The sequence below is a fragment of the Brachycentrus maculatus genome, unplaced genomic scaffold, assembly GCF_059751285.1.
Source record: "Brachycentrus maculatus isolate JH-2025_06_01 unplaced genomic scaffold, ASM5975128v1 h1tg000070l, whole genome shotgun sequence".
Taxonomy (NCBI): domain Eukaryota; kingdom Metazoa; phylum Arthropoda; class Insecta; order Trichoptera; family Brachycentridae; genus Brachycentrus; species Brachycentrus maculatus.
The window spans coordinates 624,922-685,869 of record NW_028280824.1 but is presented as its reverse complement, the minus strand read 5'-3'; the positions used below and the strand labels follow the sequence as shown (position 1 = coordinate 685,869).

At 33.9% G+C, this 60,948-nt stretch overlaps 2 protein-coding genes across 20 annotated transcripts; both read right to left on the bottom strand.

Moving 5' to 3' along the window:
• Positions 1-292: 292 nt before the first annotated feature.
• Positions 293-36,056, bottom strand: LOC148311195 (uncharacterized). 18 transcript variants are annotated; one of them, XM_088257053.1, is made up of 8 exons: positions 35,977-36,056; positions 34,249-34,332; positions 17,133-17,252; positions 15,278-15,399; positions 13,819-13,968; positions 13,182-13,295; positions 5,323-5,364; positions 293-2,372 (listed from the first exon to the last, which is right to left on the bottom strand). In XM_088257053.1, coding segments are annotated over exons 3-8 (498 nt in total). In that variant the 5' UTR covers positions 17,134-17,252; positions 34,249-34,332; positions 35,977-36,056; the 3' UTR covers positions 293-2,303. The 18 variants fall into 18 exon arrangements, 15 of the variants coding, with proteins under 15 accessions (XP_088113179.1, XP_088113180.1, XP_088113165.1 ...); XM_088257054.1 differs by having other exon boundaries at positions 17,133-17,237; XM_088257039.1 differs by lacking the exon at positions 34,249-34,332.
• Positions 36,057-43,790: 7,734 nt separating this feature from the next.
• On the bottom strand, positions 43,791-58,975 carry RabX1 (RAS oncogene family member RabX1). Of its 2 annotated transcripts, none has more exons than XM_088257028.1 (6): positions 58,714-58,975; positions 52,219-52,346; positions 50,446-50,588; positions 48,985-49,129; positions 46,076-46,199; positions 43,791-44,043 (listed from the first exon to the last, which is right to left on the bottom strand). In XM_088257028.1, exons 1-6 carry the CDS (start codon positions 58,754-58,756, stop codon positions 43,931-43,933), a joined length of 696 nt encoding a protein of 231 aa, XP_088113154.1. In that variant the 5' UTR covers positions 58,757-58,975; the 3' UTR covers positions 43,791-43,930. The 2 variants fall into 2 exon arrangements, with proteins under 2 accessions (XP_088113154.1, XP_088113155.1); XM_088257029.1 differs by having other exon boundaries at positions 43,791-44,040; positions 58,714-58,958.
• Between the last annotated feature and the right edge of the window lie 1,973 nt (positions 58,976-60,948).

Sequence of the window (60,948 nt, the reverse complement as noted above, 5' to 3'; positions counted from 1 at the left end):
CAAAAACCTCACCTTATCATAAGAAAACTATATTATTTTTTTTTATTGAATTTATAATAAATAAAAATATATTTGCTGGAGAAATGGACCAAGAGTTAATTGATCTTATTGGGTAATAAAGCCAAATTAGTTTACCTATTGAATGACGATGCACAAACTTTTGTATGCAAAATGGCGTCACTGATTCAGAGTCGTAACATTTAAGGCTGTTTCCTTACAAAACTCGCATATAAATATATTTTTACACTTTATTGTGATGCAAGATGATTTGAGAGAAGTATACGAAGATACGTTTCTTTTCTTTTTTAATTCAAGGCAATTTAAAGCCACTTTTTGAATTACCTAAACTTACGCTAAAATCTTACACATTTTGCTGATGACTAAAATTTCAAAAAAAAAAAAAAGTTATTGCAATAATTTTTTATATTAAACTAATAAGAATATATTTATTTGAACTGGTGTAAAAAACAACCATGGCTTTATTGAATATTTAAAAAAATTATATTTCTCAAAATCGGTTGTTTAATTTACTGTAAGAACTGTCGGAATTGAAGCTAATAAGGAGATTACATTTGCAGCAGATGTAGGACTTTCTTCCACCTTCGTACAGATTCAATAATCCCACTAGTATATAATAATATAACGTTACTTACAGCTAGTTGTATTAAATAAAATACATATTTTACGTCACCTTTCTGCGTTTTTTTTGTCATTTTCAATCTAATCAGGAAGTCGGGCTCATTCTTAATATTATCGACAATGTATTTATTAAGAATATTAAATTACTGGTATTTAAATAAAAAACTTTGTTTAAGACCACAAAAAACAAGAATGTAAAATAAGACTGACTGTAAACCAATTGTGTTCGACAATGTATTTATTTAGAATATTAAATTATTGGTATTTAAATAAATACTTTGATTAAGACCACAAAAAAATAAAGACTGTATTTCAGTAAACCAATTATGTGTTAAGAAAATATATATATTTTATACAATTTTTCGATACCTTTATAAAAAAATGTACATGCAGTAAATGATTTTTTTGTTTATTAGAGACAAATTGAATTACAGATTCTGAAAATACTAATTCATACTAACAAAACAACTCATTTTTCACTATAGTCAAATGAGATTCAATGAAAATTTACAACCATAAAACATAAACTTTAATCAATTTCGTTACATATGAAGAAAACCTCAGTTTTATAATGTCAAAAATGAATTTGATACATTGTCTTTGACTATGCGTAAAATATGAGAAATTAATATTACCCCATTAAAAATTCAAATCTGATATAAGTGACCTGCTTATAAATAAATATAGACTTTTTTGTGTATAAAGTAGTATAAATATATGATTAATTTTGTGTCCTTCAAAAATATTTTATTGTAAAAAAAAACCTATCGAGGGTGATGTCCAAATTTATATTGTATTCAATTAGTTTAACCTTTTCCGTACTGATCATCCAAAAATTACACAGTATCCGAAGCGGGGTATCAAAAGACCCCAGAATATATTTGTATTGAAATCATATATCGTAGCTTGTAACTCGCTGCTATGTGAGTCATAGTTTCCACATCGGCTGTCGGCAGCCATACGATAAGCGAGAGGCCAGAAATCGCATCAAACGAAAGTCGACTAGTCTAGTTGTCTTGTAGTATTACCACAAGGAGCTCTCTCCTTGTGGTAATACCACATTTATTAGAGTGAAAGATAATATGTCGCTAGCAGAAAAAAAATTATATCTTGATATATAAGAACGTAGAACTCGCGATACCAACTGATTGCGTTTCTCAAAAAAACAAATTTTTTAAACACTTGATGATTTGGAATTAAAAAAATAAAAAAGGGAAAATTTTCTTTAATGTTTAGAATTTTTTTAGATTATAAAAAAATATGGAGTAAGTAACTCTTATAATACTAAATTTATGGAATTAAAATTCATATATGGGGGATTTAAATCCCCCTGTTGGAGCCAGCTAGGTTAATCAGACGCTTAAAAGGTTTTCAAAAAAATTCTGCATAAAAAATATCCCTTTTTTTCTATGTATGGAATGTGATATTTACTTTACTTTAAGTATTTTACTACTGGGAAGAGCGCTAGTAATTTTATAAAGGACACAAAATACAACATGAGCCGCGACCTCCCGTTCATCATTTTATTACTACGTATCCTAGGTAAATTGATGTCGCGCGCGGGGCGGGTATAGTCACGCGTCACGCTCGCACGGCATCACACACACACGCACTCACGCACACCGCGCCCGCGCGCGCACAACGCGAGTAGGCAGAGGACGAGACTACCAGAAGGTGTAGCCTCCGTCGGCGCTGCCGGCCAGGAAGGAACCCTTCTTCTGAGACAGAGCGACCTGCGGAAGAAGTAGCGCAACATTAATCAAAACCGACCCAAAAAAATTAAGTTTCTACTATTTGTAGATTTGGCGTTTCATTTGTAGAACTCCATTTTAATTTATGTATTAAATTTTAAATCAAACACTGACTTTTTGAGTCTACTAAGTTGTATTTTATTGTTAAGAAACACATAAAAATCTATTTTTTTATTAATTAATTCGGCAGTCACTTTGTGGTAAAATCTATCCATTTTTAATTAATGTTTTACTCAGTAAATAGCACTATTTCTTAAAATCTACTGTGACACGTGTTTCGATGCGTTCCGCATCATTTTCAAACACCGTATTTTTTCGCCTAGTTATTCAATTGTTTCACCTACATATAACAATTGTTTCACCTAGACAGTTTGAAAATGCCATAACTAGGCGAAACAATTGTCACAAAATTTATTTTTATGTGTTTTTTAACAATAAAATACAACTTAGGTACATAGACTCAAAAATCAGCGTTTCATTTAACATTTAATACATAAGTTTCTACTGGCAATCAGCACTTTGCGTGAATACTTCCTACAATCTGGAAAAAATATATAGAGAAAAAGTACTTTTTAAAAATTCGTCACAATGCATTGACAGGTTTTCCCTTTGTGTTAGAAACAAATTCAAAATGTGTAAACATAAACCTACGTTAAATGGACTAGTAAACAAATAAAAGGAATTTTATAAAATACTTAATTTTTTATGGATAATTTGCATTTTTCAAATCAACTTTTATTTTTTAAATTCTTCCTTTCCCAGAAAATAAAAATAGGTGTACGTACCTAAATACCCTATTAACTATTGTTGTCTCCCATAAATTATTGCTACACATGTTAAAACTATCACTTATGTACAATTTTGTATAGCTACATAAGGACCGTCAGTCCATTTAATCTTCACATTCGTTTGAAAATGGCATAACTAGGCGAAACAATCGTCACAATATAAATTTTTGTGTTTTATAATAAAATAAAAAAAGACTCAAAAAATCTATGTTTGATTTCAAAATTATTTCATAAAATAAAAAAAAATTAGACTACAATTACACAGATTGACAGAATCATTTTGAAATGTGTTTAGTTTGCTCTAAAGTGTACCACATTTCCAGATAAAACGATTGGGCAAATTTACTACTAAGGCTAAAATGTGCTTTGAGGGCATTGTCAGGATTTGGGTATGATTTGATTTTGAAGGGACATATCGCTCACTCCTTTCAAGAACGTCATAAATCAAAAATCGTTAATTTTCAGTTGTGCATGTTTTCGGAATGCCCAGAAAATGTACTATATCCCTGCAAAAGAGGCATATTTTTAACTTAATATTTACCCGCTACAGGGCAGAAAGTGCTGTTTTTGCATTTTGAAGAAAAGGTATTGCTTAATTGTTTTTTTTTTTAATAAAGTAAACATTATTCAAATGGAGAAAAAACCTTCAGGTTTACCTAAAAAGATCTGTTGCACAGTAAAAAATTCAATAAGTTGCTTGATATTTATTTTTAATACATTGTATCATATTTTTAAACTTAAAAAACGATCTCCTGAAAAATCAAGTTTTTTAATATATGACGTTCTTGAAAGGAGTGAGTGATATCAATGGATCTTTTAAGAAGCAAACGACAAGGAAGAAAAGGGGAATGTAAAAAAATACGGACCAACATAAAAAAAATTGTGAATTTATTTCTCGAACTAGGAAAAACAAGGTCATTGTGAGAATATTATAAAGGTAAATTTTTATTTTGTAAGAATAGCCTCCTCCGCAGATCGGCTGTCCAAATTTAAAACACAGTAAGGGACATTTTTTTGTAATATGTTTTTTTTGCATTTTTGGATTAAGTAGAATCTACTTCCAAAATCCAAAAATGCAAAAAAACGTACTACAAAAAAAATGTCCTTTACTGTGTTTTGAGTTTGCATAGCCGAGATGGTGAGTACTGTCACGCGTGGCATGCATACAGCGGACGGACCTAGTAGGTGTACACGCGTGACAGCCGCTCACCACGTATACAGAGTCGAATAAGCGCTACAATTCGTGTGAAACATGTCTATAGGTACCAGTAACTAGCTACCATGGTAAAAGTGGTGTAGAACCAAACATTTTTTAATGATATTGATTGTTGTATACAAAATAAGTCAAACTAAATAAAAGCTTGTAAAAACGACGAGCACTGGAGGAAAAAAAGTAGCTAGTTTCTCTACTAAGGTTTGCGCTAATTACACATCAAACCATTCTAATCTATTCTATGTTGGATGAATATCTTATCAACAACAAAAAACTAATATCGTGTTTTCCATTTCTAGCCCATTTTAATGGCTAATATCAATATTAAAAAGTTTATTCGAAACATTGGATTCAATTCAAACCCTTATCCGCGCCCCAATGGTGCATAGGGCACTGCATCATATAAACGCAGTGTTATCTTGATCATTAACACATGAAGGAAAGGTGATCAGCCCTCCGCTTCAGGTAATATTGAATAAATATTAGAGTGAAACATTTGATTAATCAAGAAAAAATATAAAATCTATGTTTACAGGGTGACACAAAATTAATCACACTATGGGAAGATGTTATAATTTTATATATATATATATATATATATATATATATATATATATATATATATATATATATATATATATATATATATATATATATATATATATATATATATATATATATATATATATATATATATACACCTTTGCTGCGTTCATTATTTGGCCCATGTTTTCAAACATTCGACAGTACCCAGTGTGATTCTCATGAGCTTCCATATTTGCGCTGTGAGAGATGTATAATGATAAATCTTGGCAACAATTCCCCGCGGATAGATCCGGCGTTTGCGTATTTCGGACAGGAGTAACACGAAGCAACCTAACTATGTCTAGGATAGTCGGTGCGTAAGCCCGAGTAGAAATGGTGGACTAACCTGATGGTTGGCCATGGCAGACAACTGAGGGAAATAATCAATCTTTGGTCAACAGTATATGAAAAACGAAAACACACAAACAGCGAGGATTAGCGACACTCTTACCGGGCCACACCTACCGACCGAGTCGGGGCCTCTTCCTCCACTGACCGTCTCCAAATCACCAACTCGGTTGGAACCGATAGCTCTGATCGCAGTCTTTTCAACCAGTTCCCAGTTTGAGCGTAACCCGGGCAAGGAGTTTATATAGCATTATTTTCAATATTATTAATATTTCGGTAGTGTAATGGCAAAGGGGTATATCTGTCAAATTTTTCATTTTCCAAGTTTTTTCCACAAAATGTCTAAAATAGTGTATTCCATAATCTGGCAAGAGGATATAGCTGTTGTTGCAATACTTATTTAGTTGTATTAAGATATGTATATACAAAAATACATAAAACAAATGAGTTATTTAATTCCACAATATTCTCAATATTATTAATATTTAAAGCATTTACTTTGTGGTTAGTCATTTTTACTTACTTATTTTTTTACAAAAATGTTAATAAAATTAGTATATAACCACTCACCGAGATTTTTACGTCTACCGGTTTCGAGACGTACCCGTCTCTTCGTCAGGACAATCACTAACACAGCATGCAAACAATACTACCCTTCACCACCATAGCACCATTAGGACGTTAAACGTCCTAATTCCTAACATTCCTAATATTATATTAGGAATTAGGACGTTAAATATTATATTAGGAAGTTATATTAGGAATTAGGACGTTAAATATTATATTAGGAAGTTATATTAGGAATTAGGACGTTAAACGTCCTAATATACGTTTAACCTCGGCTCGTAACGCATGTCTGTATTGAAAACTATAGTGCATGTTGGTCTTCGGGTTGACCAAAAATCGCATGTGTTAGACATTTTGTGTAGTTTTGAGTGTGTAAATGGTGCTTTGGTGGTGAAGGGTGGCATTGTTTGCATGCTGTGTTAGTGATTGTCCTGACGAAGAGACGGGTACGTCTCCAAACCGGTAGACGTAAAAATCTCGGTGAGTGGTTATATACTAATTTCACAAGTTTATTTTTGCTCTCCTATAAAATTTGGTCTGAGACAGATAAACCCCTTTGCCTTTACACTACATATTTAAAGCATTTACTTTGTGGTTAGTCATTTTTACTTTTATATTTTTTAACGCTTGCTTTCAGTAATCCTGCTTTGAAAAACAAATTGAATTTTTATCATTTATATTTGTAGCACTAACATTGTGATTTTTCCCATTTTATAATTAAAACGTAATCATTCATGAATATATCTGAGAAGTAGGGGCTCCCATAGGTAAAACTGAGAGTTAGGAAAAAATTGTGTTATTGTATTGAAAATAATTTTGATCCAAACATTGATATTATAAATTGATTTTTTTTGCACTTTTGAAGTTTGCTGTTTTTTTTTTTTAAATATAATCAACTTTCTAAAATTACAAAAAATGTGTGTAATACATATAGTTGAACTTCGTTATCTGACAAATAGTCAATAATTTCACCGGATTTTTTGTCCATTATATATCTAGAGTTCGTAAAATGAGGATCCGTTATATCGAGGTTTTACTGTATTCGTTTTAATTGACGAACCCGAGCAGTGTTTGGGTAGTCCTTTTTCCACTTGATGGTGACAATTTCCCGCACTAATTAATTTTCTCGCCAAAATTCAAGTGGTCAAAATAGAATACAATACAAAATGAAGGGTCTAATAATGAATTTCTTTATAATATTCTCAACATTATTAATATTTAAAGTATTTACTTTGTGGTTAGTCATTTTTACTTATTTTTTTTTGTACAAAAATGTTAATAATGTTACTATACCGCTCACTCCTTTCAAGAACGTCATAAATCAAAAAACTTGATTTTTCAGGAGAATGTTTTTAAAGTTTTAAAATATAATTCAATGTATTAAAAATAAATATCAAGCCACTTATTGAACTTTTTACTGAGTAACAGATCTTTTTAGGTAAAACCTGAAGGTTTTCTCTCCATTTGAAAAATATTAAGTATATTTAAAAAAATAATTAAACAATACCTTTTCTTCAAAATGTAAAAACAACACTTTCTGCCCTGTAGCGGGTAAATATTAAGTTAAAAATATGCCGCTTTTGCTGGGATATAGTACATTTTCTGGGCATTCCGAAAACATGCGCAACTGAAAATTGTCGATTTTTGATTTATGACGTTCTTGAAAGGAGTGAGCGATATAACCACTCACCGTGGTTATATACTAATATTATTAACATTTAAAAAAAAATAAGTATGAATTTCTTTCATTATATATTTCGATGTGGCGATAATTAATTTGGAAAATATTTTATTTTTTCAATCTTTTCTAATTCACTTTTGTTATATTATTTTGAGAAATAAAAAGAAATAATACGACTATGTCATAAATTAAACCCTGAAGAGGGCAACAGGTTGTTGCCGAAACTAGTTGGTTGCTGATAAAAATGTGAGTGGATCAAAAAACAAAGTCTTTTTATTTCACAAAATAATGACACTATCCACAAAGTTAATGATTTCTATGTTCAAAATACACCTTTTATTGCGCTCCACCCTCAATATGTCACTTCTACAACAGCAAAAATCCATTTACATATTGTTTGAATGGAATACGTAGCTATCCACATTTTGACGGCGGTAATTTGGGAACAGTCAGTTTCGAAAGGCGACCCTGCAATGGGCGCAACCACTCTCCACACAGTGCTGCAGTGTTATCTTGACTGTCAATTGCGTAAGAACAAACGGTGATTGCCAAAGAATCTTAACCAACATATGACGAAGAAAATTTTACAAAATGTGATTTTTTTCTTCAAAATATCCATTTTCTCGATAATTTTTTTAAAATAAAAGACTTATTTGTAAATTTTCACTTTATTATTACAGTTTAAAACAAAAAAGGTATCGTATTCATCTTCTAACCCAATGGTGCATAGGGCACTGCATCGTATTGATGCGGTGTTACTTGATTGTTACTTACACGAGGCGATGCATATATCATAAATCTCACGAGGCTCTTATGTGTGAGTTCACTAGAGCCATCTTTGATTGGTCTGAGAAATATTTTTCTATATACAATTTTTTATTAAAATTTTACTTGGTACATACGAATATTTCTTAAAATACGCTGTGATTCAAATACGTGTTTGAAAATGATGCGGAACGCATCGAAACACGTGTCACAATAGATTTTAAGAAATAGTGGTATTTACCATGTGAAACTTTGATCAAAAATGGATAGATTTTACCACAAAGTGACTGCCGAACCAATGAATGATATTACATTTTTTTCCTAAAATTTAAAAATAACTCCCAAGGATTTTTAAAAAAAAAATAAAAAAAAATAAAATGGAGTTTTTAAATGTTGGTTAAAACAATTTGGCCTTTGAGTATTCAAATACTCGTGGTGAAAAAAGCTGTATTTTTAATTTAAACAAACAAAAAAACCACAGAAAATTTGACGATTGTCCATTTTCTGGGTTATTATACCGTGTGTAAGATTTTGACTTGTCGCCGAGGCTCGGACCACATTGCCGCGTCCATGTAGGAAGATCAGAGGTACGGTTCAAGAATATATTATTCCAAAACAAACGGCGGAAAGATAACTGCATTGTGTGCGAAAAGTCATTGCACAAACAAATTAATCAAAATATTGAAGCGCAAGTGCCATCTTCCACTTGTACTGTTGTCATTTTGCACATGTACTTTTGACATTTTCCATGTGTACTTTTGACATTTTCCACATGTACTTTTGATATTTTCCATGTGTACTTTTTAAATTTTCCACATGTACTTTTGATATTTTCCATGTGTACTTTTGACATTTTATACATGTACTTTTGACATTTTCCACATGTACTTTTGATATTTTCCATGTGTACTTTTGATATTTCCCATGTGTACTTTTGATATTTTCCATGTGTACTTTTGACATTTTCCATGTGTACTTTTGACATTTTATACATGTACTTTTGACATTTTCCATGTGTACTTTTGACATTTTATCCATGTACTTTTGACATTTTCCACATGTACTTTTGATATTTTCCATGTGTACTTTTGATATTTCCCTTGTGTACTTTTGACATTTTCCACATGTACTTTTGATATTTTCCATGTGTACTTTTGACATTTTCCATGTGTACTTTTGACATTTTATACATGTACTTTTGACATTTTCCACTAGTACTTTTGGCATAATAGCAGTCACAGACTAATAAAATGAAAATAAATGTCACTTGGACTGGCACGCGATTCAATATTTTGATACAGCTTGCACATATAAAGGATTTATTAGTTCACAAATGACATAACATTAACACATTTACAGAATAGTCATATATATATTTTTTTATATATAAAATCTATCACACCCTGTATACATCGTACATAAAAATAAAGAACATGAAAGAGACAAAAGACAAATATTCAGGACACAAGAGGATACATGATATTATACAGGGTGTGATAAATTGAATGCGATGAATTTAACAATTTTGAATTGTAAAAATAGCTTTGAATAGAAGGATTATATATGTATATATTTCTTTAAATTTGTTTTAAGGCCTGAATTAACCAAACTATGCATATATTACCCTCGACAGTAAGCTGAGGGCTTGTTACCCTCAACAGTAAGCTAAAGGCTTGTTACCCTCAACTGTAAGCTGAGGGCTTGTTACCCTCGACCATAAGCTGAGGGCTTGTTACTTTCGACAGTAAGCTGGGGCTTGTTACTTTCGACCATAAGCCGAGGGCTTGTTACCTTCGACAGTAAGCCGCGGGCTTGTTACCTTCGACAGTAAGCCGAGGGCTTGTTACCCTCAACAGTAAGCCGAGGGCTCGTTTCCCTCAAAAGCGTAATAATGAGTTGACAGTTGGTGGGAAGGCCGCCCGATAGACAGCAGCCCACTTGGTGTTGCCATACAAAACCAGACGCAGGAGCGTCTTGACATCAAAATATATTCAGTAAAATCACATGGCCATTATATTAACAATCGAGTTTCCCACTAGGTGTCAAACCTGGGTAAGTACCTACAATATTAGATAATTTCTCATTCAAAGTTTCCGTATTAGTTACCAACAACCCTCACATTACAATATGATAACATAAATTCCAAATTTATTTATTCGTATGATATACATATAGTACTCACTCCTTTCAAGAACGTCATAAATCAAAAATCGTCAATTTTCAGTTGTGCATGTTTTCGGAATCCCCAGAAAATCTACTATATCCCAGCAAAAGCGGCATATTTTAAACATAATATTTACCCGCTATAGGGCAGAAAGTGTTGTTTTTGGATTTTGAAGAAAAGGTATTATTTAATTATTGTTTTTAATATACTAAATATTTTTCAAATGGAGAAAAAACCTTCAGGTTTTACCTAAAAAGATCTGTTGCACAGTAAAAAGTTCAATAAGTGTCTTGATATTTATTTTTAATACATTGTATTATATTTTTAAACTATAAAAACGTTCTCCTGAAAAATCAAGTTTTTTGATTTATGACGTTCTTGAAAGGAGTGAGCGATATATGTATAAGAGCATTGATAAAATTAATAAAATAAAATAAACATGGCAATATCCAAATGTCCTATTTTTTACCAGTCAGCCCGATATTTAAAGATCTCATCTCGAATCTCTCTATGGACAAGAGTTTGTAAAAAACATAGAAAAATAGAAGACCATTCTACATTGTGACACTTTCTATGGATTTTACCACAGACAATTGAAATTATTTTTCAGTAAGTAAAATATCAGATTTCAAGTGATAAAAAATGTGACGTTTGGATGTTGCCGCGTTTGTTCATCAATGCCCTCGTTCGAGGCCTATATTTCCAAAATGAACTAATTCCATCATTCGACAAAAATGTACAATTCTATTTTATTCAACACTATTTTATTATTTTATCCCCCATCCGTATCCATTGGTGCATAGGGCACTGCATCGTATAAAAGCAGTATTATTTAGATCGTTGAATACACAAAGGAAAGTGATCAGCCTCCCGCTTCCGGTACCAGTCCGGGGCCTCATGGAGGCGGACTAAATATCACAGACATTGTAATAATATTGAGAAATAGATCATCTTTTAATTTATTTTTTTAAAAAAAGAGAAATATTTGTGTTTTTATTATTTACATTTCAATTTCATACTATTTATGTGAGCCTATAGTAATAATTAGTTATCAAAATTGTGGTAGAGTGGGTTCGAACCGAGAAACTCTGGCTCAAGAGTCCGCGACACTAACCACGGACACTGACCACAACCCGACACATTATATATTTATGTTTTTAATTTGCTAGAAACAACTCGTTCATATTAAAAATGAAAGGTTTCTAGTTTGTCAAGGAGATAATAACACAAAATGGAATGAGCGCAGTTTGGAAATATCGTTATACATTCGTCAAAGTATCCATAAAATCCATCGACTGAATTTTACACATGAAAAAAAAACATCGCGTATTTTGACCGGCATATATTTTTAAAATTCACAAGACAAATTTAAAAAATATATGAAAATACGAAAGGTTTTTCTCCAGTTAAAGGCGTCATGACAAAATGCCGGCGGACAGAATATCGGACGGTAAAAAGTCCCTAAAAATTACATCCCGGAACGAAATGTCTACAGGCTGAATGTTGACAGTATAACGTCTCTCCCCTCCCTCACTATAAAGCAGTCTCAGATCGGCAGATTCCGTAGTGGTCCCAACTCAGCCCCCAATCAAGTTCCTTCAGAACAAATCTCCAAAAAGATCCAAGCGTTTACACTAATCTACATCTCAGTTCGAGAATCTAACATTTATTTATTGATTTGGTGTTTAATTTGTAGAACTCCATTTTAATTTATGTATTAATTTTTAAATCAAACACAGATTTTTTTGAGGCTACTGTATTTTATTAACAAAAACACATAAAAAATTTATAGTAGACCCAAAAAATCTATTTGATTTAAAAATTAATACAAAAAAGAATATTACATTGTTAAACTATTGCTTCTTTCTATCATTTGTGTGGACTCATACTTATTATTTTTCATGACCCAATGGTGCATAGGGCACTGCATCTTATCGCCTTGGTGTTTCGTAGATCGTTGATACACAAAGGGAAGGCGATAATTGGTCCTTGAGGTCCACATCAATTGATCATTCTCACGATGTGTTTATTATTGGATAATAAATTAATATGAAAAATCACAAGACTATCGGTAACATCCTTATTGAAATCTGTACAGAACTAAGGGAGATATGAAGGTTTAAGCTTTAGATTTTGAATAAAACGAAAAACGGACACCGCTATACGTCACCAAATTTTACGTCATCGGGTGTGTTATGGGGCGTATACCTTTATGCATCTGCTTTATAGAGCTGTAATAGTAGTAGTGTGGATTCGTTTCTGCGACGTCATTCATTACCGACTTACGAAAACAACGTTTATACGAAGGCGAATTTTGCAAAAAAAAATGATGAATGAAAATATTGATTATATCGGCTGTTATAAACACAAAACAAGTCTAACACAATCCTTTATAGGTTGAGTATGTTAAATTAGATATTCCTCCCGAGTGATAATACCCTATTATAAGTGTGTTTTCTATGCTTGGTAGATGGTTATGGTCAACTTTCAGACTGCAGACAGGTCGCCCGCTCGGTGAGGTAGGCAGTCGGGCAGTCGGGCAGTCGGACACTCGGCCCGCCGGCAGGCGTCGGTAGGACAGTTTGTAGTTATTAGGAAGTGTGTGTACATTTGACGGTGGCTACTGATAGCGATACAGGTGTTGGAGGGGATGGTAGTCCCGGTTAGGTTGTAAGGCTACCTGGTGGCCGGCCATGGCCGCGAGCTGCGCCGGCGAGGGGGGCACGCCGGGGGGCGCGGGCGGCAGCAGCGGCTGGCCCACGCCGTCGAAGCGGGCCCCCGCCTCGAAACCATTCTGGAAATAGACCAATTCATCAAAATACGCCTCTACTATCTCCCAACCTCTCGGGAAATGTGTTTCTCCAGTCTGACGAAAAGGTTTATATGAAAGATTAGTATACTGAGGGTCGGGCCGCAGACTGTCCAAGATTAAGGTCAGGGTTGATAAAAAAACTATGTGACAATTTTTTTTACCCCTTTCAGGACAACTGGTTACTGCTGCAAACCACAAATTTAAAATAAATTGTAATAGTAAGTATGTCTTCTTCTTCTTCATTCTCTGCGCCCTAAGGTGCATAGGGCACTGCATCATATAAACGCAGTTTTATCTAGGTCGTTAACACATGAAGGAAAGGTAATCAGCCTTCACAATGATCAAGATAACACTGCGTTTATATGATGCAGTGCCCTATGCACCATAGGGTGCGGATAATGGTTTGAATGAATGAATGATGAAGTGTACTGGAGAAGAGTCATTGCTTCCACAAGGGTCACAACCCTCGGTAATGAGGAATAAGACGGAGAAGGTGTGTAGTTACCGGAATCATGATGGTGGGCCTCAGCGGTTGTATGGAGGGCTGCATGGCGGCCGACGCCGCGGTCGGGTAGTACGGGTAGTACTGCACCGGGTACCCGATGTAGCCCGGGTAGCCCGCCGCCGCGTACATCGCAGCCGCCGACCCGTACATCTGCAACAGGCTCACGTTACTCAATGCCCACCTCGCTCGACTGTCGTCGCACCCAATGGCCACCTCACTCAACAGTCATCGCACCCAATGGCCACCTCACTCAACAGTCACCACGTCCAACGGCCACCTTACTCAATGCCCACCTCGCACGACTGTCATCGTACCCAATGGCCACCTCACTCGACTGTCGTCACGCCCAATGGCCACCTCACTCAACTGTCATCGCACCCAATGGCCACCTCACTCAACAGTCACCCCGTCCAACGGCCACCTTACTCAATGCCCACCTCGCACGACTGTCATCGCGCCCAATGGCCACCTCACTCAACTGTCATCGCACCCAATGGCCACCTCACTCAACAGTCATCGCACCCAATGGCCACCTCACTCAACAGTCACCCCGTCCAACGGCCACCTTACTCAATGCCCACCTCGCACGACTGTCATCGTACCCAATGGCCGCCTCACTCGACTGTCGTCACGCCCAATGGCCATCTTACTCAATGGCCACCTCACACAACTGTCATGACTCCCAATCATTAGATACTACTAGAGACAAATTTTAATAACAAATTTTAGTAACTGCACACAGTTGGTAAAATTCCATTTTAAATTTTTGGGTAATAAATTCAAAATTAAACAAGGATATTGGATTGAATTCTACTTTTATTTACATATAAATAATGAAAATGTGTGATGCGTTTCGTCTTATTAAGACATTATCAAACACATGTTTATTAGTATGTGAGGTCCGAATCCTGGATTATAATCACACACATGAGAAACGCCAGAAAATATCATTTTTATTTTTATTATTTAAGCTTATAATTTGACCAGATAATTTATTTACATCTAAAACTCCATAGTCTTCTTAGAATTTTAAGCTACCAATGGTTATGCAGATTGGGAGGACAGTATCTTTACTCGATGTTATCTCCTTGTGTATTGACCTCTTAACCCTTACTGGTCCAATGTGGAATCTTATTCGACATGGATTTTTTTCTCTTAGGTCCCATGTCGGATGTTATTCCACATTTTTTTCATCATTAGTATTATTTATTTAAATTCCAAGCTTACATTTTTGTCACTCGTATCTATTACAACAGTATTTGGAGCAGAGGATAAAAGATTTTTTCCAATTGGAATGTAACTGTCTACCTAGATTTTTTTTTTAATTTAGGGGACCGGAAAGGGTTAATCCCTCATTCGTAGTTTATTTCAATAGGTCCCCTTAAAACCATGGACAGAGGTTTTAATGTATTTGAAAAATAGCCCAATCGCAGGGTGGAAAGGCGGTAAACGGACTCACCTGTTGGCCGATATTAATCGGGGGATGGTGGGCGGCCAGCGCCTGGTCATAGGACGGGGGCGGCGCGTACAGCTGGCCGGCCGCGGACGCGGGGAACACTCCGTACGGAGCTCCGCCCGGCACTGTGGACAAGACATCCGACCGGCGATAAGGCGGGAATACACCAAACAGAGCGTGCGACAATGTTACGCAACAACCAATCAAAAAATCACATAGCACATACTTCTTGTCAACTTTTTAATTTTTTGTTTTCTGTTAAAATATTTTTTTTTAAATATTTTATTTTATTTAATATAGTTACATTTTTAAGTACAACATAATACATTTTCTAAACATTTATACATATGGCAAACTTTTAGTTTTAGATTCGCTGTGCCTCTCCAAAAAAGGGACTGAGCTCTTGTGCTTGGAGAGGGACTTACACTCATGGTTTAATGTTTTATATAATTAATGGTAAAATAGTCTTTTTTTATACATTTTTTTAAGATTTATATGTAATGGGCATTAATTTTCATCTTCAATTTTTTTAATTTCTTCATATTAGGACTTTTAATCTATCAGCACTGCATCATATAGAAGCAGTGTTATCTTGATGGTTAAATACATGAAGGAAAGGTGATCAGCCTGTGCTTCAGGTACCAGTCCAAGGTTACATTAAATAAATGTTAGACTGAAAAATCACAAATATTTGACCCTCTTGGGATTCGAACCCTGGACCTACAGCATGATAGCTAAACACACTAACCATTTCGGCTGTCCAAACTAAAAATACAGTAAGGGACATTTTTTTGTAGCAGGTTTTTTTTGCATTTTTGGACTAAGTAGATGCTACTTAGTCCAAAAATGCAAAAAAAACGTACTACAAAAAAAATGTCCCTTACTGTGTTTTAAGTTTAAGCTGATTTACTTTATAATGGCGGACAAAATGTAGTATAGAATAATTTTTCAATTGTCATTTGGTAATTTTTTAATGATCTATATATATTTTAGCAGAATTCTAGGAAGAATTTTGTTGTTGTAGGTGAGAAAAGGTTGCGGAGCATTGGTCTATTCTAAAATATTTTACCTTTCCTAGTTAATATAATAATCTTTCTTCTAGCTCTTATCCACTCCCAGTGGTGAATAGGGCACTGCGTTGTATGGAAGCAGTATGATCTTGATCGTTAAATACACTAACGAAATCCGGAGGGGTAGGCAGAGAGAATAGAACGCCACACCACTCTGTCTTTGCAAACATTCTTCGCCTCTTCCACGTTCATGCATCTCCTCATACATACCCGCCGATTTTTTCGACTCCTAACATGACCGCTCTCAAGTATTTGGCATACCTGATTGTGCCAAGTTTCTCTCGGTCGTCCTCTGCTCCTTTTTCCAATTACATTTGCCATTTTCCAATTACAGCAATTGAAGTAGTTAAAAAAATATATATGTTACAAAAAAAAATATTTAAATCATTATGGCCTTTGTAATTTAAAGCAGTTACGCCGAAAGCAGTGAGAGAAAACTACAGGGTGTCCCGTGACACCAAATTGACTCTTTTTGTGTATTTTATTGATTTTTGATGTATTTTATTGCTGTATTTAAATTAAATAGACACCCCGGACCCAGCGTCTCTAATCAAAGGCAACTCTGTATCTTGCAAAATTTTGATTACAGTATTGAGTCCGCAATGCAAAAAAATGGCATCAAAGATTAAAGTCTTGGAGCCTGTTTAAAATTAGCATATACGTCTCCAAAATTAAATGTCTAAAAAATTCAAATTAACGAATGGAGTTCAAAGTTGTCCTTTGGTCTGGTTGCTTTCTGCGTAACGGCGTCCAACCACAAGCGGCCTGAGTAATGCATGTTTCCTTACTGTAGGTGTGGTGCGTACCTCCGTACTGCGGGGCGGCGGTGGCGTGCTGCGGGGGCGCCGGCAGGAAGGGCCCCTGCGGCTGCGGCGGAGCGCCCGGGAAGGCCCCTAAGGGTGGGGTAACTGCAATGTTATTCTCCGTTAGCAACTCGGGCCCGTAGCGTGTGGGGCGCTCAACAGCCAAAAGGGTCGCTATTATGCTTTTATTATCCACTGTTTTTATCTTGTTAAATTCACGCTATATTGATTATTTTTTTATACTTTTAATTTGAGTACAACCCTGGTAATTTTTATGCTGAATTCAAATACAGCCCTGGTATTTTTTATGCTGAATCCAAATACAGCCCTGGTATATTTTATGCTGAATCCAAATACAACCCTGGTAATTTTTATGCTGAATTCAAATACAACCCTGGTATTTTTTATGCTGAATTCAAATACGCCTATGATTTCAGTATTTTTTACATTTAATTCTATACACTAATTTTAAATATGACCTCGGTATTTTTCACACTGATTTCAACTGCTGTTATGTGTTTATTTTTTTACATTTAACTCAAATATGACCTTAGTATTTTTAATTCATCCGCACTCCAATGGTGCATAGGGCACTGCATCATATAAACGCAGTGTTATCTTGATCGTTAACACACAAAGGAAAGGTGATCAGCCCTCCGCTTCAGGTACCAGTCCAGAGTAATATTGAATGAATATTAGAGTGAAAAAATCACTTATATTTGTTAGACAGCCCCCTCTGGGAATCGAACCCGGGACCTCCAGAACGGTAGCCGGGTGTGCTGACCATCATCACTACGGAGGCGAATTTTTATACAGAATAAAAATGTGGCCTGAATATGAGTATTTTACATACTTTTATATACATTTTTTTATTTACTACTATTATAGATCGATCATTCATAGAGTTTACTGTAAAAAAAAATACGTATGAAAATACTGTGTTGTGTTCTTCCTTAAATTAGGGAACATAATGTATAATACATTTCACATATGGTGAATTAAAAATAATTGTTACAGTAACGCTTACAAATATGCAGCTTAAATTGAGGAAATGATGAGAGAACGCGTCATCATCATCATCATCGTATAAAAACATCAATTATCACAAGCGAGTCATACATATAGAGTCGTCATGCTGTTTATTCAGTTATGCATACCAAAAGTAGACTGCAACGTAGCCACTAAAGGGCAGTAATAGGTATTTGAGAAAGGCACACATAGACTAATATATAGAGATAATACCATTTTTCGGATTTTTCTTTTATATAGAGACAATACCATTTTTGGGGTTATTCCTTGTATCATACATAATATAGAGACAATACCATTTTTTAGGCTTTTCTTTGCGTCATTACATAGAGATAATACCATTTTTTTTAAAGTTTTTCCTAGTATCATATGATAAAATGCTAAGCGAAGATGTAAATTCAATACCGTTGTTAGATATTTGTATGCAGAGCTCTTACTGCGATTTAACAGCTGCTTGCTTTAGAATTATGTGACAAAATAATGTTTTTTCTCAGATATTTTTTTAAAGTTAAAAGGTTATACTCAATTTTTTTTTATTTGTACGGAATTATTTTATTATAAAAATATTACTTCACATAATAGAGACCTTTTTGACAGATGTTGAAAAATGAATTAGAAAAAAAAACATTTTTAATATTTATTTGTTCCCAAAATATTTTATTTTTATAGTTATATTAGTGTAGCAGTTAACACGTTTGGCTACTACACATAAGATTGCAGGTTCGATTTTTAATTTAAAAAAAATATTTAAAACAATTTCTAATTTACAAGAAACACTTCGTAGGTAAAAAGTCGATACAATATTAAAAATGTTTTTTTTAGTTTTAATTTTAATTTTTTCAGTTGATAATTTTTTTTTATTATTTAATAATTTGGGGAGATAAAGGCTTTTTAAATAATTAAAATTTTTTAAGGAATTGATTTTTTAAAAGGGGGATCAATTATCAGAAAATTGGAATCAACATTTGAAATGTTAATCAAAACAAAACAAAAAACATAGCTTAAGGTACATACATCCTAATTTCTTTTTAAAACGAATCTCAAAAAAAAATATTCGCTTTCTTAAATTCGACGCCAATGCGAGAAAAAATAAACAATTCTGTTTCGTATATTTTAAAATCAAAGCGAAAAATTTATTTCATTGTGGAAATGTAGTAAATATATTAAATTTTGGTTGATATTTTCGTCCGCCTCCGTAGTGTAATGGTCAGCACGCTCGGCTACCGTACTGGAGGTCCCGGGTTCGATTCTCAGGGAGGGTCGAATAAATGTAAGTGATTTTTATACTCTAATATTTATTCAATATTACCCTGGACTGGTACCTGAAGCGGAGGGCTGATCACCTTTCCTTCATGTGTTAATGATCAAGATAACACTGCGTTTATATGATGCAGTGCCCTATGCACCATTGGGGTGCGGATAAGGGTTTGAATGAATGATATTTTATTAAGAATGAAATGTGATCACTTTTTATTATGACACGGGTTTCAAATTTTTTCCGTCTAGTATTTTTTTTTTGCCAATTCGGAAAAATTAAATTTCAGAAAATGTCCCTCATATATAAGGGTGAAGGAATACAAATATATTGCCCACTTCTCAGCCCTCCATCCTGTATTTTAAGGGGCTCTAGTATCCTGCAGAATGTACTGAATATAGCATCTTTAAATTCATAAAATCATATATTTTATAATAGAGGAATTAGAGTTTGAGATGTGCTATTAAAATTAACAAATAAAGGATAAACCAAGTTTTCAATTATCTCAAAGATTGACGAAAATTACTGCACAGACAAGATTATACAAACAAAAAAATTGACAAATATCAATTTTCTGTCTTAAAATCAACCATTCTAAATAGGATACACCGCATCAATCCGATGCAGTGCCTTACGGACCATCCGACGAAATAAAGACATTCGCTTTGATTTAAAAACAGACAAATTATAATACAAACGGTATTGGGATGTTTCTGAAACAGAATCGTCTGTCTTTTAAGGCCGGCGGACGATGTTATAAACTGGCAAAAATACAATAAAGTCAAGTATAGTATAAGAAAATCAATGTGTAAATTATTTATCATTAACGTACAGTGAAAAATTACAGCAAAGCTATTTGGGCCCGTGTCACGTCAGGGAATATAAGGATTTCAAAATATGTAAATTTTTGTACATAAAAGATGTATCAAAATGGTCAAAATAATTTATTTATTGTAACTGCAGACAGTGGGTAGAATTCCATATTGAATTGTTGGGTAATATATCCAAAATTAAACACGGTTATTGGATTGAATTCTACTTTTATTTACATATATCGCTCACTCTTTTCAAGAACGTCATAAATCAAAAAACTAGATTTTTCACGAGAACGTTTTTAAAGTTTAAAAATATAACACAATGTATTAAAAATAAATATCAAGCCACTTATTGAACTTTTTACTGTGCAACAGATCTTTCTAGGTAAAACCTGAAGGTATTTTCTCCATTCGAAAAATATTTAGTATATTTAAAAAAAAAATTATTCAATACCTTTTCTTCAAAATACAAAAACAACATTTTCTGCCCTGCAGCGGGTAAATATTAAGTTAAAAATATGTTTTTTTTTTCTGGGATATAGTACATTTCCTGGGGATTCCGAAAACAACTGAAAATTGACAATTTTTGATTTATGACGTTATTGAAAGGAGTGAGCGATATGTGATAATATGTGACGCTTTTCCTCTTAAAAAGACATTATCAATCACTCGTGTGTTTGATAATGTCTTAATAAGAGGAAAAGCGTCACATATTACCGTATATATGCCACAAGGCGGGTGCCACCATCAATTTACCGCGGGAAATTTGAATTTGAACCTCTAAAATAACACCCTATATAATAGATTATTTTTAATATACCGAGATATTGATATAACGCAATCATATAAATTTCCGGTAAAAACCATTTCAAAGAAATTTTTTTTTTTAAGTAAGTATTTTACTATCCATACAGACTGGCTCATAAATACGAAAGATATTTGTCAGATAAAACAATTTATATTTATTTTGAAAATCATAAGTAAAAAAAAAACCAGTATAACAATCCATTTTTGACATAATTTTGACCCAGTCAATAATGCTAATTCATATTTTTTTTAAATTTAAGCATCGAATAGGTATTCTGTAAACCAACAATTGCCTGACGTGACACAAGCCGCGGGGTTAATTTAAAAGGTTTGCGCTCAAAACACTTATCCTCCGACACGCGACCAAATGTACGTCTTGACGACGTTACATCTCATGCGATCTTACACAGGAATCGGAGAATATTTTTTCAAGCGCGCGTTTTTTGTACAAATAACAGCCGTGCGTCACAGACAAAACATACAATTTTAATTTTAATTGTTCGATATATATTTTTACAATTATTTTGTAGGTAAGGCACGGCGTTATCTGAGTAGAATGTAATATCGAAAATTATAATACCATAGAAAACAGTCCTTCAAAACATTTAAAACACTTATTGGCAGGAAAAAGGGAGTTGAAAATAATTAATCAATTCAACTAATTTAATTGCGTTCTAAGAGAAAATGATCCTTATCAATGGTAATATAATATATATATATAATAATAATCCCTTTCCGCACCCCAATGGTGCATAGGGCACTGCTTCATATAAAGGCAGTGTTATCTCGATCGATTACACATGAAGGAAAGGTGATCAGCCCTCCACTTCAGGTACCAGTCCAGTGTAATATTGAATAAATATTACAGTGAAAAAATCACTTATATTTATTGAACCCCCCTGGGAATCGAACCCGGGACCTCCAGAACGGTAGGCGAGCATGCCTATCAATGGTAAGTTGACATTAATTAGTTTACCGAATAAAAGCATTTTTACTAGTACAGTAAATAAAAACTGACTCAATCGATCCCAATGGTGCATAGGGCACTGCATCAATTTGATGAGACGTTAATTTGACTGTTTACAATACAAGGTGATCAGTCCGGCGCTTCGGGTAATATTGACACATTGTTTGCGGGAAACGCTTAAAAGCGTATTTTACATACAGTCGGTGGAGAGCGGGAGACGCTTATAAGCGTTCTATTTGCTTACTTTCGGAAGAACGCGAGATGCCAAAAAACATACAGATGAGAATTGGGTTTGCGGTTAGTTGTGATGAGTATATGACCCAAATTAGAATACTAATTAGGGACGGGTTTGATGAAAAAATTGTCTGACAATAATGTGTTATAATATATCAGTGAAAAAAACACTTGTATTTATTTTAACCCGCCCGGGAATCGGGCCCGGGATTTTCGGCATGGTAGCCAAATGTGCTTACCACTACACTATGGAGGCGGATAAATCATTATTATTATCTATTGAAATTTTAAAATGAAGAGATTTTTTCAAAAGAGTTAGATAACATCTGCTCTATTTGACACATTTGTGTCACCAGCTATCGAACTGGATGATGAACTTCAAATCTTTGCTTGTTTAATATGAGAAAGATTTAGCCACACTAACATGTGATCAGTGATAATATGCACACAAAAAATGCACCATTTGGTGTGGATATCGGCCAGAAGAAAAAGACGAAATTCATCTAATATTATCGACAGTAAAAAAAAATACGTTTAAATATAAATTTTAATCTTTGCTTTTATTTATATTTTTTTGCTTTATATATTTTTTGTATTACCATTGATAAAAATCATTTTCAAAAAATTTCAAGTCTTCATAACTCCATTTCATTACAGTAATTTTTTTTCGAAATCATAAAATTGTAAAGACTTAAAATACCTGGCATACTAAAGAAAGTGTGCTGAGTGAAAAATCAATGTACAATCAATTGGAAAAAGATTTTTAGTGAAGAAAATAAGCATGCTTTTTGATTGCACATCAATTCCTGTCAAAATAATTTTAAATTCGGAATAGAAACCTTTTTTTTTTATTAAGTGAACCGGTGTTGCCAATATACAAATAAAATACTATTCGAAAACTGTAAAGATCGGCAACCAGTTGCCACTGAAAATAATAATAAAAAGTACTTTTTTTATTTTATTTAGGTGGCAACATTTTTTTCATTACGAGTTCAGAGTGCAAGTGGTCATAGTCTAGATAAAGGGAAATTATAAAAGGGTGTTCTTAAGATACAGAAAAAAACTAATAGTATTTCTAATTGCTATAATTCTATGAATTAGCTCCGAATGTAAGGATCTTTTTCACTGTCAAAAAAATCAATTTCAAATTCAATTATAATTTTTTTTTGGCTGGTCAAAAAATCCTTAGGAGGTATGTAAGAATTTAAAGCAATGGAAAGAATACAAATGTGCTGAGAGCGAGGGTCCAAAAAATTATATGCGTGATTGAAAAAATATTTTTATTGATCAAAAAATGCCAAACTTCGAAATACTTTAAAAGAACATTTTTTATAAAATAAATAATAATTAAACCCTTATCCGCACCCATATGGTGCATAGGGCACTGTGTCATATAAACGCAGTGTTATCTTGATCGTTTATACATGAAGGAAAGGTGATCAGCCCTCCGCTTCAGGTACTAGTCCATGGTAATTTTGAATAATTTTTTTTATAAAAGATAAAAAAAAAATTACATTTGACACAGCATGTCAAGTGATTGAGAAAATAAGAATCATCTTGTGGTAGAGTGGGGAATTGAACCACGGACCTCTAGATTAAAAATCTGCCAAACTTATAAAAGGACAATTTGAGTTTGATATAACTTATACCAGCGATTCATGATAATTTCAATTTATGAGCCATAATATAAAAATATTTTAAATCATTCATTTATATTTTTTTCTTCCAAAATTCAGTAAAATTCGTAATTGACAAAAAAATAATTAATTTAATAAAAAAAATGCTAATATTTATTATGGCCTTGCCGGAAATCAACCCAAAACTCAAGAATGGTAGCCACTATACGGACTATGTTAACAAATAATTATTTAAAAAAAACTGAATTGAACCTATCGATGAATTAAAATAACTTTTTCTCGTAATTTTTTAATTTAATAAAAAAACCTAGTTTTATATTCATAAAAATGTGTATTTTAATATAAATTATAGAATCAGAATTAGAGTATTAGAAGTTTGACATTCAATAAAAAAATCTTTACTACAAAAAAAACAGAAAAAAATTTTGATGAAAAACTAAAATTTTACGTAAGAAAAACCCCAATTTTTGTCAAGTTTTTAGAAAATTACAAAATAATATGAATTTCAATAAATAAGAAAACCGAATTATATTAATTTTAAATTTCATTGTGAAAATAAGATTGACAACTAAACGGTAAAACGAAGAAAAATATTTTAACATGCGTTGGGAATTTTTAACCGTGCGTAAAAAAGGTATATTACTTTATTACTTTATTTTTTACGCACAGTTTGTGGTGCGAAAAGTAGAATAAAAAATGCCTAAAACAAATAGAAGCACATGCTAATTTTTGCTAAGGTAAAAAAATTAATAAAAATGGCACTTAATTATGAAAATAAAAAAGTAAAACAGCATTCTCTCCAAAATCTAGCTAATTGTTTTGTAGCATGTGCATAGTACATGCATGCATGGGAAAATTAAAAAATTCAATTTTATAATATCAATTCGTAATCAACCTTCCCAATAATAGATAACCTAGCACCTCTTGAGAAACGGCGCAAGAAATCCAAACTAAAAATTACAACAAAGTACCCCGGTTTTTCTCCGAGACTTTTTTGTTTTTCGTGCGCCGTTTGAATTAAGAATAACATGTAAATTCCATAGAAACTGCACATCTCCCACGGATGAATGGATGAAGACAATTCGAATTGAAAAAAGAAGAATGCGGTGTCTTTGGAATGTTTTAAAAAATAATCAGAAAATCATTTGCGGATTTGGATCGAAATGAATGTTTTTAATTCAAAAATACATCCAAAAATCGTCAAAATGATGTTCAATATATACCTAGACTTAATATTATTTCAAAATAAACAACAATCCATGATTTCTTTTCAAAAGACGTATCATCATTTGAACATTTTTAAAAATATCAGTAGTAACATTAAAACAAATTTGACAATTTCACATTTAATAAACTGGAAAAAAAAACTATTACCTTAGTATAACCGACATATTATTTACAAAAACAAATGTCACAATTCGATAAATGGAAAAATTTGTCTTTGTAATTAAGACATCGTAAGAGTCGTAAATTTACATGAGAAAAATAGGGTGTTTCATAAATTTTAAGTGAAAATCTTCGGTAATGGTTTCGTAAATGTCCGAAAGAAAAATACGTCTTTTGGTCACCATTTAAATTTAGTGACTAGTGATATATTATACACACACAAATAATTATAACAATTAGATTTCGGAGTTTGCTATACAATCTTTTATAATTTTTTATTTATATTTAATTTTCACCGTTTTGTAATAATTCTCTTTAAAATAATTTAATTCAAAGTTTTTCAAAAAATTGTAAAGCAAATTCCCGTCCCCGATTGTAAAGTATGTTTACGAAGACGTTCCATTAATCTGTATAATGCAAAATATACTCTTTGCAAACGGCATTATTACAAATATATATAACTTTCAAAATGTGCAAATTACATTCATTTGCAAAGAGTACATTTTAAGAGACGATTTTTGTAGATTTATTCCGAAAAAAGGTAGATTTCGTAAATTTGCTTTAAATAACGCTGAAAAAAAGGAAGATATTGTAAATTTGCTTTATATAACGTTGAAAAAAGGTAGATATCGTAAATCTGCTCTATAGATAGTTGAAAAAAGGCGGATATAGTAAATCCGCTTTATGTGACATTGAAAAAAGGTATATATTTTAATCTGCATTATAAAATGTAAAAAAAACGTAGATCTCGTAAATCTACTTTATAGAACATTGAAGAACATGCAAAAAAGGGTTGGATCTGTATTACAGTGAGTTCACTGTATCTAAGCATGTATAAAAAAAAAGAAATTTAATATATATTTACAATGATAACCTCATTTTACAATTATTTTTAAATTTCCTCAATATTATTCCTTAAAAGTATCAAGACATTACGGAATGATGTAAATAAAAATGTAATCCCGATCAATTCATGTGTCAACACTGATGCCAGATTTCAATAGCCTTACAAAGTGTTGCCATTATTGAATATAAATTTGAATTAAGTCGGTATTACAAACAGTACCTAATTTAGTAAAGCCATTTTTTAATTTTGGCTTATTTTCTTTTTTCATAAGGATACTGAGTGCCGATTCTTAGGAATGAATCTTTGCAAAAATCGCCTTTTCTTTTGGTAATGTAAAGATATGTTATATAATTAATTTTTAAAAAGACAGCAAATTCCCAGCAACCATCGCACTGTATACTGTAAACGAATTTCAAAATATATTTTAAGTAAAAAAAAAAACGTTAATCCATCTATGGATCAAAACACACTGTCATAAAGAAAAATTATTTGACCAGAAAATAACTTGGTGAATTGACAAAAAATATATTTGAACACGACAAACACCCATTGAAATGAGATATTTCTATATTTATATACTAAAAAAAATATTGATGTACAAAACTACACGAAAATTGGTGTTATTCTCATCAAAATTTATTGACTAATACAAGAGATTTGAAGGACAAAATTTTCCAAATTTTAAATGGCGGGAAATCAGACAATTTATGACATCACTAGATGTTAAGACATCATTATGAATTGTGTTTAAAAAAAAAGTCGCCATTGCAAATCTTGTAAGCTGTCAACAGTGGCGTTTTATCTGTCTGAGATTATTGAATATTCTTTTTTCTTTTAACCCTTATCCGCACCCAATGGTGCATAGGGCACTGCATCGTAGAGACGCAGTGTTAACTTGATCGTTAATTGCATGAAGGAAAGGTGATCAGCCCTCTTATTCAGGAACCAGTCCAGGGTAATATTGAATAAATATTACGAGTGAAAAAATCACTTATATTTATTTGACCCCCCCTAGGAATCGAACCCGGAGGCGGACTCCGTAGTGTAATTGTTGAATATAACTGCCAATATATCCACACAGAGTTATTCGTAAGTGATGTTGCAACATGTAACCAACATACTAAAATGCTGTATTTCGACAAGCGAAACACGCAAATAAAAATGACACAAGAAATCAATTTTTTAGATTTTTTTAAGTACAAGTATGTTGAATGTCGTTAGGTGGGGAAGACAATGAAGAAGACAATGGTATGGGCATGTGAGGAGAATGGAATCATCCAGACTCCCCCACATCGCATTGTACGGCCAACCCCATGGCAGACGACTCCCGGGCAGACCACCAAAGAGATGGGCCGATAGCTGGGAATCGACGTCGCAGGAGGCTAATCCCTCTTAAAAACAGGCCGTAAGGCTTACAATAAGAAGAAGAAGAAGAAGTATGTTGAATGAAAATTCTCATTTTATATTCTCAGTTAAAATACTTAAAAAAAAAAATGGGATAGTCTTTTTATTTTTCACGTCAATTCACCAATAAACTTTCTTATGGGGTGTTTCAAAAACATTAATATACTTTTAGTGAGTGTTGTGACAATTGTCGATGTTATTTTTTTAATTTAGTATATTCATATTTTTCCTGCGGGCAATACTGAACACGATAAAAATGAAAATATGCAAATTCGAAACGGAAATCAATTGATTAATATATGATGACCCAGTCAGAAATCAAACCCGGGATCCATTCACGGTGGTCAAATAGACTAACCACCGCACTAAGGCGGATGAAAAAAGCGTCAATTTTCGCCATAAACACACCCAACGGTGCATAGGGCACTGCACTGAATCGATAGTTTTAACTCGACCATTAATTTTATACGGCAAGATCAGTCCTGCACTTCAGACGTAATGTAAAATAAATATTAGATTGAAAAACTAACCCTTGTCCGCACCTAATGGTGCATAGGGCAATGCATCACATAAATGCAGTTTTATGTTGATCATTAAACATATGAAGGAAAGGTGATCAGCCCTCCGCTTCAGGTACCAGTCCAGGGTAATATTTAATAAATATTAGAGTGAAAAAATCATTATTTGACCCCATCTGAGGATCTAATCCAGGACCTCCAGCACGGTAGCTAAACACGCTAACCATCACACCACGGAGGCGGACATATAGTGAAATAATAATTTATATTTATTTCAATCTCCGAGGGAATCGGACCCAGGATGTCACGGATGGTAGCCAAATGAGTTAACCAAACAAAGTATAATAAATAATAATAAAACCCTTATCCGCACCCAATGGTGCATAGGGCACTGCGTCATATAAACGCAGTGTTATCTTGATCGTTTACACATGAAGGAAAGGTGATCAGCCCTCCGCTTCAGGTACCAGTCCGGGGTAATATTGAATAAATATAACAGTGAAAAAATTACTTATATTTATTTTACCCCCCTTGGGAATCGAACCCGGTACCTCCAGAACGGTAGCCGAGCGTACTGACCATTACACTACGGAGGCGGACAAAGTATAGCAAAATTAATCACATATTTTAAAACAAACGTAAATTACACATATTTTCATTGTTATATTATTCAGTTGGCCGAAAACAATGTACATTTTAAGGCATGCACATCAAAAAATCAAACACATTTTTTAAAACACATGTTAAAATCGAGTTACATTTAAAATGTGAGCAAATATGTTTAATTTTTGGATTTTTTTATTACAATTTTGACACATCTTAATCTTTGCAATCACCCATTCAAATATGGAAGGAACATTCCGTCAATAATTCAAACTGACAAAATTTTCCTTCGGCTATATTTCACAGAAGTTCAAAAAGAAACGGCTGAAAATCTCTATGGTCTGTGGACTTGAATTTATTTTTACGATAAAGGATATTTTGTCTATGAACACCTTTGCAGAAATGCTGTAGATAGTGAGAACTTTAGCAAAGTTCTTGCAATGATAACTATTTTCACGAAACATGGAACTTTAATAAAATTTAAATTCGTTTACCCTTTGCATAAAAATACACTAATTTTTAATTTAGCAGGATTGTTCTAAAAATATTGTGTTCCGTAATTTTGACTTACAATTTTACAAACGGCAATACTTAATAAATAATTTTAGCCAATAAGGATTGATTTTAAAGCTGTGCATTATCTATGTAAATAAAAAAAATTATATTCATTTGTTAAAAATTTTAAATGTCCTAAAGTAATGCACTGATTGCTTTGAAATTTTGACACAACATTGCATTTAAATGCGCACATGTTTATATCTGACTATATAAATAAAAACATGACAGGTGACACATACAAGTCTTGTGACCGCAATGGCAGCGCCATCTGTTGGTCATACGTTGCCTGTAACAGCGTCACACGCAATACTAAAAATTGCTCATGGTGGACAGCATGCTTCTTGACAGCTGCTGTCACTGAGCATTACTGTCGCGGGTTCGATTCCCACCAATTGCAGCATAAATCCAAGAAAGATTCATTTTGTTTTATTTTGATATTAAATACATTTCATGAAGGTATCTGCTAAATAAAAAAAACTTACTCAACTCAACCACAGATGGTGCCGAGAGCTCGCATGTGAAAAGAGGTGTCGATTCTAGGATTAATTCAACTTCCCGAATTAGAGTAGTTTGGTTGTCAATCATAGGTACAAATTGTGAATGTTACGCGTGTGTAAAGTGACCACTTAAACCAGCCTATGACAGAACGTAAGCCCTGTGAATACCCAGAATGCCATGTTCTTCTTCATCTATACTGAGATAGCAATATAATTTATTTTTTTGTGATTGGTCTGGGTGTTTGTGAATTATTTACTAAATTTTTAAAGAGTGACACACCTTTCTACCAAATCAGGAATAAATCTGGAATTTGGAGATAATTCCCAATAAACCAACCCTTTTTACATATGTCCCAAATTTTAAGCGTTCATCATTTCACTCTACAGCAAAAAGGTGATTTAAAAAAATATATATTCTCAGCCATTTCTTAATGAATTAAAAAATAAATAAAATAAAATAAAACTAATTTTTATGGGTTAGTTAATATCCTTGCTTTTTACGTGTTAAATCAAACACTCCATATTAGAAAACGTAATATACGTATATTTTTCGGTAAGGAAATAAATATTTATATTCATACGATATTTGAATTTAACCGCCCTACACATACGAACATACGTGATACACGTCGTTTTTTCCGCACCATTGCGCTAACCCTGTGCCAAAAATATGTAACGCGAGACAGAGAGAGGGAACACGCTAACGAAAAAGTACATCACTTCCGTCCTAAAAGCACCTATTATGGCCAAAAAAAATGTTTTTCAAAAAAATGTCACCTATACATGTCGTCAAAAGAACAACAAAAAAAATCTGCTGAAAAAAAGATTTTTTTTATACATAATTAACTCAGAAAATAACCCGAAGGTAGAGTGGTTAATAATATTTTTAGGTAAGCCTGTCTCGCGTTTAAAAGCAGAAATCAAGTAGTGGAAGAGTGAGTTCAAGCCTTTAAAACCTCCAACTTATAATATATGAAGATTCAGAATTTTTAGCACAATAAAATTACTATGTAGATTTTAAGAAAAGAAAAAATATATATTTGTGTTTTTATTATTTACAAAAATACTAGAATTCAATACTATTTCTGTGAGCCTAAGCGGCTCATTATTAAAAATAGGTAACAAATTCTGGTAGAGTGGATTCGAACCCAGAAACTCCGACTCAAAGAGTCTGCGATACTAAGCATGGGACCACAATCTGACACATTTGTGTTTTTTTATTTTTACCTCATGCAAAATTAGATCAAACAATATGACCTCGTATTAATGTAATTAAATTGATATCATCACGTATCGTTGAAATCATGGTCACCCTAGAGGGCAAGGTTGTAAAACGCCTACACTGCATATACGGTCCGCCTTCATAGTGTAGCAGTTAGCACTTTTGGCTACCATGCTGGAGCTCCCGTTTTCAATTCCCAGGAGAGTCAAAATAAATATTTTCTATTTTGAGTTTTTTTCTCTGGTATTTATTCGACATTACTCTAAACGGGTACCTGAAGCTCAGACCTGATCACATTTCTTGATGTGTTTGATGATCATGATAACATCGCTTATATATAATGCAGTGCCCTATGCATCATTGAGTGCTGATAAGGGTTAGAAGAAGAATTTTTTTAGATAAAAGACGAGATGAAGAAAAAGACATGACTGTTGACTGTCTACATTTGACCTGATAAAAATCATTAATATTTATTTTCACCCTGGGAATCGAACCCAGGGCCTCTAGCAGGGTAGCTAAATACGCTAACCATTACACCACTCTATAAATACCCAGACTTTCATATTTTTCTAATCTATGTTGAGATGTCTAAAAAATTGTATACACATTTCCCATCAAGACATAGTATTGTTGGTAGGCAAGTACAGCGGCTCCCAAGTAGAATTTGATTGGTCGTATTTTATGGCACTAATCATTATGCAAGGAACCATCTGTTATTATCAATCTCTTGTGTAGGAAATAAATATTTACGCAATGATAATGAGAGATGTTGCAACAATCGTACCAGACCTTGGGCGCTCGCCCACCATCGGAATTGATTCATATTTTATTAAATAATTCTGATCAAACACAATGTGTAGGTTTACTTGACTGGCGACATTTTTAAATAGGCTGGAATTGTAAAAGAAGAGATAAACAGAACCTTAAGATCTATGCTCTGAATTGATGTTGTATATCGCTCACTCCTTTCAACAACGTCATATATAAAAAAAACTAGATTTTTCAGGAGAATGTTTTTAAAGTTTAAAAATATAATACAATGTATTAAAAATAAATATCAAGCGACTCATTGATCTTTTTACTGTGCAACAGATCTTTTTAGGTAAAACCTGAAGGTTTTTTCTCCATTTGAAAAATATTTAGTATAATTCAAAAAATAATTAAACAATACCTTTTCTTCAAAATGCAAAAACAACACTCTCTGCCCTGTAACGGCTAAACATTAAGTTAAAAATATGCCGCTTTCGCTGGGATATAGTACATTTTATGGGCATTCCGAAAACATGCACAACGGAAAATTGATGATTTTTGATTTATGACGTTCTTGAAAGAGTGAGCGATATGTTACTCATGAAACTACGCAATAAATATAGAGAATAATATAATCCGCACCCCCATAGCTATTGTAAAAATTTCAATTAATTTTTTTTTGGAATATTATAAATAATATATTCTTCAAAGCCTCATTTGTACCTGATGGTGCATAGGCCAATGCATCATATAAAATTAGTATTATCTTGATAGTTAACACATTTTTAATTTCAATATTTAATTTCACCCCCCCCCCCCTGGAAATCGAACTCGGGACCTCCAACGCTATAGCTAAATACACTAATCATTAAACCACGGAGGCAGACAATATTTTTCGTTTCACTATCAACAGAAAAACCTTAACATTTATGGCGTCTTTTTGAAGGTTCTCTCAGGTGGTATGGACATGTGGAGCGAATGGATAATGAGAGAATGACTAAGAAAGTATGCTTGGCAAACGTGAACGGGAGAACAGAACGAGGACGGCCGAAAAAGACTCAAAAGATAAATCAGAATCTAAAATCTGATGGTGTCAAAAGCCTACGTAAACGGAGGGCATGTATGGATGCGAAGGAAACCAGTAGCGTATGTCAGGACAGAGTGTGGCGTTCCATCCTCTCTGCCTGCCCTTGTACTAAAAGGTCGCAATGGTAGTAGTAGTAATAGTAGTCGTTTTGAATTTTTAAACAAATTTCCGCATATTCTGATATGGAATGTTTTAAAAAATTAGCAGTGAAAAAATAATAAAAACAAACAATAAGACACGGTTGCATTTTTTTTTTTATTTACTTTTTTTTCGAAATTCGACACTGATATAAACACTAAATATAAAAAAATTGTTCAACTAATCACAACTAATGGAATACCATTGTCGATTTTCTCGTAATTAAAAAAAGGCAAGCGTGTAGGCGTCTCTGATGATCAATTAATTATAAATAATTTTTCAGACTGGCAACATTATGGAACAAAGAAAAAAGGAGGCAAATACTTAAAAACGGAATGAGGAATGGCAAGTGCTGCCATTTTAAAAATATATTTATATATTTTTACAGTGATCATCCTTTTTATTCTCACTCCATAGAAAAATCTCATCAAAGACTCCCATCTTATATATTTTTTTAAAAAATAAAATAAAAACTCATTTAAAAAAAAAACAGGGGGCCAATAACATACAAAATTATTATAATTTATTAAGTTTGAAATGTTTTTCTTTTTAATGGAATAAAATTGATATTTAAAAATAATATATATTATTGTCCCCTTTTCAAATAAAAAATCTAAAATAATAAATAAACAAAATAAAATTAAGAACAAGCAGTTAGCCATACCCCAAAAATAAATAATAAAAATTAAAACAAAATAAAATAAAAACAAAATAAACACACCAAGACATTTAGATTTGTTTTTAAAACATTTTTGCTTCAATTGACAACACCAAAAAGGGGGGACATTTTTTTTATTTTTAAATTTATATTAACTGTGTATCTTTTAAAATAGGTTTTAATACATCGTAAGTGTACTGTAACAATTGAAAGAGTCATTCTGTGAAAGTTATGGTATTTTTATAGAATGGCAACTCAGTATGTTTTTTTTTCTTCTTCTCAAATTCAATCAAAATATTGCTTTGATATTCTAGTTTGGCTTTCAAAAAAAATCCAAAGATAGTTCATAAAATATTATAATTTAGTACATATTTTAACTTGGTTAATTTCCGGCAATGCTTACGATGTATTGTACGAAGTAATTTGTAGATAGTGTGATCTTTTTAAAGCATTGTGTTCTGGGACAAATGTGTTAGGTCAACAGTTTCAGCTAGTGAGAACAGCACGGTGTGGTACGATCACGCCAAATACTCGAAATTACTCCGTTTTCTTGGACAACATGCCCCGTTTTTTAGTGTTGCAAGTTTTCATTCAGATACATGAATAATTAACACATAATTTGTATTAATATGTATAAATATTTATAAGTTTTAATGATTATAATGTATCAGATATATATGGCATCTCACACTTTCATGTTTATATTGAGACAAATAACGTTGGAATTGATTCCCGTCGCTTCGACCGCTTCTCTGCCAATCTGATCAATGCTTCTGGAAGGAACACAACACATAGCGTACAAATGGTTAAAATTACACATAAAACTTCACCATAGACAAGTTCATTTGCACAAATTCATGTCGAAACAAATGAAATGTCAAAAAAATCTTTCCAAAATTCTTATTTCGAATTTTTTTTTCCATCGTTTCGTCGGGAGATGAAAATTTCAAACACTGGCAGGCCGATTAGGTACTTGGTTAAATATTCACTGGCCGCAAATGCTCAAAATTTAAAGCCTTTTGGAAATATGTTTAAAAAATCTAAATGGAAGCCATTATTTCAACAGTAAAAAAAAACTTCAATTATTTTATACATCTGGTCTGAGACCATTGGTTAAAAATAAAATACAATTTAAATGTAAAGTCAAGTATTCTGAAATGTTTTACAGGTATTTAGTTGAAATTTTAAAATAATTTTAGTACTTGGATCTTTGTACATCATTCGAGGAATCATTATAAAGACTTCTTTATTGACATTTCAACAGAGACGAAGAAGTTTTTTAAGAAGAAAAACATGTAATTCTGTGCATTACAGGACTTACGACCTGTATAAGTCGATGGTTTGCGATTACTTTGTACTCTAAAATTTATCATTCTACCCGTGTGTGAGCAACAATTATAATTTCTTTTCAAAATCTGTATTAGTATGGAATGAATGGAATATTTCTTATTCAAAATTAGTTTTGTGATCTTTTAAAAAAAAAATAATAAGACCTAAAACCTTAAAAATTCTTTAAATTGTTAAAATTCTTTCAGATTTATTTCATATTTCATGTATGAATCGAACTTTTTTGTGATGTGAACACTTTGACCAGCCAATGATAAGTCGTTAACCTTGCAAATGCCCAGACTTGCATATTTCCTTCTCCAAAATTTCTTTGTCCATGTCCGGATGTCAAAAAAATTATGTTAAAAAATAAGTATTTGAGTAGTCTACTATTGGTATATTTTTCAGTGGGGGTATTTTACTATGTATTTTTTTAAATATACTTTAAATAATAACAATTTTAACACAAAGAGCAATCCACAAAATATGTAGTTTAACTATTGTTAAAGTTGTAAATTAATTAAATGAAGATTAAACGTATATTTTTTTAGCATTTTTCGGCGACATGCCGTAAAAACACTTACGCAGTCGACAAAGAAAATTTTCGCGTCGTAGATGTATTGATTTTCAACTCTAGATAGTTCGGCGTAGACATGCGCACATAAAAACAAACATTTTAAACAAATAAACACGACAAATTAAGTCCGACGCGCGTCAATTAACAATTAAACTAAATAATTTACAAGTAAATAATCGGGCGAGATTATATTGTGAAATTCGTACTAGAAAAATGGCAACCATTTTGATTGTAGAGGAACAGTTATTGATTTTGCGCGGTAACATTATTAAACGCACAAAAAACCCCGATTTACTTACAAAATCGAAATTACAGACATCAATCAATAGTTTTATAACATCGGAAGCTAGATTAAATATGAAATATCACTGATTTAAGTCGAAATACAATGACACTTCTCAAAATGTCAAATTTGGGCGTTATACGAATTTTCGTTCGCAAACGACAAAAATAAAAAATGTAGGAATAAATAAATTATAAAGAGTGAAAAGGGTTCAATTTGTACACTGTATACCTTTTTTATCAGCCATTTCACTTAAATTGATTTACTTTTTATGATACGACTTCACTCAACTGCTGAAACTCGCGTTTGTCAAAAGATGGAAGCGGATTCCTTACTTCTAACCATAGATTTTGTATTTATAGGCTGCAAGCTTGATAATACAATTTTATCATACTACACAGGAATAGAAAGAAATAGCGCAATACAAACTAATCTTCATCTCTTTTTTACTATACTATTGATTCCTTTACAGAGGCTATGCTTTGTTCTTTCTGTCGTGGTTCATTAGTGCGCGACAAAATAGGACAAGGCTATATTTATCTTAAACGCAATACCTTTTAAACTAAGCTTAGTATATCTGCTTCAAATGTTCGAAAATGCGCGAGTGATTTAATTGGTAAAATCTAAAATAAAGCTCTCTCATTGGTCGAAAGTAGATCAAAGAATTTGTCTAGGCTAAATAGTTCGTAAAATAAACGGACAATTTGTAGTCAGCTAAAAAGACGTAGGTACCTTTTAAGTGACAAAAGGAATAATTATTTTAGGAAAAAGGTAATCCAGTTCAGTCACTCGAACGTTAGATAAATTCATTAAAAAAATCTTTTTAAATTAAATCTTTGGTTGCGCATACAACCTTATTTTTTTGACGTTGCACTTTGAAAAAAATCCTGTTGATTTTTCTGCCAATCCAATAGTATTTTGTAGAAATGGCTGTATAATTGTTCAAAATTACTAATTGTCAAAATCGCTACGGCGGAGGGGTAGAATCTTAATCTTAAAATTCAGTACTTTTTAATTCTGGTCTATAACGCGAAGCCTCTAAATGCGATGCCCTATATAACCGCACACCCCTTAAGATGTCGTTGCCTTTTTTTATAAGGGTTTTTAAATTAAGTGCATTTAATATTTATCTTGCTTATTATGTATGCATAAGATTTATTAGATCATTAAGTGGATTTTTATTTCTTCTAGCTAAGAACATGTATTATTTTAATTTGTGTTGGGAACAGGATGGATAAACTAGTGTGGGCTAATCGGGAAATTATCAGCATTTGCTCGTTGTTGGGAGAAAACCACGTAAAACTCCGCAGGAAAAGCCGGACTGTTGATAGTCATTAACAGGCCTTCTGTTCTTCTGGAAGAGGGTTTGGCATTCTGTGTCCTAGCTTGGTTTATGAAGCCAATGCCCTTCACTATTTTTTATCGTGTATGTACCACCTCTCGCGAGAGTTCCTTATGAACTAACACGGATTCAATGTCGGATCGGTCCTCACCCAGGCTCCTGCAACGTGCCTTCAGCTGTTGTCTTTGAAAGCTGAAATGGGGATGTTTGCTAAATGGCATTATAAAACAATATCCAAGATCAGAAAAAAAGCTTAAAGAACATGAAAATATGCTATAATAACGGTTACACAGCTTTAATGAAGTTACCCCGACACTGCAGCGCGAGTGGTATGTTTGCCACAGCACGCCTACCACATTGGGATGGCCTGTTAAGGCACCGAGTGGCAGGCTTCCGGGAGAGGCTGATGAAGAGCTCCAGCCTCATCGTAAAGCGGCTTGTGGAGCACAGATGGGGGCTGGACATGTGGCGGCACTGGAGCACAGTGCTGCGTTTGCCAGCGAGCTAATGTTCATCTACATCTCTCCAAATTTATTTTTATTTATTTTTCTTTCACTCTCTTATTTGTTTATTATTTTTAATTTTATTGTATAAAAAAATGTTGTAAAACATATATCGCTCACTCCTTTCAAGAACGTCATAAATCAAAAAACGACAATTTTCAGTTGAACATTTTTTCGGAATGCCCAGAAAATGTACTATATCCCAGCAAAAGAGCCACATTTTAAACTTAATATTTACCCGCTACAGGGCAGAAAGTGTTGTTTTTGCATTTTGAAGAAAAGGTATTGTTTAATTATTTTTTAAAATATACTTCATATTTTTCGAATGAAGAAAAAACCTTCAGGTTTTACCTAAAAAGATCTGTTGCACAGTAAAAAGTTCAATAAGTGGCTTGATATTTATTTTCAATACATTGTATTATATTTTTAAACTTTAAAAACGTTCCCCTGAAAAATCTAGTTTTTTGATTTATGACGTTCTTGAAAGGAGTGAGCGATATGGCTGACTAAGTATTGCACCCACCACTTAGTCAAGCTGGAATACAGAGTTATATTATTATTATTATTAAATGTAGAGATAGACAGGAACATTTATCAAAGAACCAAGAAAGGTGTATGGATGTGAAATAATGATACTGAAAACAAAGATGTCCAAGGAAATAAGTTTATTACCTTAATTAAATTTACAATGCAACAAAATATAAAACATGGAGAATATTGTCAGAATATCAACAAAAGCTTATTTTTATAATAACAAGGTGAGGCGGGGAAAGTGTAAACTATGTATATCAATATTCAGTTGCATCAGTGTCATTTATTGGTACATACATCCACCAGTATTATCTTGGATGATCCGTCAATTATTAAAACTCATAATAAGGGATTTCTTAAATAAAATGTATTGATTCGATGAAGTATGGCATTTATTTTACAATTTTTTTGCATCATTCCTTGAGATTTATATTAATCTGAATACTTTTAATGACCAGTCACAATATTTTTAATCATAAAATTTGTGTGAGTCCAAATCCTTGTTCACATATCTGAGTTTCCACACTTAGAAGTTATTTTTACATTTTGACTCAAGATAAATGAGGAAGAATATGGAAGTCCGGGTATTTACGGGGGTTATGACCTATAGGCTGGTTGAGTGATCACTTTATACAGGTGTAACATTCACCATTCTACCCATGACTGATAACCACACTACTCAAAATTTTGAAACTTACAAATATCATAAATCTCGAGTCGCTTCATGTTTGAGCTTGTGTTAACATACATACAAACAAATCAGGAAATATCATTGTATTATATTACAAAAAACATATTATATCTGGATATTAAGTTACTATCAATCGAATTGACGAAAATCAGTGTACACTTGTCCCGCCATATAAGTATTTATAATACACAAGAAGAGTGTTAAGTCTGTTTGCAGATCCGAATTATACTCGGTAAAGACAAAATCCCACGCATTCAATGCCAACATTATATACCTTTTACAACATTTTGAGTGTGTCCAAATACTTGTTCACAAAATCTGGATTATCTCCAATTACAGGAGTTATTTTCATATTATTTTTGACATCTCATCAAAGATGAAGAAGAATATGGAAGTCTGGGCATTTACGGGGCTGACGACCGTCATAGGCTGGTTTAAGTGATCACTTTACACACGTGTAACATTCACCAGTTCTACCCATTATTGAGAACCAACTTGGAAGTTCTATATATATGTATGAACCAATTTAGAAACCTTGTTCATGAATCACTAGAACTTCACTAGAGACATCTATTGGTGAGATGTAAAGAAGCTTTTTACTAAGCAGAAACTCTTATATTAGTATGTGAGGTCCAAACCCTGGATTATAATCACACACATGAGAAACGGCAGAAAGTACCATTTTCATTTTTATTATTAAGCTTATAATTTAACCAGATAATTTATTTACAACATTTTGAGTGTGTCCAAATACTTGTTCACAAAATCTGGATTATCTCCAATTACGAGTTATTTTCATATTATTTTTGACATCTCATCAAAGATGAAGAAGAATATGGAAGTCTGGGCATTTACGGGGCTGACGACCCTCATAGGCTGGTTTAAGTGATCACTTTACACACATGTAACATTCACCAATTCTGCCCATTAATATAAGAGTTTTTGCTTAATAAAAAGCTTCTTTACATCTCACCAATAGATGTCTCTAGTGAAGTTCTAGTGATTCAAGAACAAGGTTTCTAAATTGGTTCATATATATATATATATATATACTCAAATTCTTGGAAGTTCTATATATATATATATATATATATATATATATATATATATATATATATATATATATATATATATATATATATATATATATATATATATAGAACTTCCAAGAATTTGAGTGATATGGTTGTCAATAATGGGTAGAATTGGTGAATGTTACACGTGTGTAAAGTGATCACTTAAACCAGCCTATGACGGTCGTCAGCCCCGTAAATGCCCAGACTTCCATATTCTTCTTCATCTTTGATGAGATGTCAAAAATAATATGAAAATAACTCCTGTAATTGGAGATAATCCAGATTTTGTGAACAAGTATTTGGATAACAAGTACACACCGCAAATATCTTTGCGACTTGTATAAGGAAATGAGCCGTTCAAAGTATGAGGAGCTGAAGACGGTGGCGCTTAATAGACCGGAAAGGCGAAGCAGGTGATATTTGTTGCACCAAACCAATCCACAAAATTGAGACCACAGAAGAAGAATCCATGTACTTAATATGCTTTCTGTACACCTCTTTTACAAGCCATCAGATTCCTAACACCCTGTCCACTGCTGATATTTCCTCAGCAGTTTCGTATGAATGACAGTATGTAGACCTGATATCTCAATAATTCATTCACTGAGATATCAATAAAGTCTTTGTATTTAAATCCAGTATTTGTGTATAAATCATATCTCGTATCTGGGTCACATATTTCATGGAGACAAATACCATCTTTTACATTTAATTATGATTAATTTAGGTCAAGTCATTGCTAAGGATTTAATTAAATTAAAGACAGAGAAGTCTTGTCCGATATCAAAGATCGTAAGATCTCATATCTGAGTCAAGTATTTCCCGGAGAGAAATACCACTTTCTACGATTAATTATGATGGAAAACATTGGAATATGCCTCGGAGATAGCAGAAAGCAAACATCGTTGTTGTGCAACATTTTTAATTGGACCGGGATAAGAGAAGTGGAGTTGTTCCATATGGCGCAGGACTGCAAAGCCTTTGCTAGAGTGATAGTCAACGTCGGGGTAACCTAACAGGGCACAAATAGAAAAAGATTTGTGTACAATATTTGAACACACTAAAAAAACATTGAAAATTTGTACTCAAAAGAAATTGGCTGTTAAAAAAATATGTATAGAAAATGTACTGTCAAAAATAAATGAAAAACAAATGCTTATGATATCACTAAAATTTATATAACAAATATAAAAAATGGCAGTTTTATTATTACAATATAATTAATTACATACTAAATTAATGTAAAATGCAAAATGTACATACATATCTCATCATTCAGTATTATTAATATCAAAAGGAAAATATTGTTTGTAAGAACTCTCTTCTTAAATTACACATTTCCCCAGCAGGGCCAATGGTGAGTGATGGAGGTATGAACTGCAGTGGACTGTCGCCCAATGATGATATTATTTCCTATGTTTCCAACATATATTAATATCATAAAACCTGCCCTTTTTCCAAATAAAATCTTTATTAAAATTCATCCACCTAAGGGTGTTTGTGCACTACACGGAATTTTATCGTCCGGCACTTCAGTTAGCATGATAAACGGATGATTGGCTTGTGCTTTTGTCTTTCTTTCTTCGGATCCGTGTGCTCGATTGGTGCGTGATCACGATGCGCGTAAATTCGATCACGCTTAACTGTCGTAGTCGCTTTTATTTTTCAAAACCGGACTGCCGGACGATAAAACTCCGTGTAGTGCACAAGCGCACAAATGGTCAACTGTCAGGTTAGTTCCGCGACATCTTAAAGCTAATTCAACAATAAATTACGCAAATTAGTATAATGATCACGTAATTAATTCATAGATAGAAGCGTCTATGGCTCTCTGTTGCCGTTACTAAAAACTTTAAAAGTAGGGACAGGGCTTTTTAATTAATTAATTCATAGATAGAAGCGTCTATGGCTCTCTGTTGCCGTTACTAAAAACTTTAAAAGTAGGGACAGGGCTTTTTTTTTTCATGGAATGCAGTGGAACGGCGTTCTGGCACCTTTTTTCAGGGATAATTTTCTTATAATTTTTTTATAATCAATTAGACAAAACAATGTTTGCACTTACGTAATTATAATTTATATGTTTATAATTAGTCAAAATGATAAAATATGGTAGGTATTTAATGAACTAATTTTTTAAAGTAAAAAGCTTAACATAAAGTGAGTTCCTGGACTTTTTTTGTTAAAAAAAAAAAGCCCAGAGTAGAGATAATAAAGATAATGGCACTACAATGGAGAGTTTCACAACTATTACAAAAAATATGTTCATATTTTTTCTTGATATATAAAACGAAATCTCCTAACCCTTATCCACAATCAATGATGATGCATAGGGCTCTACCATTCCGGGGTGGTATATATTTTTTTTTTAAATTTTAGCAATGTTAGTATACATCACTGAAATGCATGTCGGACCTCAGCCTTTAGTGCATGTTGTTCTGCAATCCTTAGTGCATGTTGGTCATCGGGTCGACCAAAAACGCATGTGATTAACATTTGTTAGCTGTATTATTACTGATTAGCATTTGTTAGCTGTGTAGCTTAAGTGTGTGAATAGTGCTACGGTAGTTACGTGTAGTGCTGGTGTAATGATTGTCCCGACGAAGAGGCGGGTACGTCTCAAAACCGGTAGACGAAAATCTTGGTGAGTGGTTTTATACTTACTTACATTACTAACATATAAGTAAAAAAAAAATTGTAATGATGACTAACCACAGAGTAAGTGCTTTAAATATGTATTAAAAATATGATTCAATCATTGATATCAATTTTGACACTGGGAAACGAACCGGGGACTTCCAGCACCGTAGTCAAATATGTTACTTGTTTTGAATATTGAGAGCATTAACTTTGTGGATCATATTGAAATATTATTTCGAGAAATAAAAAGACTTTGTGTTTTGATCCACTCACATTTTTATTAACCAACTAGTTTCGGCAACAACCTGTTGCCCTCTTCAGGGTTTAATTTATGACTCATAAATTAAATTTAGATTAAGATTTAGTCATAAATTAAACCCTGAAGAGGGCAACAGGTTGTTGCCAAAACTAGTTGTTTAATAAAAATGTGAGTGGATCAAAACACAAAGTCTTTTTATTTCTCAAAGTAATAAATATGTTACTACTACACTAAGGGAGCGTACTTATAATTGGTATATACTATCAAACTTAAGTATAGGAATGTCATTTTGTCTTTTAATAAGGCATAGGTCCTGAGAGATGTGCTGATCTGATAGCTTCAATAAAAAATTTCAATGCTTAAAAAAGTTTTATGTTCGTCATGTTGATTTGATTGTGTTCAATGATACCATTTGATTCGACGCAGTAAATAAATCGTTTTCCTTCAAACCATTTTGTTACTGTGCATGTAGATGCCAAGGCTATCAGATCTCTTGGACAGCTATTATCTTTGTCGACAAGCACTATTCTTACATATATGTGGAAATCATCAACAAAACTTAATCCCTCACACTTCTTCAAGGATTTATTCGTTACGGGACACACACATAACTGATGTACAGGTGACGGAAGCTAGTACGAGTACAGGTATGCAAACCACAGTGCGCTAGCCACTGCTAATATTCTCCTTTTCCTACCTGCTTTTCTTCCTCCATTTGCTATTGCATATACCAGTTACATCCTCCACCCTGAGCTTCTTCACTCGCATCATCTGTTTATACCTTCAAATATGTTCTAACCCTCTCCTAGATAAGGGTGCAGGACTGATCATATTGCCTGCAAATCAATTTTGCCACTGCGTTGATCGGATTCGGTGCCCTATGCACCATTTGGGCATTTGTGCACGGTAGGGGTTAAAAAAAGAAGATTTTCAGTCATATTAAACATTAGAGAATGCAAATAATATGTCACCATAACCGCAGCTTGATTCAAATTAAAATCACAAATTCTTCCTTAGGTCACTTTTATTGCCAGAGTGCAATAAAATAAAGTTCTTGATCTGGTTCCATATTTAAAAAAAATAATAAAAAACTGCACATTTTTCGTCTATGGTCACTATTTTCAAATTTAAAAATTGTCTTTGTCACTAGCAGCACATGTAAGTTCTTGCAGAGTCACCGTGAGCGATGCTCTCAATACTCCAAGGGGCTGTTTCCGTTCTTCCGGTATCTGTAGCGTGGAGGGTGGTACAATCGGCTGCTGAAAAACACAGTAAAATTAGGAGACATTTTGCAAAAATACAGTAAGAAAAATCAGATTATAACTCTTTACACAGTTGGCATACAGTCTGTTATACCTTCAAAAGGAACACTCTCCCTATCATTCATCGTTCACTTTGTGTAATACCACTTAAAAACGTATCAGGTCAAATCTAGACTGACCTGATCATGGAATGATAGTCACCGATAGGTATCTAAGTGGTATTACACAATGTGAACAATGGATAATAAGGAGAGTGTAATATTACCATATCATAAAGGTAACAATACTTTTAATATACAAAATATCTTCAATAGTGTTCACTGCGTATTTGGCACAAAACTTGTTCAGTACCGTATAACGGGGCTACTTGAACTTTGATGTGTTACTTGAGCCCAGTGCAGAAAAATATTTAGATCTGCATTTGGTCTACAATAATGAACGTATCGACATGATTCATTGTGTCCCTGACAGGTGACACTTGTTGTCACAATACGTTCATTATTGTAGACCAAATACAGATTTAAATAAATTTTTTGTACTGGGCTCAAGTAACACATCAAAGTTCAAGTAGCCCCGTTCTAAGGTACTCAATTTTAACTATAACTAACTAACCATAACACTACCTCCGCAGAGGCAGGCAGAGGGAATAGAACTCCACATCACTCGGTTTGCAATCATTCTTCGCCTCTTCTACATTCATGCATCTCCTCTTACATACCTGCCGATTATTCCGACACCTGAACTGACTACTTTCAAGTATTCGACATACTTGATCAAGGCAAGTTTCCTTTGATTTTCCTCTGTTTCCATTTCCAACTACATTCACCTCATAAATTCGTTTGACTGTTTTTCCTTACTCATTCGTTCCTCATGTCCAAACCATCCCAACGCACCTTCCTTACTTTGATGGACAATTCTTTCTCAGGCTTGCATCCCTTCCTTATTTCACCATTCGTACATCTATCATACATCATTCCGCATATCGTAGTAGTACAGGAGAAAGTGACCAACTACCAAAACGTAAAATGTTCAGGAGGGCCATTTAAGTCACTTTTGCTTGGCAACAAAATAAACATCAATGCAGTTGGTCATTTTTACCAAGTCAATATGTTATACTTCCAAGTTTAAAATCCTTTGGGATTTTTTCAGGGCAAATTTAAGTTAGTAAGATATCAAATAGTCAATGATCACGTTTTTTATTCGAATCTCAATTTCTCCCAACCAATTATTAAAAAAATAAAATATATATATATATATATATATATATATATATATATATATATATATATATATATATATATATATTTATAAATTGGTAATATTCTTCTTTGTAATTGAAGTGGGTGTATAATAATAAAATAAACTGGGAATCGAACCCGGGACCTCCAGCACGGTAGCTAAACACGCTGACCATTACACCACGGAGGCGGACAATTATTAACAACCACACTACTTAAATTCTTGGAAGTTCTATATATATGAACCAATTTAGAAACCTTGTTCTTGAATCACTAGAACTTCATTAGAGACATCTATTAGTGAGATGTAAAGAAGCTTTTTACTAAGCAGAAACTCTTATATTATGTAGTATGTGAGGTCCGAATCCTGGATTATAATCACACACATGAGAAACGCCAGAAAATACCATTTTCATTTTGATTATTCAGCTTATAATTTGACCAGATAATTTATTTACAACATTTTGAGTGTGTCCAAATACTTGTTCACAAAATCTGGATTATCTCCAATTACAGCAGTTATTTTCATATTATTTTTTGACATCTCATCAAGTATTTGGACACACTCAAAATGTTGTACTTAAATTCACCATTGGACGCAGGTAGGGGATAGAAGAGAAGAAAAGGGAAAGAGAGCAGCAGCAGTTAATGCAGTGAAAAAGCAGCAGTAAGAGCGCCCAAGGTTGCACACCCGTACTCATACAACCCCTGCTAAAATGTATGAATCCCGAGAGGTAAGTTGACTTATCTTTTTGCCAAGCAGGAAATGGAATAGTCTGAATTGCGTATACCTGCCGGAGTCAGGATGCTGTTGTCTAGTTCATATGCGTCGTAGGATCGTATAGAAGAGTCCAGAGATTCCCCGGCCATCTTCATCAGGCCCGTTGCGGTGTTTAGGAACACTTGTTCAATACCCTGAAAACATAAAAGGAACATTGATGTTTTGTCACATTGTCGGGCGGTTTTTTCATCAAAAATTATACTCTGGCAAGCTGCCGTTCGACCCTCAGTATACTAATCACAAGTAGCCGTAACACCCGATACCCATCTGTACAATGTTTGCAGGCGTCTCTCGCGCTCTACCTAAAGTAAGCATATAGAACGCTTGCAAGCGTCTCCCGCTCTCTACCAACAGTATGGAAAAGGACCCTAATTACACTCTGGCAGTCTGCCGCCTGACCCTCAGTATAATAATCACAAGTAGCCGCAAACCCGATACCCATCTGTACAATGTTTGCAGGCGTCTCTCGCGCTCTACCTAAAGTAAGCAAATAGAACGCTCGCGAGCGTCTCCCGCTCTCTACCAACAGTATGGAAAAGGACCCTAATTATACTCTGGCAGTCTGCCACCCGACCCTCAGTATACTAATCACAAGTAGCCGCAATACCCGATTCCCATCTGTACAATGTTTGCAGGCGTCTCTCGCGCTCTACCTAAAGTAAGCAAATAGAACGCTCGCAAGCGTCTCCCGCTCTCTTCCAACGGTATGGAAAAGGACCCTAATTATACTCTGGCAGTCTGCCGCCCGACCCTCAGTATACTAATCACAAGTAGCCGTAAACCCAATACCCATCTGTACAATATTTGCAGGCGTCTCTCGCGCTCTTCCTAAAGTAAGCAAATAGAACGCTCGCAAGCGTCTCCCGCTCTCTACCAACAGTATGGAAAAGGACCCTAATTATACTCTGGCAGTCTGCCGCCCGACCCTCGGTATACTAATCACAAGTAGCCGCAACACCCAATGGATAAAAATCACGATGTGTGATTATTGGCTAATAAATAAATATGAAAAATCACAAGACTATCGATAGCATTCTTATTGAAATATGTAGAGAAATACATATTTCAATAAGAGAATGGATATATGAGGGTTTAAACTTTAGATATTTTTGTAAAACGAAAAAAATGCGTTCGCATACGTCATCGAAGGTTTTATGACGTCATATGGTTTTTAGAGCTATAATAGTAGAAGTGTGGATTGTTTGTTTACCACTACACTACCATTTGTGTTATACAAATATGAGGAGAGGGGGGGGAGGGTGGACCATAGATATCAACAAATAGAGCCGCCAATAATTTATCCATGACACCAATATAAAATAACTCCATCGTTTCTGTGACGTAATTCATTGCCAATTTACGAAAATAACGTTTTTTCAAAGGCGGATTTTCCAAAAGAAAATGACGAATGAAAATATTGATTATATCGGCTGTTATAAACACTTCACGAGTCTAATACAATCCTTTATAGGTTGGGTATGTTAAATTACATATTCCTCCCGTCTGACCATTCCCATCCATTCCCATCTGTACAATGTTTGCAGGCGTCTCTCGCGCTCTACCCAAAGTAAGCAAATAGAATGCTTGCAAGCGTCTCCCGCTCTCTACCAACAGTATGGAAAAGATGTTTTTAAGCCTTTCCCTCTAACAGTGCATTAAACAAACTTTCAATTCAAGACACGATCCCATATAAATACTATTTTACATTTTGACATCTTTACACGATGGAGAAGAATGTAAAAGTCTGGGTATTTATAAGACTTACCTGGCATAGTCTGGATAAGTGATTACTTTTTACACATATAACTTTCATCAGTCTTCTCATTTTGAGATATCAATATAAAAAAAAAACAGTTTAGATTTTCACCTGTTGATGAGAACATTTGCAGTTATCGAAACATGTTGTGTTTACATAAGTAAGATCAAAAGTGGTCTGTAACTAAATATTTTGTTGCTGCTAGGAAGAGGTTAGGAGTTTCATTAATCGATTCGACAGTCACTTTGAGGTAAAATCTATCCATTTTAAATTAAAGTTTTACCACTTAATAAAAATAAGAACAACTCCTATCCCCTCGTCATCCTTCAACGCCTCAAAAACATAACTTTAAAATTAAGACTTAGTTTCACATATCGCTCACTCCTTTCAAGAACATCATAAATCAAAAAACTTGATTTTTCAGGAGAACGTTTTTAAAGTTAAAGAATATAATACAATGTATTAAAAATAAATATCAAGACACTTATTGAACTTTCTACTGTGCAACCGATCTTTTTAGGTATAACCTGAAGGTTTTTTCTCCATTTGAAAAATATTTAGTATATTTGAAAAAATAATTAAACAATACCTTTTCTTCAAAATGCAAAACCAACACTTTCTGCCCTGCAGCGGGTAAATATTAATCAAAAAATATGCCGCTTTTGCTGGGATATAGTACATTTTTTAGGCATTCTGAAAACATGCATAACTAAAAACGATTTTTTATTTATGACGTTCTTGAAAGGAGTGAGCGATATGGTGTTTGAAAATGATGCGGAATGCATGGAAACACGTTCACAATAGATTTTAGAAATAGTTATTAACCAAGTAAAACTTGAATTAAAAAAAAAGAGGCCAGGAGGTCAAAGAACCACACTTTGCCGTCCTATGTCCCAGACAAATGGTATATATGAGTATACCCCCTATGGCCAATACTCTAAAGGTGGAGACTGACCGGAGCATTTCGCCGTAACATAACGTCGTAACATCGCTCGCGGCGAGCGTCACCGAGCATCCGAAACTATGGATGGAGCGCTCGGCTCGGTGTACTGACTGCCTGAATGCTCGCATCGTAACGTGTGACGTTACGACGAAATGCTCCGGTCAGTCTCCACCTTTATGGATCTTTGATCTATGGAGGAAGGCATGGTGGAACAGCTCACCTGGTCCTGAAGAGCAGAGGCCTCGTAGTACTGTGCTCCGATGGAGTGCGCGTACTGCTGTCCATCCAGTGCCGGCACCTGGCGTTCATTTTCCAGATCTACCTTGTTCCCCACCACGGAAAGGACCATGGGGTCTCTGACATTGCTGGAAATGAACAAAGCAGATGTCAGTAAAGAAAATTGATAGCAGAAAGATAACATGATTCAAAGGCATGGCCTACGTGACGTTGTCCATGACAGAAGGACCTACAGCCTGAGGACGAGGAGAGCTGACCCCAGCAGTCTACAAAGACGATAAGTTGGGATATAGCCAGGAAGAAGAAGTAAAGATAATCAATAATTATTCAAACATAAGTGAGATAATATTAACACAATACGGATGGAAAAGGTATTTTTACACGTTCAGTCGATTGATGCTTTAGAGACATCTATCTCACCAATAGATGTCTCTAGTGAAGTTCTAGTGATTCAAGAATAATGTTTCAAAAATTGGTTCATATATATATATATATATATATATATATATATATATATATATATATATATATATATATATATATGTACATATATATATATATATATATATATATATATATATATATATATATATATATATATATATATATAGAACTTCCAAGAATTTGAGTAGTGTGGTTGTCAATAATGGGTAGAATTGGTGAATGTAACACGTGTGTAAAGTGATCACTTAAACCAGCCTTTGACGGTCGTCAGCCCCGTAAATGCCCAGACTTCCATATTCTTCTTCATCTTTGATGAGATGTCAAAAAATAATATGAAAATAACTCCTGTAATTGGAGATAATCAAGATTTTAGGAACAAGTATTTGGACACTCAAAATGTTGTATGTAATATAAACCAAATGCCATGTCGTATGCCCTGGGGTGCTCAGACTTCCATCTTCTTTCATAAAAAAAGGAAGAATGATACATCGCTCACTCCTTTCAAGAACGTCATACATCAAAAATCGTCAATTTTGAGTTCTGCATGTTTTCGGAATGTCAGAAAATGTACTATATCCCAGCAAAAGGGGCATATTTTTAACTTAATATTTACGCGCTACAGGGCAGAAAGTATTGTTTTTGCATTTTGAAGAAAAGGTATTGTTTAATTATTTTTTTAAATGTACTAAATATTTTTCAAATGGAGAAAAATCCTTCAGGTTTTACCTAAAAAGATCTGTTGCACAGTGAAAACTTCAATAAGTGGCTTGATATTTATTTTGAATACATTGTATTATATTTTTAAACTTTAAAAGCGTTCTCCTGAAAAATCAAGTTTTTTGATTTATGACGTTCTTGAAAGGAGTGAGCGACATGTTTCATATCAAGTTGAGACACCTTTGAAAATAAGTAAGACAATCAACCACTTAATGGTTTTTTTCACAAAAATACAAATAAAAACATCAGGTTATTCTAATATAAATTCAAAGAGTAATCCTACCTCTGCAATTCTTTCACCCACGTCTTGATAGCTTGGAAACTTTGGAGGTTGGTGATGTCGAAAACTAAGAGAGCGGCATTAGCATTCCTGTAGTACATGGGGGCCATTGAACGGAATCTCTCCTGTCCGGCTGTGTCCCATACCTGCACACATAAACATTATGATAACACTGCAACAATACGCTCGGAGAAGATCATAAACCCGCCTTCCGTATTTTACGGACTATAAGACGGCATTTTGTATTTGATTACGCATTTTTATCGATTGTTGCGCGGTATGATCGATAATCCTGAAATTATCCGGAACATTGGTCTGTATGTTCCCGATAGTTAGCTAAGACAGCGTCGACATAGATTGTTTCACATTCCTATACACAGGACCAACCTGCCGATGGTTATGCCTGTAGGAAGAGCTACCGCTATGTTGAACAATATCACATTGGATATTGATCTGTTCCATGTGTCCGAAGGAGTTTTCCGAAGCGGGATTCTTCTACACCTTTGAGTCTTCTTGCTTACTTTTAATATATACGCCTTGAATATTGTTTGTTATGTATATATTATTTTTTTGTTGAATAAATTGAATTGAATTTTTTCTTTAAAAAAATGCCTCCAAGATTCAGTTTTCGCTCTCAAGTTAAGTCCCAAAAGGTCAGTGGCGTGCACAGAGAATTGATTAGGGCAGGCAGTAGAGGTAGGTAGTAAGGTAAGATACTGGGCCATGGACAATAGCCAAGAGATCTGGTCCAACAGCTCAGGGGTGAAACACGCAAAGAAACTGATCACAGGGTACTCGCGGGAATTCACAAGTGAAGCTCTAAAGCTTAGCAAAAAATAAATAAGGATCCTAACTAGGACCTTGACAGGACACTGCAGACTGAGGAAACACACGACAAAAATTGGACTACATGACTCCCCAGTATGCAGATTTTGTATGAAGGATAACGAAACACCAATCCACATTCTCTACAATTGTGACGCACTCGCTCGCAAACGAATTCACATCCTTGGAGGACCTCTACTGGACTCCGAGAAGGTGAAGCTCCTACCACCAAGACAGGTCGTGAGTTACATGACTCACGTAGGTCTTGAGAGTGAGCTGTAATACAGAGGGAGTTCACAATAGATCTATTATGGTCGCGGTGACGTAAGGAATGAGAAAATAAGGCGTAGAATGCAGCAACCCATGTTCATAACTGTCACCAAGAAAAGGCGATTCAGTTGGCTTGGCCATACTCAGATAGGAGCACATACTCCGCATGCCTCCCGATAGCCGCTATTAAGCTTGCCTCTTTGCTCTTCTGGATGACTATATAAAAATAATAGGTGAAATGAGCTTGTTCTAAGCTCTTAAAGAGACTTTAACTCTTACCACTCTGTAGGCCAGACATTCTGGCCCGTAAGATTCTAGTAGGCAGCTCCGTGGGCCACAATATCTGGCCCGGCGCAGGTGTAACTTTAATCACTGATTTCTCTATCACCCAAGTATATTCTACCAAAAAATATTTCAGATAAATACAGTTAATCTTAATTAACATGGTCATACGAATTACCAGACAGAGTGTCCCAAAATTAGGGAACCAAAATATTTATTTTAATGGTAGAAAAACATCGCATTTTTTTTTATCAGAGTAGCTGATCAGTTATGAGAAAAAATGATCAGAGTGGAAAGGGTTAAAAGAGGATACTGCAACAAAAGTTGACTTACAGCTCTCCTCTTTCTGTTTTTCATCTTTGGCATGTCTTCATTATCTAAATGAGTGAAATAACTTACCTGTAATTTAACTCTTGTGTCACCAACGTTGACTTTGCAAGAGAAGAACGAAGCTCCGATAGTTGGAGAAATATGCGTGGAGAACATCTTACCAACGTAGCGAACCACCATACTGGTTTTTCCCACACCTGAAATGAAGAATAGTATGTTTGTTTATTAACACATTTCGGACAGGTATTTTTTACGGCTGCGGACCGCTGGTGACAGGATTTGATAATTATGCACATATGGTTAAGACCTTAACAAAGAGATTAGTATATTTTGTTCATATAAAAACATTGGATAATTCCTTTTTTTCTGCCTTTGAAATGAGGCCGGCGCAGAAGGTAAAAATACCCTTCACGTATTTTAAAAGCATCAATCGACCAAATGGGTAGAAATACCTTTCCTGTCTGAAGCGTGTTGAAACTTCTTGTGCTACATGTCCATTGGGGAGAGGGTGAGAGGGAGGGAGAGAGGGAAGGAAGCAGGAGGGAGAAAGGGAGAGAAAGAATCCAAAAAGAAGGGAGAAAGAATTTTCACAGCTGTGGCAGGTGTTTTTTACCTGTGGCAGCTAAAAACATGTTTTCTAAAAAAGCTTTTTTATTAATAAATAAAAATAAAGAGTCATAAATTTAACCCTGAAGAGGGCAACAGGTTGTTGCCGAAACTAGTTGGTTCTTAGTAAAAATGTGAGTGGATCAAAAACACAAGTCTTTTTATTTCTCAAAATAATTTATCAATATGATCCACAAAGTTAATGCTTTCAATATTCATAGCTTTATTTTCTGCAATGGCAGCGCCATCTATTGAACATAATAGCGGCGCGGACAGCGTGCTTGTAGATAGCTGCTGTGACCTAGAATTTTAAATATATTCAATTGCATTGTCGTATCATACATTTTTCAAATAATCTCAATGCTTCTCAACGATTGTGAAAAAAAACATATTAGGAATGTTTGCTTTTGGTCTTCTCTTTTCCCATTTAACCAGAGACTGAGCCACAGTAACTCGTGATCGGGCACAGCTAATTCCTTGATAAAATAATAAAAAGATAAAGTCGGGTTGTAGTCCCGTGGTTAATGTCGCGGACTCTTGAGTCAGAGTTTATCGGTTGGAACCCACTCTACCACAATTTGATACCCATTTCTAATAATGAACCGCTTAGGCTCACAGAAATAGTATGAAATTGAAATATTTGTGTAAATAATAAAAACACAAATATTTCTCCTTTTTATTTAAATAATTAAATAAATACATCGCTCACTCCTTTCAAGAACGTCATAAATCAAAAATTGTCAATTTTGAGTTGTGCATGTTTTCGTAATGCCCAGAAAATGTACTATATCCCAGCAAAAGCGGCATATTTTTAACTTAATATTTACCCGCTACAGGGCAGAAAGTGTTATTTTGCATTTTGAAGAAAATGTATTGTTTAATTATTTTTTTCAATATACTAAATATTTTTGAAATGGAGAAAAAATATTCAGGTTTTACCTAAATATATATATAATAAAACCCTTATCCGCACCCCAATGGTGCATAGGGCACTGCTTCATATAAACGCAGTGTTATCTTGATCGTTTACTTTGAAGGAAAGGTGATCAGCCCTCCGCTTCATGTACCAGTCCAGGGTATTATTAAATAAATATTAGAGTGAAAAAATCACTTATATTTATTTGACCCCCCCTGGGAATCGAACCCGGGACCTCCAGAACGGTAGCCGAGCGTGCTGACCATTACACTACGGAGGCGGACAAAAATAGATCTATTTTACCTAAATAGATCTATTGCACAATAAAAAGTTAAATAAGTGGCTTGATATTTATTTTTAATACATTGTATTTTATGTTTGAACTTTAAAAACGTTCTCCTGAAAAATCAAGTTTTTTGGTTTATGACGTTCTTGAAAGGAGTGAGCGCCATGTCATACACAAATATTACAAATAGAAAATCTACAAAAAATTAGCAATTATCTTATCAATTTTTGTGTTAGTCGATTTCAACAAAGGATAACCAGTAGAAGAGGTATATTTAGAACATGAAAAGTGTCATTTATCATTAAGATTATACAAATAAATACTTGGTATTTAGATATGTTGAGTGTTATTTTATTTGCACAGAGAGCACTCTAATAAATTTGAGATTTTATCAATTAATAAAAACCAAAGTAGGTAGGTAAAATTCAATTATATATGAAACGCTTGTGTATTAATATTTTCGGTCCACCTCCGTTGGTAATGGTCAGCACGCTCTGCTACCGTACTGGAGGTTTCGGGTTCGATTCCCAGGGGGGGTCGAATAATTGAAAAACCCAACTCTAAAATTTAGAATTAGCTTCACATACGGTGTTTGAAAATGATGCGGAATGCATCGAAACACGTGTCACAGTAGATTTTAAGAAATAGTGGTATTTACTAAGTAAAACATTAATTAAAAAAGTATATTTTTTTACTGTAATATTTATTTAATATTACCCTGGACTGGTACCTGAAGCGAGGGGCTGGTTTGCTGGCTTTCCTTCATGTGCTAACGATTAAGATAACAGTGTGTTTCTATGAGGCAGTGCCCTATGCACCATTGGGTGGGGATAAAGGTTTAAAGAAGAAGTATTAATGTTATTTATAACATTTTGAGTGTGTCCAAATACTTGTTCACAAATCTGGATTATCTCCAATTACAGGAGTTATTTTCATATTATTTTTTAACATCTCATCAAAGATGTAGAAGAATAAGTGTGGGTATTTACGGGGCTGACGATCGTCATAGGCACCATCTTCTTTCATGGGAAAGTTCCAATTGTGTGCTTATTATTTTTTAAACTAACCAACTAACTAATCATAGCGCTGCTTCTCCGCAGAGATAGATAGAGAACGCCTCACTGTCTTTGCAAACATTCTTCTCCTCTTCCATATTCATACATCCCCACATACATACCCGCCGATTATTTCGGCACCTGACCCGGCTGCTTTCAAGTACCTGACCATGCCAAGTTTTCCTCGGTCTTCCTCTTCTCTTTTTCCAATTACATTCGCCTCATAAATTTGTTTTACCGTTCTTTCCTCACTCATTCCACATGTCGCTCACTCCTTTCAACAACGTCATTTATCAAAAATCGTCAATTTTCAGTTGTGCATGTTTTCGGAATGCCCAGAAAATGTACTGTATTCCAGGAAAAGCGGCATATTTTTAACTTAATATTTACCCGCTACAGGGCAGAAAGTGTTGTTTTTGCATTTTGAAAAAAAGGTATCGTTTAATTATTTTTTTTAAATATACTAAATATTTTTCAAATGGAGAAAAAACCTTCAGGTTTTACTTAAAAACATCTGTTGCACAGTAGAAAGTTCAATAAGTGGCTTGATATTTATTTTTGATATATTCTATTATATTTTCAAACCTTAAAAACGATCAAACAAATCAGTGTTTGATAATGTTCTAAGAAGACGAAACGCGTCACGTATTAATATATACATAAATAAATGTAGAATTCAATCCAAAAAACCGTGTTTTATTTGGATATATTACCCAACAATTCAATATGGAATTCTACCAACTGTCAATAATAAATAACTTAAGAACGATCTCATGAAAAATCAAGTTTTTAGATATATGACGTTGTTGAAAGGAGTGAGCGATGTCCAAAACGTCTCAACACACCTTTCATAATTTTATCGATTATGTTTATCTCAGCCTTGCATTTTATCCTTACATCATCATTGGAACATCTACTATATATGCACTGAGAGATCAGATTCGGACTACATTCAGTGGTAAATTTAAATTTCTAAGCTTTATTATGTAACTATTGTATGGTAAAGGAACTCTAACTGTCCCTCATATTTCGTCATACTCATATTGCTCTTCAGTAAAGATAAGGATATTTTTAACTTCAGCAAAATGTGATTTAAATCATGTGTTGTAATTGATTACTTTTAAAGGTATGACTCAGTCATTGTGAATGGTAATTTACTGATAAGAAGTCTGTAAAAAGAGAACTGTTCTTGTTTTTTAACCGGATCCATGCGGCTCGCATAACTGTAAGTGTTTTAATAAAACATGCCCCATACGCGGCTGACATAACCGTATGTGTTTTTACTTTGCTCCAAGTTTCGAACCTCAGTTCAACTTGGAGGGATTTTTTCATGGTGTGGAACTTTGAATAAAATAATACGTCAATCCTTGGCCTTATAACATCTGTTGAAATATCTGACTAATAATTTGTAACATCACAAGGATAAATAAAAGAACAGATCCCTGATTTTTCTTGCGGTCGGTAATTAGTCCGCGCCATAATCATGCCATATATCTGTCTCACCCTCGACGCTACGCATCGCCAGTGGGTAAGAGTGACACACGATGCGTGCTTTGATTTATTTATGTTACGATCTTATTTGTTTATACTACGATATATTCCAAGAATAATGTGACACAAGTGTATTATAGAGTACCAAAAAGGCACAATGAATCCCATTGAACGTTTTTGTTTAGGAAAATAAATAGTTTCTTAACTAAATACATGATAAAAGTAATCATTTTAAAAACGGCGAAATACCGCCGCGTACGGGCGTCTCTCAGGAACAAAGTTGACGCGGTTAAAAGGTTAATGTTTGATGCAGTGATGCCTCCCATAAGTACTTAATTTGTTCAAGGAGCAAGTTCCTTATGTGAAACACGTTTTCCCATAACAAGACAAGGGAATAGAATAAATGGTGCTTTGAACTGAGTGATTGCAAATAAAAATATGTCCATGGAAGCCAAGCTATCGGTTTACACCGACGTGCTGATACCGACACTAATGTATGGAAGCGAAACATGGAACTGGCAAAGGAAGGATGAAAGCAGAGTGAACGCTGTTGAAATGCGCTCCCTCAGACAAATGTGTGGAAAATCATTGTATGACAAAATTAAAAACGAAGATATAAGAAAGGAATGTAAGGCTAAACAAGGAATAATTGAAAAGGTTAGGAAGAGTTCTTTACGGTGGTATGGACATGTGGAGCGAATGGATAACGAGAGAATGACTAAGAAAATATATGTGGCGAATGTGAGCGGGAACACAGAACGAGGATGACCGAAAAAGACTTGCAACAATCAGATCAATCAGAACCTAAAATCTGGCGGTGTCAAAAGTCTGCGTAATCGGAGGATATGTACGACTAGATGTATGGATGTGAAGGAGGCGAGGAGTGCATGTCAGGACAGAAGAGTGTGGCGTTCCATCCTTTCTACCTACCCCTACAGAGAAACGGCGTGATGGTAGTAGTAGTAGTAGTAGACATTTTAACACATTGTTTGCGGAAAACGCTTTAAAGCGTCTTTGATATACTATTGGTAGAGAACGGGAGATATTTATAAGCGTTCTATTTGCTTACTTTTGTTAGAGCGCGAGAAACGCAAAAAAACATTAAGCAGATCGAAATCAGGTTTGAGGTTACTTGTGATTAGTGTCTGCCTCCGTAGTGTAATGGTCAGCACGCTCGGCTACCATTCTGGAGGCCTCGGGTGAGATTCCCAGGGGGGGTCAAATAAATATTAGTGATTTTTTTCACTCTAATATTTATTCAATATTACCCTGGACTGGTACCTGAAGCGGATGGGTGATCATCTTTCCTTCATGTGTTACCGATCAAGATAACACTGAGTTTATGTTATGCAGTGCCCTATGCACTATTGGGGTGCGGATAAGGGTTTGAATGAATTAATGTGATTAGTATACCAATTAGGGTCAGGGTTGATGAAAAAAATCGCTAAAAATTGTGTTAATAACAATACATGTATGGAAGCGAAGCATGGAGTTGACAAAAGAAGAATGAAAGTAGACTGAATGCAGTCAGAATGCGATCTCTCAGACGAAGTGCGGCAAAACGATGTTCGAATGGTGAAATAAGGAAAGAATGCAAGGTTGAGTTAAGCATTATCCATTGATTTAAGTAAGGCGTGTTGAGATGGTTTGGACACGTGGTACCAATGAGGGAAGAAATAATGTAGTTGGAAAAAAGAGCAGAGGAAGACTGAGAAAAACTTGGCACGAGAAAGTGTGTCAAATACTTGAAAGTGGTAAGGAGTCTAAATAATCGACGGGTATGTATGGGGAGATGCATGAATGCGGAAGAGGCGAAGAAAGTTTGCAAAAACAGAGTGGTAAGGCGTTCTCTTTACGAGAAAACGGCGAGGTGGTTAGTTTTTTTTTAATTTTTTAATTTATAGATGTAAAAATATGATTTAAATTATAAACATATTTTGTAAAGAGTACTCCCCCCCTAAACGCGAGCAGCACGCTCTATTAGAGAGGTAACTGGTTACTATAATATTGTATTACCAAGCATTTTTTGTACTTTGATTCATGATATAAATCAAACACAAAGAATTTATTTTTTAAAAAGTACATGGGACTTTCCATTAGTAAATTAAGAAAGCAATTAAATATTTTAGGACAATTTCTTAACGGCATGCGAAGCGTGGAGAACTTAGAAGTATCGAATTACAAACAAAACATGGAAGAGAAAAACTGACCTTGCGCTCCTAAAACTACGATTTTTCCTTCGATAACCTTCATGGCGAACGTCTTAAGGCATCAAACAGATTAAATAATGTACTTGTTTTATAATTTTTGATAAAAAATAACACGGTTTAGAGGTGGAATGAGAAGATATTGTCTTTGCAAAACAGGCGGACGAACCTCGACGACGTAATGTCAAATGTCAAAATGACTTGTTTACATTTTTATCAAAACATTGGTTTGAAGTTAGTCAAACAATGAGTCAATGTTGCCATTGAAATATAAAAACTATAATTTGTATTTGAAAAAAAAACTAACTACTTAACCATCAAGCCGCTTCTCCGCAGGGGTAGGCAGAGAGAATAGAACGCCACACCACTCTGTCTTTGCAAACATTATTTGCCTCTTCCACGTTCATGCATCTCTTTATACATACCCGCCGATTGTTAGGACTCCTAACCTGACCGCTTTCAAGTATTTGGCATACCTGATCGTGCCAAGTTTTTCTCGGTCTTCCTCTGCTCCTTTTTCCAATTACATTAGCCTCATAAATTTGTTTTACAGTTCTTTCCTCACTCATTCGTTATATATGTCCAAACCATCTCAACACACCTTTCTCATTTGTATTTGAAGCAATAACTTTGTGATTTTTCATTTTATATTTAAAATAAAAATTCATTTTAAAATCACAATGTATATTTTATTATAACTTAATTATAATGCAATATTAATATAAGCATTAATCAGTCTTGAAAAAGAAGCGGTTAGCTCGAAACCGATAGACATTATAATTAAGTTATAATAAAATATTTATAGTGATTTTAAAACGAAGGTATATTTTAATTAAAAACTATAGAGACGTCTAGACTCGAGTGTTGCGTACTATGTAAAATGATTGACAAAAATTTTCACTAAAAAATTACAAGAAATTATAATAACTATAAACATCAAGAGAAAATCCACTCAGAAGCAAAGTCTTCAAAACTATATAACTATAGAAATAAAGTTGAAGCCTAAGTAGGGCCATAGTAGATTTCAGAGTCACTTGGACGTTATGCAACTAAAAAAAACTATTGGTGTTAATTCTTTCGTTGGTAAAATTATTATTAATATCATTCTTCAACGATCACAATCCGTGTGCTGATTGGTTTGCTTCTTTCATGGTCAGTCTCCACCCTTGTTTATCCTCCGCTCGTCTCTTTAACTCGACGTACCTGCTACAGCGCATGTCGGAGATAATTTGATCCATATAGTTAATTATTACAGCAGTAAAAATATATGAGTTCAAAAATATATAAGTTCAATAAAGATTATCTTTGAAATAAAACATTTTTTTTAAATATCGTAATTAAAAGTAATTATTTATGATCCTCAGGATTTTTTTTGCTTTCGATTTATTTTTTAAACAATTTAAATTCTTCTGAATTTATCAGTCAAATAACAAAATACAAGCTTATTGTTTTTTCACATGTAGATCAAATATTTTTGAAAAGAACAAGGTTTTATAAACATTTTTACAATAAAAGTTTACAAAACATAACTAAAAATTTAAATAGTGTGGTTATTAACCATGAGTAGAATAGTGAATGCTGCATGTGTGTAAAGTGATCACTTTACCAGCCTATGACAGGTCATAAGCCCTGTAAATACCCTGACTTGCATGTTCTTCTTCATCTATGTTGAGATGTCAAAAATGTAATGATCAATGATGTTATGGCCAGTGCATGGAAATAACGATGTGTGTGTGTGTGTATACATTAACTTACATATTCCTTACGTAAATTGCTTACACAAATGAATCATATTTTATTCTCACACAACAAAATGTTTCGAAAGCGAGTTCCACAAAACACAATAAAACTAATCCACATAATTGTCCGTCCATTCCATTTGTATATGAAGTGCCTCAGATTTATTCATGTAAACTCGTTTTTATTGAATAATTCAAGTGGATAATTTTTCAAATTGCGTTATGTTAAGTGGGCAAAGTTTTCCATATAATGGCGAGTTTCTCTCAGTTGGCAACACCAGTTAACCCACTTAGTTCCCCGCCCGCCGCTAGATGATGCCACCAGATACGGCTTTAGCGAAGACAACAACCATAACTGCGCACTTACAAAGCCAGCTCAAACTCATTTGAGAAAATTGCGATTTCTCGTATCGGCACCCAAATAGAAAGATTTAGTTTATTTTATTATTTTTATATTAAATATAAACATAATATTTTAATATTACATGTATGTACTTTG

Bases quoted from the DNA above. Each gene is read 5' to 3' on its own strand.
- LOC148311195 (XM_088257039.1), bottom strand. The intron at 13,296-13,818 runs GTAACTACACAC...GTCTATTTCCAG, and splicing joins GGCCCACCATCATGATTCCG to AATGGTTTCGAGGCGGGGGC. The intron at 2,373-5,322 runs GTTAGTCCACCA...CTTCTTCCGCAG, and splicing joins CTGCCATGGCCAACCATCAG to GTCGCTCTGTCTCAGAAGAA.
- RabX1 (XM_088257028.1), bottom strand. From the start codon at position 58,756: ATGAAGGTTATCGAAGGAAAAATCGTAGTTTTAGGAGCGCAAG. The intron at 52,347-58,713 runs GTCAGTTTTTCT...TCTTCATTTCAG, and splicing joins CGTAGTTTTAGGAGCGCAAG to GTGTGGGAAAAACCAGTATG. The intron at 50,589-52,218 runs GTAAGTTATTTC...TTATGTGTGCAG, and splicing joins ACACAAGAGTTAAATTACAG to GTATGGGACACAGCCGGACA.